A 72,089-nucleotide genomic window follows, 5' to 3' on the forward strand; every position below is an offset into this window, starting at 1 on the left:
TGCCGCCACATTTATGGGGTTAATTGCCGAAATCAGCGGACACTTCTTGGGACGTTTTTGGAGCCGTTTTCCATAGACTCTATTGAAAAAAGCTCCAAAAACGGCCGTAAAAAATGCAGCGAAAAATGCAGCTAAAATCGCGAGTGGCACAAAAAACGTCTGAAAATCAGGAGCTGTTTTCTCTTGAAAACCGCTCCGTATTTTGAGACTTTTTTGACTCTGCGTGTGAACATACCCTTCCAAGCACTTACATTAATCAAAAATGTTGGTGTTTTTCACAAATAAAGACTGACTGTATTGACCAAATTTTACCACTAACTCAAAGTACAATGTTTCACAAGAAAACAATTTTAGAATTGCTTGAAAAAATAAAAGCATTCTAAAGTTATTACCACATAAAGTAACACAAGTCAGATTTGAAAAAAATGGGCTGGTCCATTAGGTGAAAATAGGCTGTGTCCTTAAATGGTTAAAGAAATCTCATCCACACGGTGCATAAATGATGCGCGGAAAAAAACGCTCTGAAATTGACCTGCAGTGCAGTTTTTTTAATCCGAGGAATGTCAATTGCATTTGCGTAATCGCTGCTCTTGTGTTGCAGATATAGCAGATGTTGCGTTTTTTTGCCCACCGGAAAAGCTGTTATTCCGCCGCAAAAAACGCAACTCAGAAAAAAAAGTCTTATACTTAACCAGAATTCTGTGCTTCTTCGTCCAGGCCGGCCTCCTGGGACGACATCTCATCCCATGTGACCGTTGCAGCCAATCACAGGCTGCAGCGGTCACATGGGATAAAACGTCATCCCAGGAGGCCCGTCTGCAGGATGTCAGAGGGTAAGTATGTGTTTCGGGTTTTACTTACGTGCAGTTTTTCGCAGCAGACATTCAGGCTGAAAAACTGCACCACAACTTGGTGCGGTTTTTCAACCGTACTTCCCTGCGGCGGACAGGGTGGATACGCTGCGTACCTTTATGTAGGGTATCCGCTCTATTTGAGCGTAGCCTTAGGATTGTGAATAATCTCCATACTCCAGAAGGACCTGGTTCTTGTGAGTGATGGGAAATAACCAACTCTATGTACAGCAGCTGTCTATTTTCCATCACTGGGAGCGACCGATTTGTGCTTTAGTGGTCAGGTCCTAAATACATGTAGTATTATAGCCCCATTCACATCACGTCCCCCGACGTATGCCAAAGACTAAAGTCCCAAAGGCCCAAACGTATCCCACTGTACAGCATACATACTGGCAAGATGGGCCCTGGTGCAGTGCTCTGCCCTGGTGCTCCAGCACTGCTCCTGACCTCACTGTCCATGTATGGACAGTGATGTCTGGAGTTTTCTAGCATTGAAGTCCACAAGGTATACAGGGTGCTCCGCAAGGTATACTTTTAAAATATACCTGCGACAGATGCCATACAATGGCATTCGCCAGCCACAGCCATGTTAAAAACTTATGCCGTGTAAGATACGTTTTTCATTGTGGGATCCCTCAGGACGGAATATCGTAGTCAAAAAAGGTATACCAACTTATACCAGCCTCAGGGAGGCCAAAAGGACACTCTTTTGGTCTACGTCGGGATAATGGAGCCCTATGAACACGTTTATCGTGGACATCAGGAGCTTTACCCATGAGCACGTGATGTGAATGGTTCCTTAGTCAGTTTCATACTGGAGATGTCCTTTGAAGTGATGGAATCTAGCCGACTTAAATAGAAATTACTATTTCTCATACACCAGATGGACCTTTTCCATTTATTTACTCGGGTTTTATACTGAAGTTTGTTTTGTATTTAAAGAGGTTTTTTTTGTTTTTTCATTTTGGTAGAGGTTTGTTGGGTTTTTATACCTACTCACATTAATTCGTAAGCTTTCTTGTTGAAGTCAGAAAATGCTCCAGTAATGCTGTGCCTAATTATTTTAGAAGATTTTATAGGGATAATAAGATTACCGTCAATTATTAACAACAATCAATAATAATATACACCAATAAGCCATAACATTTAGGTTGCTGTAGAAAATGCTACATGCTGTAGAAAAATCCCTTCAGGACCCAGCCTGTTTTGGCCTTCAGGACACAGCCGATTTTTTTAAATCGGACATGTGTTACTTTATGTGGTAATAACATTGGAATGCTTTTACTTATCCAAGCGATTCTGAGACTGTTTTCTCGAGACATGTTGTACTTTATGTTAGTGAAAAACTTTGGTCGATAATTTTGGTATTTATTTCTGAAAAACACCAAAATGTAGAAAAAATGTGCAAAAATTAGCATTTTTCTAAATTTAAACGTATCTGCTTGTAAAACAAATAGTAATACCACAAAAAATAGTTACTTGTTAACATTTCCAATATGTCTACTTTATGTTTGCATCATTTTTTAATCGTTCTTTTATTTTTCGAAGACTTTACAAGGCTTAGAACTTTAGCAGCAATTTCTCATATTTTAAAGAAAATTTCAAAAGGCCATTTTTTCAGGCACCAGTTCAGTTCTGAAGTGGCTTTCAGTGTCTTATATATTAGAAAATCCCCAGAAGTCACCCTATTTTGAAAACTGCACCTCTCAAGGTATTCGAATCAGCATTCACAAAGTGTTTTAACCCTTTAGGCGTTTCACAGGAATTACAGCAAAGTAGAGGTGAAATTTACAAATTAAATTTTTTTTGCCAAAATTAATTTCTAATACATTTTGTTTTGTAACACAGAAGGTTTTACCCGAAAAATGCAACTCAATATTTTATTGCCCAGATTCTGCAGTATTTAGAAATATCCCACATGTGGCCCTAGTGCTCTAATAAACTGAAACACAGGCATCAGAAGCAAAGGAGCACCCAGTGGATTTTGGGCCTCCTTTTTTTTAGAATATATTTTAGGCACCTTGTCAGGTTGTCAGGTTTGAAGAGGTCTTGTGGTGCCAAAACAGTGGAAACACCCCGAACTTTGACTCGTGAGTATCCTGGACTATAAGATGTGTCCAGCCCCCTAGTTCTATGCCTTAGCGTTGTTGTGTTTTCCTTAGTCTGTCTATGCAAATGGTCCCCTAATGTTTCCTGCTCTCAGAGTTTCCTGTTCCTGTACCTGTATGCCGATCTAGTGCCGTGCTTGCTATTGTCGTGCTGTGCTGGATACCACGCTTGTCTGCCTCCCCACGCCTGACGTCCACCTGCTGCCTAGTTCCTGCCAAGCTACTGTCCGTGCTGCCACAGGTACCTTATATCCTATAGACTCAGACATGCGCCCTGTTGGACAGCTGCCTTACCGCCAAGGCGGTATGGCCCAGTGGGTCCACAGACCCTTCGTGACATTTATGCACCAAAAAATGAAAAATGTATTCAACGCTTCTTTTTTACGCAACTAGGTTTTTAAAAACGCTTGCTTTCCCATTGATGTAAATAGGAAGCTTAATCAAGTGTTTGACACATTTTGTGTGTGCTTTTTGGTGCATAATTAGGACTCCCATTGACTATGGGAAAATTTGGCACGTTTTATGTGCAAAGGAATTGACTCGACACCTCTTTATTTACACAATGCTTTTTTTAAAAACGTGTATGTAAAAAAGCACATCGTATGTACTAACAGCGCGCTTTACCAATTATGTAAATGAAAAGCGCAATCAAGCGTTTTTGATGCGGTTTTTGGCACGTAAAATGCACACAAAAAACGCGTCAAATACACGCCGTGTGAACCTGTCAACTAAAAAGTCATTCACCACAGGGGCTTCCCTCTTGACTTTCATAATTCTTAGCCTTTTGGTGTGTACTATAGCTTCTGCCAGCTGCCATTTGTACAACCAAAATGGGAGCCGGACACTGCTTAGCCATTTGAAGACACCTTTTCCTGGCTTGTAGCCAAAAATAGGGAGGTGGGGGGTGAGATTCCCTCCCACATTTACAGCAGCTGTGAGTCAGCTTACTTATTCACCTTGCTGTAATTCTGGGAAGTGCTCCCTCTGGTGGCCAACATAGGAAAACATGTCAAATTATTATTTCATGTTTAATTCTTCCCACCATGTGGAAGAAAAAAATATAATAAAAATAGGTAACTTACTTAAAAAACTAATAATAATTTGGGACACATTCCCTTTAGAAAGGGATTTTCCAGCCAGTAAAAATTGATGGCCTATCCTGCAATACCTGTGAATAGCCACTACATTTGTGTTGACGATTCACAGTGAGCAAGTAGAAAAGAAGGGGAAGCAGCGCTTGTACGAGCGCTGCGACCCCCTCAAAAACAGCTGATCGGCGGGGGTCCTGGGAGTTGGACCCTGACCGATCAGCTATTGATGGCCTATCCTGAGGATAGGCCATCAATTTTTACTGTCTGGAAAACCCTTTTAAAAACCCTATAGTATTACATCTTAAAGGGGATTTCCACCTTTGTAAAACTATTTTGCAAAGTATTTAAAATACATATTAAACTATCCTCTTAATATACTTACTGATGCAAAGCTGTAGATGTCTTCTAAAACCGAGTAGTGTCAGGTGACTCTGCCGCCATCGGAACTTTTCTCTTCCGCTGACGTGCCGACCGGCCTTCTTGATTCTTTGCTTCTGGACGAGCCCCTCTTACTGTCTTCTACGCGATTCGGTTCGTCATCTGTGATGTTCCTGTAGTGGGCTGTTCCGGACGGCGACTTGCTAAACTACCGCCTGCCCGTTTCAACTATTTATATGAATCACGCATGCCCAGTAAAAGCATGCAGTGCATGCTGGGAGCAGAATGAACGGAAGAGCGTCGGAAGAGGTAAACAAACCCCTCAACGTAAACAAAACAGCGTAATGCTAAAAGAAAATTAAAACGTTAAAAGAATGATATTCAGGGGGCTTTACTGTAGAAAAGAAGAAGTGATGCAGAGAAAAAAAAAAAAGTATTGAAAAACCCCTTTAAACTGCGATGAACCACTGTCAGAATAATAAAGCTTAGTGAAAGGAAAAAAAAAATGAAACTGAAAGTCTTTTTTAGGCTACCAGACGAAAATCGATGCTTAAAAGTGTGGAAACAAGAATTCAAAAAAAAAAAAAAATAAGATAAAACAATTAAGAGGGATTATATTAGTTTACAACTTGTTTACATATTTGTAATTCGGGATTCCGCCTAACGTCACGCTCTTTCCCCGTTCAACGTGCTATTTATAGAACACCAGTCGCTGATTGGTTAGCCGACCTGTCAGTCACCGGATTGCATCATGCTGGTTATACTACGGAGACCTGTGAGATTTCGCAACGAGGTTTTGTGGGCAAAGGTTTGTCTGTAAACCGGCCGTAGTTCTAAAACCATTTCCAAACCGGCAAGAAGTTTGACGAAGATTTAGTCATTTGCCGGACCCAGCAATCCTGAGGTATAGTCACCACGTTTAAGACGCGTACCAAGCTCACTTTGTAGTTGGTTCTGAGGGAGCTGCATAAAGGGCAAGCGGGGGCGCATAGATAATGTCTGATCTGTTTTAATATTCGAGAATTCCCACGTTAAAGTATTTTGTGTGCAGCTAAAGTTTCATTGCTTTCCGGGAACCTTTAAAAATGGATTCGGTTCATCTCTTCCTGGAACAAAGGGCACGTTCTGGTCTCACGGGATATGGAGTGACTACGTTCTTACATTCTAGACGCTATTCTGGTAGATTTTGTGAAGTTTAGTCCCCCCACCCCCCACCTCTCACCTGTAAAAGGGTATTGGAATATAATCCTTGTACATGCCTGGGGCTTCCTTGACACATGAACTGTTGTGTTTGCTTTTGTAAGTATCTGCAACTTTTTAATTAAAACCAAGGACTACTAAAGAGTGACCCCCGCAAACTGGCTGAGGGCCTGAGCTCTGCGCCGGGTCACTTAAAGCGGGTTTTACACTGGGCGATTATCGGGCAGACGAGCGTTCATAGATTGCACGTTGCTGATAATGTAAACAGGCAGCGATCAGCAGGTGAACAAGCAAACGCTCGCTCATTTGCTTAAAAAAAAAATATTGTCGGCGGCACATCTCCCTGTGTAAACGGACGTGATCAGGTATGGGGGTGAGCGTTTGGTGTAAAGACAGCTCGCCCCCCATCCATAGCTCTGTGACACGAGCGCCGATCAACGATGTTCCGTTGGTCGGTGCTCACTGCACCTCCAAAATTAGCCGGTGTAATAGGGGCTTTATTGGGCAATAATGGGACTGATTTTCTGAAAACCGCTATGTCCTGCAGCGCAAGCCGAGTGTAAGGCTTCGTTCACGTCTGCGTGTGGACTCCATTCATGGGTTTCATTGGAGCTTTCCGCCAGGGGAACCCATGGACGGAATCTAAACTGAGTACATAGGTTTCCGTTTGCATCACCATTGATTTCAATGGTGACTAATCCGTTGTTTTGACGGAATGAATAATGCAGTCGACTATGGTATTCTGTCAAACCAACGGAACCCTTACACGGCGGTGACTAACGGAAACCATTTGCACCGGATCTGTCCCCATTGAAATCAATGGTGATGCAAACGGAAAGCTATGGTTTCAGTATAGATTTCGTTCATGGTTTCCCTTGACGGAACCCACGAACTGAGTCTCAATGCGGATGTGAACGACGCCTAAGCTGTGTCTTCCCCTGCCCTCCTGCTGACTGACCGCTTTCTCTATCTATGTACTGTGCGAACGTAAGAGGCTTTCAATCAATGGTGGGTTACCTGGATCTGCCATCAGGTGAAGGTGTACACCAACATCTTAGCCATGAATAAGGACGCAGGAAGCGTCTGAAACGCGTAGGCTTCCTTTATTTCTTCAAACTTCTCCCCGCACTCTAGGACATCATTGATCCTATTTTAAACAACATTAATTAAACTTGGAACAAGTTTCCTTTTATTCACAGCAGCGCTGGATCCACCCTTCCTCGTCTTACTTAGCCGAGGACTAGGTGACACGTCCCTCTGACATCCCCTGCACCCCGGGATGACGTTTTATCTCATATGACCGCTGCAGCCGTCACAAGGGATAAAACATTACCCTGGGGGCCAGGCTGGATGAAGGAGCAGGGATATGGGTAAGTAAAAGTGCTTTTTTTCTGCTGGTTTTAGGCTCTGTTCACATCTGCGTTGGGGTCCCGTTCTGACGTTCCATCTGAGTTTTCCGTCAGAACGGGACCCTGAACAGAAACGAACGGAAACCAGAGGTTTCTGTTTCCATCACCATTGATTTCTCTGGTGCACAACAGAGACAAATGGAAACCATGGGCACCGGATCCGTCACCATTGAAATCAATGGTGATGGAAACGGGTCTGTTCAGGGTCCCGTTCTGACAGAAAACTCAGATGGAACGTCCGAACGGGACCCCAACGCAGATGTGAACAGAGCCTAAAACCAGCAGAAAAAAAGCACTTTTACTTACCCATATCCCTTGTGACGGCTGCAGCGGTCATATGAGATAAAACGTCATCCCGGGGTGCAGGGGATGTCAGAGGGACGTGTCACCTAGTCCTCGGCTAAGTGTGAGGGTTTTATTTTCTTCAGGGTATGTGCACACGTAGTGACCAAAAACGTCTGAAAATCCAGAGCTGTTTTCAAGGGAAAACAGACCCTGCTTTTCAGACGTTTTTTGACCAACTCGCATTTTTCGCAGCGTTTTTTGCGCCGTTTTCGCAGCGTTTTTTACGTCCGTTTTTTGAGCTGTTTTCATTGGAGTCTATGAGAAAACAGCTCCAAAAACGTCCAAAGAAGTGTCCTGCACTTCTTTTGACGAGGCTGTATTTTTACGCGTCGTCGTTTGACAGCTGTCAGACGACGCGTAAATAACAGGTCGTCTGCACAGTACGTCGGCAAACCCATTCAAATGAATGGGCAGATGTTTGCCGACGTATTGTAGCCCTATTTTCAGACGTAAAACGAGGCATAATACGCCTCGTTTACGTCTGAAAATAGGTCGTGTGAACCCAGCCTTAGTGGACGTGCTGGCTGAGAAACTCGGCTCTGAGCTGCAATTTCAGACACCAGTGCCTGAAAAATATTCCTCGCTGCATAGGTGAACATCCCAATGGTTAGACCTCTAGCACTCACACGTTGATGGTATATCCTTGGGATACTGTATGTCAATTAGTGGTGCCTCTGCCTAACATTGCTGAGCAGCACCACATGATTGTACACCCTTTTAGGGTGAATTCACACTTGGTGGATTCATTTCAGATTCTGCGTTTAAAATCTGAAAAAAAAAAAAAAAAAGCACCTACAACAGTTTTCAAAACCCCATCAACACATAGTGGAAAAATTCCCCCCGAATTCAGGTTGTGCTGCGGGTTTTTAAATCCGCACCAGGTAAATTTTTATTTGTTGCAGATTTCCACTGTGAATCTCAACCTTCACCGTTCATAGGGTGAAAGCCGTGACCAATCCGTATGTAATATATGCAAATTTTACTGTGGATTTGCGGTGGAAAAAGTCTGAGATCTTTGCCTTAGGGCATCCATTAGATTCTCTAACTCAATGAGGTCGTTGTGGGGCACATTTCTGAACTTCTGAAAGATGCAAGTGACGGTCATCATATTTGTGATGGGATTGACTAAAATAAGCCTTTGTTTTTTCTTCTTTTTTTTTTTTTTTCTTTAATTTTTTATTTATTTACTCCATTGTTATAGCTCAAAGTATTGGCTGACATGTATGACAGCGACAAGTGTGCAGTATGTTGCATCAAATGTGCTTATTATGTGGCATTTGTCACTTGTTTTTGATTGATGGGCTTATTCACACGAGTGTTCGATTTGCGTTGGCAAGAAATGGCCTGTTTTTCATGCATTTGATTGTCTGTGTTTCTCGTGTCTTTCTCCTATGCAAGCGCTTTCTGGCTTTACTTTTTATTTTTCTTTGCATTTCTTTAGCAACTGACGCATGAAAAAAAAACGACTGCGCAGGGATGTTGTATGTGTGCTGTTCGTGATTTTCACGCAATTATAGTCTTTAATGGTCGAGTCTTATCTGCAAAAAAAGGACCAGAATAGGACATGTGGTGAGTTTTATTCAACGGACACATGTTCCATGAAGAAACGCTTGAATTGAATTGCACTGGTCCCAGTGCTGTCCGTTATTTAAGGGGACAGAAGTGAAATACGTTTGTGTGAATAAGGCCTTAGGCTTAGTGCATGCTCTTTGTGCACTTGGCTAAATGTATATCCCGGGCAAAGCTACCAGTGTATACATTAATGTTTCTATAGATCGCCAGTCACCAAATGACTACGTGGCCCATATGTGTTGGCATAAAGTTTTTAGGTTTTTTTCAATTGTATAGGAATTTGCAGCACACTACTTTCCTCTTCAGAGTGTTGTAGCTAAACCTATGCAGTATGTGTTTTCCCAATCGCTATTTGGTGTAATCAGCGTATACTTCTTTTTTTCTTAGCCCGCACAGTTCCTGAGATAATGGTGTCGTTAGTTTTGGGGCTGCACTATTGTCACTAATGGGGCTGTGCTGGGTATAGATAGATCCAGCAACGGTCTCCCATTAACTGCATCCCGTCACATGATCACCGGGACCAATAGAGGCATGATGGAGCGCTGTGTACAAGTAATCCGAGAAGATAGAAGTGAAAGACTCTTATTTTCTCTTCAGGGTCCCAGGCAATCACTGACTGCTAGGTACCAGACATCTAGCTGCCCGTTCGCTCGGGCAGCCAATTAAAAACTGTTGTATGTCTGCTATGGCGAGGGTTTTAAGGACTTCGATAAATACAGCGGGTGGTCAGGAACCAGTTAAAATATATAGAGGGGATTCGTTTATTGCAATTTTTCTATTTGGGGATGTATGCTTGTTTACATTTTGTGCGGAAATTAGAGATGAGCAAACATTTGAAAAATTCAGTTGGTTTGCGAAATTTCAGCAAAAAGCTTGGTTCGGACCGAATTAGTTGAAACCAAACCTGAATTTCACCAACAGCCCTGAAACTCGCATATAACACTTCCTAAGGCTGGGTTCACACAACCTATTTTCAGGCGTAATGGAGGAGTTTTTACGTCTCTAATTACGCCTGAAAACCCAGCTCCTGCAAAAAACTCTGTGTGGACATCGCCTAAAATGTAGTAGCATGACACTTCTTGGGGCGTTTTTTTGAGCTGATTTCCCATTGAACGCCTCAAAAAACGCTCAATTTCATTTTCAGCTTCAAAAACGCCTGAAAATACAGAGCTGATTTCAGAGAAAACAGCCTCTGATTTTCAAACTTTTTTTTGTTAAGGGTATGTTCACACGGCCTATTTACGGACGTAATTCGGGCGTTTTTGCCCCGAATTACGTCTGAAAATAGCGCCTCAATAGCGCTGACAAACATCTGCCCATTGAAAGCAATGGGCAGACGTTTGTCTGTTCACACGAGGCGTATATTTACGCGCCGCTGTCAAATGACGGCGCGTAAATAGACGCCCGCGTCAAAGAAGTGACCTGTCACTTCTTTGGCCGTAATTGGAGCCGTTATTCATTGACTCCAATGAATAGCAGCGCTAATTACGGCCGTAATTGACGCGGCGTCCAAGCGCCTGCACATGCCGGTACGGCTGAAATTACGGGGATGTTTTCAGGCTGAAACATCCCCGTAATTTCAGCCGTAACGGACGCCCTCGTGTGAACATACCCTTAGGCTATACAGTGCGTTGTTGACTCAGTTTTGTTGTGTTTGAAAACCGTTCAACTGCATGTGTTTTTGTTTTTGTCTCTAATGCTGCAGTTCGGTTGCGGGTTTTTGTTTTTTTACACACAGTTTATGGACATGGTTTTCACTGGTGTTGAAGTTTGTTAGGCGCTTCCTGTATATTTCATTACATTGCATCGCAGAATGGTTAGCAAAAACATTGGCAGCGCTAACCGCATGCGGTCAGACGTTCTGAAGATGCGTTCAACCACACAAAAAGCAAATTTCTTTTATACGTACATGGTGGTAACGGAAGAAGCAATGGCTGTTTCCAAGCGGTTCAAAAATGATCCCTTTTTGGGAGAAGCAACAGGTTTTGCACCTGGAAAGATAGTTATCCCAATCAAAGCAGATTTTTAACCCCTTCAGGACTGAGCCTGTTGACCTTGAGGACGATTTTTTTATTTATTTTTTTTAAACCTGACTTGTTACCTTATGTAGTAATAACTTGGGAATGCTTTTACCTATTCAAGTGATTCTAAGATTGTTTTCTCATGACCTATTGTACTTTGTTAGTAAAAAAAATTTGGTGGATAAATTCATTATTTGTGTGAAAAACACAAATTTAAAGAACTTGAGAACTTGCAAACATTTGCATTTTTTTCAATTTAAATGGATCTGCTTAAAAGTCAGACCGTAAGGCTATGTGAACACGTAAACTGCATTTACATCTGAAATTATGGAGCTGTTTTCAGGAGAAAACCAATCCGTAATTGCTCGTCCTCGCATTTTGCGAGGCGTCATTGACGGCCGTAATTTAGAGCTGTTCATTGAATTCAATGAAAAACGGCTCAAATTACGTCCAAAGAAGTGCCCTGCATTTCTTTGACGAGGCAGTCATTTTACGCGTCGTCGTTTGACAGCTGTCAAACGACGACGCGTAAATGACAGGTCGTCGGCACAATACGTCGGCAAACCCATTCAAATGAATGGGCAGATGTTTGCTGACGTATTGGAGCCGTATTTTCGGGCGTAAATCGAGGCATAATACGCCCCGTTTACGCCTGAAAATAGAACCCAGCCTAATACCACACAATAGTTACTATTTCATATATCCCATGTCTACTTTGTTTGCATCGTTTTTTTGAACGTTCTTTGATTTTTCCAGGATGTTACAAGGCTTAGAACTTTAGCAGCAATTTCTCATATTTTCAAGAAAATTTCAAAAGGCCATTTTTTACAAGGACCAGTTCAGTTCTGAAGTGTCTTTGAGGGCCTTATATATTAGAAAGTCCCCATAAATCATCCCATCTTGAAAACTTCACCCCTCAAAGTATCCAAAACCGCATTCAGTAAGGGTATGTTCACACGTAGTGGTTTCAGACGTAATTTGGGCGTTTTACCTCTTGAATTAGGCCTGAAAAAACGCCCCTAATACGCTTACAAACATCTGCCCATTGCTTTCAATGGGAATTACGATGTTCTGTTCCCACGAGCCTTTATTTTACGCTTCGCTGTCAAAAAACGGAGCGTAAAAAGACGCTCTGTAAAAAGTAGCATGTCACTTCTTGAGGCGTTTTTTGGAGCTGATTTTCCATTGAACACTATGAAAAACGCCTCAAAAAACGTCTGAAAAGAAGCCCCAAAAGAGGCTCCAAATTTCATTCTCCACATCAAAAACGGCTGAAAATCAGAGGCTGTTTTCTCTGAAATCAGCTCCGTATTTTTCAGACGTTTTTTGTTAAGCGTGTGAACATACCCAAAGTGTGTTAACCCCATAGGCGTTTCTCAGGAATTAAAGCAAAGTAGAGGTGAAATGTAAAAATCTCTTTTTTTTTTTTTTTGCCAAAATTAATTTGTATTTTTTTTTTTTTTCCTGTAAGGGTATGTGCACACGACCTCTTTTCAGACGTAATGGAGGCGTTTTACGCCTCGCATTACACCTGAAAAGATGTCTCCAATATGTCGGCAAACATCTTGCTTGCAATGGGTCTTACGATGTTCTGTGCAGACGAGCTGTCATTTTGCGCATCGCTGTCAAAATACGGCGTGTAAAATGACGGCTCGTCAAAAGAAGTGTGTGTCACTTCTTGGGATGTTTTTGGAGCAGTTTTCTGATAGACTCTATTGAAAACAGCACCAAAACGGCCGTGAAAATGTGAGTTGCTCAATCGCCTGAAAATCAGAAGCTGTTTTCCCTTGCAAACCGCTCTGTATTTTCAGACTTTTAATGCAACTCCATATATATTGCCCAGATTTGGCAGTTTTTAGAAATATCCCACATGTTGCCCTAGTGACCCAATTGACAAACACTGGCCTCAGAAGCAATGGAGCACCTGGTGGATTTTGTTTTTTTTTTTTTCTTTTTTGTTTTTTTTTGTGGGGGGGGGGAATATATTTCAGGCACCATGTCAGGTTTTGAAGAGGTCTTGTGGTGCTAAAACAGTAAAAAAACAAAAATGACCCCATTTTGGATACTACACCCTCAATGAATTCATCTAGAGGTATAGTTACTATTTTGACCCCCACAGTTTTTTTGCTAAATGTATTTGAATTAGTCTGTGAAGATGAAAATCCACTTTTTTTTTTTCTGAAAAAACTTAGAATTTTTTAAAAGGAATAAAGGAGAAAAAACACCCCAGCATTTGTAAGCAATTTCTCCCGATTACGGAAATACCCAATACGGGGTAATAAACTGCTGTTTGGACCCACAGCAGGGCTTAGAGGGGAAGGAGCGCTACTATTTGGCTCTTGGAGCTCAAATTTAGCAGGAAAGGTTTTCAGGTGCCATGTCTCATTTGCAAAGCCCCTGAGGGACTAAAACTGTGGAAACCCCCCAATAGTGACCCTATTTGGGAAACTACATCACTTAAGGAATCTATCAAGGGGTATAGTGAGCATTTTAACCCCACAGGTCTTTTGCAGAATTTATTACAATTGTGCCATGAAAATGAATATCCACATTATTTCCACTAAAATGTTACATTTTTTCATAAAGGAGGAAAAAGCACCCCAACATTTGTAAAGCAATTTCTCCTGAGTATGGCTATACCCCACATGTGGTCATAAGTGTGTTTTTTTTTTTTATCAGAAATTAACCCTTTCTGGACTGATCAATTTTTTTATTTTCACTGCCTGCCTTCTAAGGATATGTTCACACGGCCTATTTTCGGGCCATAAATGAAAATTGGAAGCAGAACGCCTCCAAACATCTGCCCATTGAAATCTATGGGAAAAACGGTATTCTGTTCTGATGGGCCGTTTTTTTTTGTTTTTTTTAATGCGGCTGTCTTGAAAAACTGCTGCGAAAAAGTGCAGGACACTTCTTGGGATGTTTTTGAAGCTGTTTTTCATAGACTATTGAAAAAAGCTCCAAAAATGTCCATAAATGCAGTGAAAATCGCGAGTGGCTTAAACGTCTGAAAATACGGAGCTGTATTCAAGGGAAAACAGCTCCTGATTTTCAGAAGTTTTTGAGTTTGCGTGTGAACATGCCCTAAGAGCCGTAACTTTTTTTTTATTTTTCCATCAATAGTCCTGTGGGGGCTTATTTCTTGCGGGAGGAGTTTGTATTTTCTACTGACACCGTTTAAAGAGGCTCTGTCACCACATTATAAGTGGCCTATATTGTACATTATGTGATCGGTGCTGTAATGTAGATTCATGCAGTGTTTTTTATTTAGACAATGATCCTTTTTGACAGTTATGACCTATATTCGCTTTATGCTAATGAGTTTCTCAATGGACAACTGGGCGTGTTTTACTATATGACCAAGTGGGTGTTGTACAGAGGAGTGTATGATGCTGACCAATCAGCGTCATACACTTCTCTCCATTCATTTACACTGCAGATGGCGATATAGCTAGATCGCTATTTGCAGTCACATAAACACACTATAACGCTATTCATGTGTCCTGACAATGAATATACATTACCTCCAGCCAGGACGTGATGTGTATTCATTCTCCTGATCACTTCTGTAGCGTCTGTGATTTTATAGCATGCGTAGTCTCATGAGATTACGCTGTAAACTGTCATTCACAGTCATTGTAAATCACACAGACGCTACAGAAGTGGTCAGGAGATTGAATACACATCACGTCCTGGCTGGAGGTAATGTATATTCATTGTCATGACACCTGAGTAGCGTTAGTGTATTTATGTGACTGCAAATAGCGATGTAGCTATATCGCTATCTGATGTAAATGAATGGAGAGAAGTGTATGACGCTGATTGGTCAGCGTCATACACTCCTCTGTACAACGCCCACTTGGTCATATAGTAAAACATGCCCAGTTGTCCATTGAGAAACTCATTAGCATAAAGCTAATATAGGTCATAACTCCGTAAAAAATGATAGTTTCTTTTTTTTTTTTTTGTTACATACAGCTTTTTGAGCACTTTAAAAAAAAAAAAAAAAAAAGTTTAAGAGTGAGGGTGAACTATTTTGGAGTTTTAAATTCTTTATTTATAGCGTTCACCATGCGAGTTAAATAATGGTATGTTGTAATAGTTCGGAATCTTACGACCGCAGCGATACCAATTTTGTGCATTTTTCTTTTCCATTGCTTTAGAGAAAAAAAATGTGGAAAGTGTTTTCTTTTGGACTTTAAATATTTTATTTCTTTTTTTTTTTTTTTTTTTTTTTACCCTGGTGATATCAATATTGCTAATGGTTTCCGTTCGTCACCATTCCGGCAGGTTTCCGTTTTAATGACCATCAATAGCGCAGTCGACTGTGCTATTGTTTCTGTCGGAAAAACGGAAACCTGCTGGAATGGTGACTAACAGAAACCATTAGCAATGTTTTCGTCACCATTGATATCAATGGTGACAGAAACGGAACTGAGGTTTCATTTTGACTTTCCATTGCGGTGTTCACCCGACGGAAACCTCTGACGGAACCCCGGAACGGAAAGCCAACGCTGATGTGAACAGGCCCTGATTTATACTTTTATTTTTTTAATTTTTTTACTTGTAAGGGTATGTTCACACGGCAGCGTCCGTAACGGCCGAAATTACGGGGCTGTTTCCAGGAGAAAACAGCCCCGTCATTTCAGCAATAACGGCATGTGCAGGCGCTTGAACGCCGCGTCCATTACGGACGTAACTGGAGCTGGTTATCCATGCAGTTCATGGAAAACTGCTCCATTTACGTCTGAAGAAGTGACATGACACTTCTTTGACGCGGGCGTCTATTTACGAGCTGTCTTTTGACAGCGACGCATAAGTATACGCCTCGTGTGAACAGACCAACGTCAGCCCATTGCTTTCAATGGGCAGATGTTTGTCAACGCTTTCAAGCCATTAATTCGGGGGTTAAAACGCCCAAATTATGTCCGAAAATAGGCCGTGTGAACATACCCTTAGTTTTTTTACTTGTCCCACTAGGACAACGAGACTTGCAGCTCTGATCGCTGCTAGAATACATTACACTACCTACATATTCTAACTGTCATTGTGATGTGACAGTCCTTCTGACAGGAAGCCTCTGGCTGGTCTCATAGGCTTATTTACATGGTGGCCCAGAGGCTGTTGGTTGGCTTCCGGTTGCCATGGCAACTATCGCCAGCCCCTGTGATTTCATGCGGGGGCCACCGATCTGCTCTAAACTCCTTATATGTGGCAATCGACCGCCGCATCTAAGGGGTTAACTGTAAATATCAGCAGCGATGGGCCGCTGATCGGCAACAGAGCATTCAGGGCAGACACCCTGCACTGTTAACTGCCGCGTGGCGGTTAACTGTCGAAGTACAGATGTAACTGCACGTCAAGGTGCGTGAAGTTACTGCTCAACTTGAAGGGCTTAAAGAGCAGAAACCAGACCAGTTTCTCCGTGATGAGCATTATTTTGCTAATGAACGTATCTTCCAGTGGGGTGGACGAAAGATCAAAAGAGGGAGACGTCAGTAACCATAAAATAAACATGTGGAATACTGGACCACGGATTCGGGATCAGACGCCAGTCATGGGGAAGACGTTGTCCCTTGTTGTTCTTCTATGGACACTCCCACCAGCCATGTCAGTTCTATGGGTGTTATCCCTTTAGCAGGCGCGTGCGGAGGGGGTGCGAAGTCAACAAAATAGGTGTAAAACTGAAGCGGGTCTCCTCTCTGGCTATCTAGACTTTGTCAAACGGCCACGAAAAATAAAAAGCCCGCCAAAAAAGTAGCTCATGTCACTTCTTGAGACTTATTTGGAGCCGTTGCTCGTTGACTCCACAGAAAAACCGCTCCAAAAAACGGCTGCAAAAAAACGCGAGTTGCTGAAAATCAGGAGCGGTTTTCCCTTGAAAACAGCTCTGTATTTTCAGACTTTTTTTAGTAAGCGTGTGAACATACCCTAAAAGTTTTGGATACCCCGACTAGTCATAGGTCATTGCATCTATATCTACTTTCCATACAATCGTGTGTGGTTTTTTTGGGGGGAGGGGGGGGGGGTTTAATGGGGGAAGAAATCACCCCTTTTTGGGGTCTTAAATTTACACTTGGGATTTTTCACTTTTTTTTTTTATTTTTTTTATCAAACTATATTTGTTACTTCTGCATTGCAGTGTATTATGCTTTTCTGTGTAAAACTGACAGGTGTTCTTTTAGGTCCTGCCTAATCTGGGGACCTCCTTTATTAGGCCTATGGAAACCATCTGCACCATGGGATGGCAGGCTGGGGTGACAAAGGGAGCCACCTCCATTTGAAACCACTTGGATGCCACGATTACATATTTATACCCAGCACTATAACAATGGGTCGTCTGAGATTTTTCCGTTGACTGGTAGCAGAGTTGCACAACTGGAAAAAAAAAAATCCCCATCCTGTAACTCTACTACCTGTCAATTGAAAAGTCCTCAACCACAGGGTCTCCCTCTTGACTTTCATTGTTCTCAGCCTTTTGGTTTGTCCTGCAGCTGCAGCCGTGATGAGCAAATGTTATGCCTAAGATAGGAAAAGTAACACAAAGACGATATAACCAGATCCATAATATCTGTGATATCCAGACAGTCTAGAGATGCGCAGTGACAATGTGCGCGTGTTATTTCAGAAGGATCTGGCCGTGATTTGATGTGTTTATGCGGGATATTGGGTGTGGTTAGGGGCATGGCTTAAAATGTCCCTCTTTTCCGAATTCAAGAGTTGGGAGGTATGGTGTATGACGCTGACCACTCAGCGTCATACACTTCTCTTCATGTCCATTTGTACTCAGAGTACTCGAGAGATCACGCTGCCCTTTCACATACACCCACATTAACTTTACTGAAGTGTCTTGAGAGTGAATAGACATTTCCTCCAGCCAGAACGCGATGTCTATTCACACTTCGATAAGTTTTTGGGGAACTTACTCAGGGTGATCTTGTGAAATCCCGCTACTGCTGTCAATCACGAGATCACACTGTGCTGTGATTAAGTCCCACACAAACTTTACAGAAGTGTCGGGTGTGAATAGACCGCGTCCTGGCTGGAGGCAGTGTCTATTCACTCTCAAAACACTTCAGTAAAGTTAATGCGGGTGTATGTGACAGGACAGCGTGATTTCACGAGATCACGCTGTGCTGAGTACAAATGGACAAAAGTTAAAAAACCGCCCTAATTACCATAAATCTAAAATTGCTCAAACATCGCTTTTCAAAATAAAAATCACTTATCTACATTACAGCGCCGATCAGATTATGTAGGAGATAGGGCACTTATAATCTGGTGACAGAGCCTCTATAAATTAAAGGGGTTCTTCATATTTTGAAAGTGATGTGCAGAGTTCTTCCTGCCTGTAAACCATCACTTACTATTGTACTGTCTGTAGGGGAGATGTCTCTATGCCTGGCTCCTGGTTTTTGTCTCCTGCTTGTGTGATTCATAGTCTGAACATGTGCTTATCTCCCCTCTCTCTCCCTTTCTAGAGAAATGAAACCGCACAGATCACATGTCTCATCTGCTCTCACCCCTTGTATTTTAGATGCTGGGCAGCAGGTTGCTATAGAGACAGACTGACAGTGGGTAAATACAGCACTACCTTATACTTTGTAATAGAGGGGCATACAGGCAGCTGTAAATACAGGCAATGTCTGTGAGAAAAGAGGAATCATGGGAACTGTAGTCCTTTACATGGTAATCCCACCCACAGCAAGTCTTGCCCTCCTCAAAATAGCAGTACTGCACAGAGCTGGGTAACAATGACCAATAACTACTACTAAGCTATGGTGGAATTACTTGGTAACCATTCAGGCACAGGTACTTTTTCAGTATTTTTGATCTCTTGTCGCAATTATTTATCCGAGTTAGGCTTGGCTCACGTTGTGAGGTCTATTTGTGCTTTTTGCTGCACTTTTCACAATCACCGCAAAATTGTGGCAAGTCTTGTTTGTATAGGAGGATGGAAAATGTAGTAATTTAATTTTTTTTCTTAACCCCTTCCCGACATCCGCCGTTTATATACGGTGCTGTCGGGAAGGCGTTCCCGCAAACCGCAGTACAGTTACATCGCAGTGATGGTGCAGGCTCAGAAGCGGAGCCCGCACAATCACCGTGGGGTGACCGCTATATTATACAGCTGTCACCCTCCTGTAACGGCCAGGACCGGAGCTATTTTCCAAAACATGCCAAAAAAAATAGGACATGTCCTATTTTTTTACTTTATGGTCTGTGCTCCAGTACTTTATAATGGGAGCACGGCCTGCAGAAACGGCCGGCGGCCAGCCGTGCCCGTAATTATGGGTCGTAAATACGGGCACGGTCGTGTGCATGGGGCCTAATTTTTTACAATAATAGACTTAACTATACATAATCAGTATCGCCGCATCCGTAATGACCCAAACTATTATGTAATCAATCCCGCACAGTGAACGCCGTAAAGAAAAAAAATGAAAAACAGCGTAATTATTTTTTTATTTTATTATTATAAGGTCACATCTCCCAAAGTATAAAAAGTAATTAGTCACATTTACTCTGAAATAGTACCAATAAAAATACAACCCACCCCGCAAAAAATAATCCCTGACGCCGCTTTGTCAATGCATAAACAGTTACGGGCCTTAGAATATGGCGGCACAGAAAATGAATTTTTTAAAGTGATTTTATTGTGCAAAAGCTGCAATACATAGAAAAAGTGTATAAATTTGATATCGCCGTTATCATAACAACCTGCAGAATAAAGTTTAACGTGTAATTTATGGCGCATGCCAAAAAAAACAACAAAAAACTATTCCAGAATTGCTTGTTTTTAGTAATTTCCTATTCCAAAAAATTCAATAAAAAGGAATCAAAAAGTCGTATGTGCCCCAAAATGATACCAATAAAATAGACAGATTTTCTTGCAAATAATGCGCACGCACACCGCTCCAACTGAAAAATAAAGTTATGCCACTAGTAGTGTGGTCATGAAAAAACATCCCGATGTGCAGGCCGAAGGGGAACTGGTTCAGGGCCATAGTATTAGTTTTCCTTCAGTCATAGGACTTGGGAACTAGGAAGGGAAGGGACATGGCACATCCACTGTAAGCGAGGGCGCCCGTATTATACCAGCGCAACACTTTCCCAGCAAAATTTCCCAAACTACAAAGGAGAAAGACCCCATAATGTGCACAGTTACAAAAGGTGGGCTAAGAAAGAAAACCGTTTATCGGTGCGACACCGGCATGCGCACAACTGATTGCTTCACTGCGTACCACACATCTATACATAATTGTATTATTTACCCCATTATTATACCCTCTTATTATGCCCCTGGTGTACTCCATACAGATTACATATGCCCCCATTATAAACTGAAATACCAGTAAAACTACTACCAAGCAAAATCCATGCTCCAAATGGCGCTCCTTCCCTTCTTAGCCCCACGGTGTGCCCAAACAGCAGTTTACATCCACGGGTAAGGCATTACCATACCCGGGAGAACCTTAACAATTTATGGGGTAAGATTCTCCAGTGGCACAAGCTAGGCACACCACATTGTGTGGTGAATAGGCATATCTGTGTAAAAACTGCAATTTTCACTCCACCTATTAATTTTCATATTTCATTTTTTTTTTTTTTGTAAATGCGTCCGTAAACCATTCCAGCAAAATCTACGCTCAGTCAAATACCACTCCTTTTCTTCTGAACCCTCCCATATATGTAAATGGCAGTCTATAACTACATGACGGGTATTACCATACTCTGGAGAAATTGCTTTACAAATGTTGGGGGGCTTTTTCTTCCTTTTGAAAACTATAAATGTTGATCTACATCTTATTGGAAAAAAAATAAAAATTTCATAGCTTTAATTCAAATTCCGCAAAAAAGCTTTATGGGTCAAAATTCTCAGTATACCCATAGAATCCTCAGGGGGCGTAGTTTCCCAAATGGAGTCACTTTTGGGGTGTTTCCACGTAACTAGTATTACAGGGGCTCAGCAAATGCGACATGGCGTTCAGAAACCACTCAAATCCAAATGGTGCTCCTTCCCTTCTGAGCCCTACCGTGTGTCCAAACAGCTGTTTTTAAGACCACATGTGGGGTATTGTTTTACTTGGGGAAAAATTTCTTGACAAATTGTGGTGGTTTTTTTTCCTTTAGTACTTGTGGAAATGAGAAAATAATTATAATTTTTTATATTTTCATTTTCACGGCCTACTTCCAATTACTGCAAATAAAACTGGGGTCAAAATGCTCGCTATACCCCTAGATAAACTCCTTGGGGGTGTGTGGTTTCCCAAATGGGGTCACTTTTGGGGGATTTCCACTGTTTTGGCACTGCAAGACCTCTTCAAACCTGACATGGTGCCTAAAATATATTCTAATAAAAAGGAGGCCGAAAATCCACTAGGTGTTCCTTTGCTTCGGAGGTCTGTGTTTCAGTCCAGTAGCACACTAGGCCCACATGTTGGATATTTTCCTAAAACTTCAAAATCTTGGCAATAAATATTGGAATTTCTCTCGTAAAACTTTCTGTGTTAGAAAAAAAAAAGGATTACATTTTGTGTAAATTTCCCCTCCTAGTTCGCTTTAATTCTTGTGAAGCGCCTAAAGGGTTAAACATTTACTAAATGCTGCTTTGAGGGGTGCAGTTTTTAAAATGGGGTTACTTATTGGGGGTTTCAAATATATAAGGCCCTCAAAGCCACTTCAAAACTGAACTGTCCCCTGTAAAAATAGCCTTTTGACATTTTCTTGAAAATGTGAGAAATTGCAGCTAAAGTTCTAAGCCTTGTAACACCCTAGAAAAATAAATGGCATTGTTTTTTTAACATCCTATCTAAAGTAGACATATGGGATGTTAATTAGCAACTATTTTGTGTGGTATAATTATCTCTTACAAGCAGATACATTTAAATTTAAAAAAAATGCAAATTTTTCACAATTTTGTTTTTTCACAATTAAATACTGACTGTATAGAACAAATTTTGCCAGAACCATAAATTCCAATGTGTCACGAGAAAACCATCTCTGAATCGATTGGATAGATAAAAGCATTCCGAAGTTATTACCACATAAAGTGAAACATGTCAGGTTTGAAAAATGAGGCTGTCAGGAAGGTCAAATGTGGCCACGGCAAGAAGGGGTTAATCACTAATTTTACTTGCATGCAAAAAATTGGTGCGTAACTGGGTTTGCTGTTTCTTTTTAGAGTACATTTATTTTGCATAATCGGTCTGCTAGGATGCTATGTCATGCGGTCTGCAATGTTCGCGCTCCGCTCTATAAAATACGTTGATGCTTTTAATCCTGTGCCACTTTACCCTGCCATGTTTTATGCGTTGTGAGAACTGCAGGCTATCGCCGCTCCTTCCCCAGGGACCAATTGCGGTGGTCCCACCTCAGCGATTGCTGTTATTGGTCAGTAGTCACTGACTAATGGCGGTGATTGCGAATATCCGATGCTGCCGTTTACGACAACCTTCTTTTGGGTTTACAGAGTCGTTAGGAGTGGTGCTGTGCTAAGACTTTTTTTTTTTTCTTTTGCTGATCGCGGTTTAGATAATATCTAGCATCTCGGCTAGTCAGTTTAGTATTCGGGTTAGGCCGCATGCACACTGCCACGATTGTGGGCACGGACAGCCGCCTGCATTTTTGGCCCCTGCTCGTATACAAAGTATGGGAGCACGACCCATAAAAAGCAAAAGATAGGAAATGTCCTTTCTTTTGCGGTATACTTATACGGCACGGACACCTATCCGTAGCGATACGGAAAGGTGTCCGCGGCCAGTAGTACTGAATGGGTCCACAATTGCAGACTGTATGACTGTCTGCAATCACGGAGAATTTTTACGGTTGTGTCGAGGGGCCTTACTTCGTGTCAGGGAACAGTCAATCCGCTTAGGTTTAGCATCAGAAAAGTAATCTTGGTTAGAATTGGCATTAGGGAAGCTCGTACCAAATTTAGATTTGGTGTCCAGAAACCTCACCCTAATTAGGTTTAGTCTATCTGGAGAACACTTTTGTCACCTACAATTGCTGGTCCTTCCCTTTTACTCTTGGTGCATGAGAGTTTATTCACAAAGATTGTAGCAGAAAGGATGGACCACATCAAAGAGCAGAACATTGTAGTAATACATTATCTGGACGATTTTCTTTGGTTGCCAAGTCAAATTGGATTCTTCTACAACAAATCTGGACATGGAAGATATTCTATCCAAACTGGGCGAGCGATTTTGAACGGGAAAAATATCAAATTTAGTTCCCAGGTGCCAATGCATTGGAGTGTGGTAGTAGAGTCCAAGATTTGATAGATGTAAGAGTGGTCTGAGAGAGGCAATGTCCGTTCTGGGGTTAACATAATGTATCCCAGCGGTAGAATGTATAGTCAGAAATCATAATGTAACTCCACGGTAGTGGCATAAATAAATAGTCTGGGTGGGTGCAAGGGCCCCGGGTATTTTGTCCCAGTTCCTACAGATATTTCTTTAGGCAAATAATTTTCGGAGTTGCCTTTCGGCATAACTTCTCACAGGGGTAGACAACCAGAGGGAAGATTTTCTCAGTCGTGAAATCAATCAAGGGGGATGGGGTCTAAATCGGCAGATCTTTATAATTTTATATTGCAAAAAAAAAGTATAATAAGGAATCTAGTCCTCGATGTCAACAACTGCGGATAATCAGGATGTTCCTTCAAACAAAAGTTCCTTTTCCCAGAGTAGGTGGCAGTCTGTCAGGGTAGCTGTTATGGGCTCAAAATTAAACTTTTGGGTCAGGTATGAAAATAAAGGTTACTTACTGGTAAAGGCCAATTAAAAGGTTTCTACCCTTCTCAAAAATAATTATTCTGTGTCTTTTCTTAGGCTATGTTCACACTGAGTTTTTTGCAGGTGGAATTTCTGTTCTTGTTTTCAATATATATATATATATTTCATATTCTCTCATAGTATACATATCTGCACATGTTGCATAACTCCAACATTGCATAAAGTACATGCTTAAATGCATATTACACATATGTATGACGTTATATTACCCCATACCACCCCCACCCACATGCCCCTGGAGGAGGGGAAAAGGGGAAAAAAAGCCCCAAAAAAACAAAATCATCACTTCTACTTAATTCATGTTTACAAACCGAAAAAGTCCAAGGGGTCCACGGATCACCTGCAGTTCTAATGTTATTACTTTCCACACTCTTAAGGGGGGATTTACACAAACGTGATTTACGTCCGTGCAACCCGCGTGAAAACTGACCTATGCAAGTCTATGGTGCAGTGCAGACTGTCCGTGAGTTTTCACAGCGTGAGTCCGCTGCGTAAAACTCGCGACGTTCTATATTTCAGCGTTTTTCGCGCATCACACACGCATTGAAGTCAATGGGTGCGTGAAAATCATGCGCACCACACGGAAGCACTTCCGTGGGACGCGCGTGATTCGCGCAACAGCAGTAAAAGAATGAATGTAAACAGAAAAGCACCACGTGCTTTTCTGTTTACAAACATCCAAACGGAGTGTCATAATGATGGCAGCTGCGCGAAAAGCACGCAGCCCCGCATCCATATGAACATGACACACGGAGCTGTCATGCTGCTGCCACACGCGCGAAACACAGCATTTTTTGCGCGCGCAAAGCGCTCACGTTCATGTAAATCCGCCCTAACACACCGCAGCGCTATTCATTTCTTCCATGCATCCACTGATGGGGTCTTGGATCCATTCCAATTTTAGGCAATTACTCAAACCCAGAAAAAAAATCATTCAAGCAAACTAATTTCAGTTGTAAATCACCCTCCAGTCCCGATCAGTACCCAACATAATGTTTTCAATATTTAATGAAAACGGGATCCCAAAAACTGCTTCCAAAACCTGACCCACTTGTTCCCAGTATCTTATTAATCTTGGACATCGCCAGAACACCTGTATCATATCCGCTCTGATTCTAAGACCCCTCAGACATTTATAAGGTTCCCCCTTTGAAAATGTACTCCATCTTTGTGGTATAGTATAACATATGTATTGTATACCATTGTGAAATTCTGTGTCTGGCTTCTTTTCCTAAATAACAGCTTCTGAGTCATATTTTAGGCACTATTCACACGGTGCGGTCAAGTATGTAATAGTTCCCTCTAACCCCTAAGGGGTAGGTTCACACAGGGCATATAAGCTGCGTAAATTTACACCGCGTGTAGGAGTTGCAAACTAAAAACAGCACCAAATTGTGGTGCAGTTTTTCGGCTGGAATGTCCGCTGCCGAAAACAGAAAAAAACCTTGCGTACTTAGGGTATGTTCACACTGCCTATTTTTAGCTGTTTTTCAGGCTGTAAATGCCCAGGAAAACTGCTAAAAATACAGAGGCTGAACACCTCCTACATCTGCCTATTGATTTCAATGGGAAAAACGGCATTCCGTTCCAACGGGGTGTTTTTTACATGACCGTTTTTAAAAGCTGTGCGTAAAGTAGGTGCATGTCACTTCTTGAGCCGTTTTTGTAGCAGTTTTTCAATGGGTCAATCGGACAGCTCCAAAAAACGGCCAGAAAAAAAACGCATCAAAAAACGCTTGATGCTTAAACTGCTGAAAATCAGAGGCTCTTGTCCCTTAACAGCTCTGTATTTTTCAGCCGTTTTTTGCTAAGCGCATGAACATACCCTTACCCTCCGTTGTCCTGTAGACCGTCTGCCCGGGATGACTTTTCATCCCATGTGACCGCTGCAGCCTGTGGTTGGCGCGATGACATGCCAGAGGGGGCCACCCCCCCATCATTCTAACGCCTTAGATTCTGCACTCTGAATAGACTGTGGCATCTAAGTAGTTAATCGGGTAGAATGGTGATCTTTGATTCCTCTGTTGCAGTAAGATGTTGGCCGTATTACGCAGTCAACACCTGCTAAGTATAGGGCGCACTCATCCCGTGAGCCTGCTCCATACTTTCGCCTTAAATTCTGTTGTGTACAGGGGTTATGCAAGTTCTTAGACATTTTTTGCTGAAAGTGATCTATATTATCAAAATAAGCAATACTCCTATCCTTTCCCCCAACTGTAACTGTTTACATGCACATAGCATGTGACCGCTGCAAATAGTCAGAGCACTCAGCGGTCATGTGTTGTATTGTATTTCTGCCATTGTGTGCATGTTCCAACTGATTCGTATAGGCAATATTTTTAGCCCATCGAGATCAAAGGATTGAATTAAAAAATGCATGTTCCTTGCTTTCGTGGTTCATACCTGCGTATTTCCAGCATTCGGCCTCATGCACACGAAGATTTTTTTTTTTTCCTCCTGTAAATACGGGTCCTCACATGTATTCCACCCGTATTTACGGACCCGTTTTCTCTTCACTAATCGGCAGCCCCTTCTCTCAGTTCTGAATAGAGAAGGGGCAGCCCTTTCGGGCAGAGTTTCCGCAGCGGTTGACAGTAAAAAGTTCATACATACCGTTGTCTTGGTGACGCGTCCCTCTTTTGACATCCAGTCCGACCTCCCTGTCGCATCGACAGTCCATGTGACCACTGTGATTGGCTGCAGCGGTCACATGGGATGAAACGTCATCCTGGGAGGCCGGACTGGAGGAAGAAGCTGGTAAGTTAACTTTTAATACTATTAACTCCAGCGGTAGTCACTGTCCCGGGTGCTGAGAGACTTACTGCCGATCAGTTAACACTTTCAGCACCCTGGACAGTGACTGTCCCCTGACGTTGCCTAGCAACGCTCCTGTAATTACGGGTGCACACACACGTGCTCACCCGTAATTACGGGAGTCCCATAGACTTCTATGGGCCTGCCCGTGCCTTTATAGAACATGTCCTATTTCAGGCCGTAATAACGGCATTGGCAGGCCCATAGAAGTCTATGGGGCTCCCGTAATTGCGGGTGGCTAAGTGTGAGCACCTGTAATTACGGGAGCCCCATAGACTGCTATGGACCTGCCCGTGCAGTTATTACTGCCTGAAATAGGACATGTTCTCTATTTTTCAACGGCACGGGCACCTTCCCGTAAGCATATGGGAAGGTACCAGTTGCCAATAGAAATCTATGGGGCTGTAATTACGGGCTGTACTCCGTTATCACCGTCTGTTATCTGTGATGTTACATACAACTGTAGTTATCTACTGTAGGGTCAGCAACCGTTGGCACTCCTGCTGTTTTAAAAGTGTGTGTGTGTGTGTCTGTCCCCCCCCCCCCCCCCCCCAACATCTACGCCCTTCTCAGCAAACCTGCCAGGCCGCCTCATCACCATGTAACATTACAATTGCTGCCTGTCCCTGAGACACAGTGAGAGACCCAAGGAGAATGACACTGCAGCCAGGTAAGTATGAAGGACAAAGAGGAAGGCCCCACACCCTGAAGACTGAGAGAGGCTTTCTAATGTTAACAGGGGAGAGAGACACTCTGTGTTTCTCTCTTCTCTACTTACATTAACCCCTTAGTGACCACCAATACGCCTTTTCACGGCAGTCACTAAGGGGCCTTAGTCTAGGCCCCATGCACACGACTGTAATTACGGACCGTAATTACAGGCCCATTCATTTCTATGGCTGATGGACACCTTCCCGTATGTCTACGGGAGAGTGTCCATTCCATAGAAACATGCCGGAAAAAATAGGACATGTCCTATTTTTTATTTTACGGACCGTGCTCTTATACTTTATAATGGGAGCACAGCCCGTAAAAACGGCCGGCGGTGCCCATAATTAGGGGTCATAATTACGGTCACAGTTGTGTGCATGAAGCCTAAGCCCTGCACTGGTGTCGCGTGCAGGCTGGAGCCGGGGCTTGGCTGTCTGACAGCCGGGCTCCTGCTCCACCAGCCATGATCGAAGTTTACTTAGGTTGCGGCCGTTTAACCCGTTAAATGCCACAGTCATTACCGACAACAGCATTTAAATCATTTTGCAGAGGGAGTGAGCTCCCTCTGTCATCCATTGTTGGCCCGCAAATGAAATTGCGGGCCTCCAATGGGGTGTCATGGCAGCTGGGGGCCTGATAAAGGCCCCCAGGTCTGCCCTAGGTATATGTCTATTAGGACACGCCAGAGGCACGTCCTAATTGCCTGTTAGATTTATACTATATCGCTGCTATAAGGCTTTGGTATATGTAGTATGCTATAAGGCTTTGGTATATGTAGTATGCCAAAGCATTATTGCCTGTCAAAGATCGCATAGTAAAGTCCCCTAGTAAAACTAATAAAATAAGTAATGTGAAATAAAAATTACAGTAAATCAATTTTTTTTTCCATAAAAATTGGTTTTATTTAGTAAAAGTGTAAAGAATAAATCTACAGATCTATGGGTCATTACGGTTGCGGCGATACCAAACAAAGTTAATATGTAATTTAAACCGCAAGGTGAACACCGTAAAAAAACAATGGCAAAATTGCTATTTTTTTTTTCATTGCCCCCCAAAAAGTAATAATAAAAGTTAATAAGTCCCACGTACCCCAAAACAGTATCAATCAACTACATCTCGTCCCGCAAAAAAACAAGCCCTCATATAACTACATTGACAGAACAATAAAAAAATTACGACTCTTGGAAAGCGACGATACAAAAATAATTTTATTTCAAAAGGGGTAAAACATAAAAAAAACCTTGTTGTAATCGTGCAAACCCGTAGAATAAAGGTAACGTGTTATTTACGCCGCACAGTGAACGGCGTCAATTTAAAACGCATAGAACAATGGCGGAATTTCAGAGGCTTTTCTATTCTCCCCCCCCAACCCCCAAAAAAAAAGTTACGTTTAATGGAAAAATATGTACCCCAGAATGGTGCCATTGAAAAGTACAACTAATCCCGCAAAAAAAAGTCCTCGTACAGATATGTCAACTGAAGAATAAAAAAAAGTTAACTCTTTGAATTAGGGATGTCACGATACCAGAATTTGGACTTCGATACCGATACTTCGTTAAGTATTGTGATTTCGATACCAATTTCGATACTTTTGCCAACAGTAATAAAAAAAAAATCTTCCGTTTTCTGATGTGAGGCGCGACGTGTGATGAATTTTGAACGCGCCTCACATTAATAGTAATTAATCCCATCATGTTTCTCAGTCATAATGTGCGAGGTACATGATGGGGTTAATTACTATTAATGTGAGGAACATGGAGGGTAAATTCATCGCACCTCGCGCCTCACATTAATAAGTGAATGAAAGCCGTGTTTATTTCATTTTTTTTTTACAGCGTACACATCATAAATGATGCAAAAAAATTGTTGTGCGCGCCATTACTGAAATGTGTATATTTTATGTATTGAGACTTATTTTAATGTTTATTGTAAAAAAGGTGTATGTGTATTTTTTTTTTTAAATTTAACAATACTTTGTTTTTACTTTATTTTTAAACTTTAATGTACTGACATATATCAGACATATGCCAGTACATCAGCCTGTGGACGGATAGTACACAGACATATATCAGATATGTGCCAGTACATTAGCCTGTGGTCGGATAGCACACAGGCAGTTGTTAGGACATACTTCAGTATGCCCTAACAACAAGAAATATGGTAAGACAGCCCTGGGGTCCGTCAATAGACCCTGGGCTGTCTGCCCATATATGGTATGGCCCTCGATCGCGTCACAGGAATTCCATGTGACGCGATCCAGGGGATCCCCCCTGCTCATTTTCTCCTGAATTCTGCAGTCCGCTTTGATCGCAGCATTCAGGGGAATAACGGCGGAGATGAGAGGTTTCTCTGATCTCCGCCGTTAGAGCGGGGCTGCGGCTGTGTAATACAGCCATTGCCCCGCTCCTGACAGGAAGTGCGCGCGCGGTCAGCATGAGGGGATGAGGCCGGCGCTGCACTAACGAGTGGCGGTTCAGGCACGGAGGACAGAACATGGGGGTGTTTTGCAGCGCGGCCACCATGTTCTGTCTCCAGTGCCGCCGCTCATTAGTGCAGCGGCGGCCGCATCGCATCATCCTGACCCCGCGAACTTATCATGACTCAGGAGCGGGGCTGTGGCTGAATTACACAGCCGCAGCCGCGCTCCCATACATTCATGTGTTACTATACTGAGCTGTGCGGCTGCGCAGCTCCGTATCGAAATACAGGAAATAACGGTATCGAACCGTTTAGGGATGCAAAGTATCGAAACAGTATCGAAGTTTCGATGCACCGTGCATCCCTACTTTGAATGCGACTATAGAAAAATGAAAAAAATAGCTTGGTCATTAGGGCCTAAAATAGGCTGGTCACTAAGGGGTTAACCAGTTTATAGTCTGTCTCATATATGCAGTGTTAGAACGTCTTTCTACTGTCAGAGGAGAGATTCTCATATGCAAAAAAAAAAGTATATACTCTTTGAATAATTAAGGATTTACGGTGCATGCATTTCCCTTACCTAAAATAAATAATTTGTAAAATAATTGTGTCTTTGTATTTTTTTTATTACGCAATTCCCTTAAGGCCCTTTTACACGGTTCAGTTATAGGGCAAACAAGCGTCCACAGAACGCCCGTTCCCGATTGCCCTATGTAAACAGACCGATCAGCAGATGAACGAGCGAACACTCGTTCATCAGCTGATCGTATCGTTTATGCAGCAATAAATATTATTGTCGGCAGCACGTCTCCTTGTGTAAACAGGGAGACGTGTTGCTGTCATGATAGACATTTGTGGGGATAAGCGAACGTAGTAAAGAGTTCTCATCCCCAAACATAGCTCCTTGTGAAAGGAGCATATGAGCGCCGGTGAACTAGCTGTCTCATTGATCGGAGCTTGATTACACAGCCCTATGGTCGTGTTGCAGCATAAAAGGACCCTAATGTAAAAGAATTGTCTTGGTATTTTTTTTTTTTTTTCTATAAGGAATGACTGTTGGAGCATTTCCCTTAAAGGGAATGTGTCGCTATAATTTTTTATTATCTTTTAAATATTATAAATTATATTCTAATTTATAACATTTCCATGTGCTGGCCAAAATTGCAGCATTGGCATGTGGTAAAGCAACCTCATTGCTTTATGCTGCAAAATTGGAGAAGACACACTCGCTCTAGTGTCCTCAAACAATCCCCCCTCCTTTCTCCTGGCTAGTGCCAGGAGAAAGGAGGGGGTTGAATGTTCAAACCTACAATGTGCGCCGCCATTTTTTGAGCGAATGCACGGTGTAGGAGGATTAGATACAGTGGTAATCACAGTTTAACACAAACATAACTTGCCTGCTGCCACTGTCGCCGCTCCCTCCGCTCCTAGTCCTTGTGTCTGAACATATGGCCGGAAGCCGCAACTGTAAGTAGTCGTCTTACTGTCCGGCCGCGGCTTCCGGTCCACATTAAAATGGTGCCGGATATCGCTCTGCCGAAGACCTTCCTTTTGGTCTGTGTGGGAGCGGTGCATGCGCCGTTCCCACACAGACGGCATACGGTATAGTGAATGGATCGGCTCCCGTTCGCATTCTCTATGGGGATGTACGTGCCGTATTCCATCTCTGTATGTGTCGTTAATCGACACATACAGAGATTGAAAAAAAAATTGCAGCCCCCATAGAGCAGTAAGAGGAAAAAAAAAGTACAGCACAAATAAATTTAATTTATTTTAATGACATACTAAAAGCAATAACATATATATATAAAAAAAATTGTGACACCTTCCCTTTAATTACTCCTGAAAAAAAGAATTGAGAGAGGCATGGAGAATCTAAGTTATGAGGAAAGGTTAAACCTATTAACCCCTTAATGACCAAGCTAGTTTGGACCTTAAAGAGGCTCTGTCACCAGATTTTCAAACACCTATCTCGTATTGCAGCAGATCGGTGCTGCAATGTAGATTACAGTAACGTTTTTTTTCTTCCAAAAACGAGCATGTGTGTCTGTGCACTGCCAGAAGCTGGGTGGTAACGAAGAGAAGTGGATGATGCTGATTCGTCAGCATCATACACTTCTATTCACAACGCCCAGCTAGTAAAACAAGTAAAAACGCCCAGATGTATACACACCCACTTGGACTTAACTTTAAACACGCCCAGTTGTACTTAAAGGCTCATTTGCATAAATATAAAAATGCTCATAACTTGGCCAAAAATGCTCGTTTTTAAAAAAAAAAAACGTTACTGTTATCTACATTGCAGCGCTGATCTGCTGCAATACGAGATAGGGGTTTGAAAATCTGAGCCTCTTTAATGACCAAGCCAGATTTGTCAAATCTGGTATGTCTGACTTTATCAGAGAATAACTCTGTGAAAGTTTTGAATATCCAAGTAATTCTGATATGGTTTTTTTCGTCACATGTTGTACTTTATTTTAGTGGTAAAAGTAGACTGATACGATTTGCGGAACTTAATTAAAAGAATAGAAAAGTTGAAGAAATTTTGTAAAAATTCAAATTTTTCCCTAATTTTTAACTGCAATATGTCACATATGTACACACATGCTGTACAATTTAATTAAATATATATTGCCATCTCTTTACTCTATTTTGGCAGCACTTTTGAAAAAATAAAATAAATTTTCAGCAATTTAGAGGACTTACAAATTGAATAATTTTATAAATTTTGAAGTACATTTTGTTTTCCTGCACCAAGCCAGGTTTTCAGAGGCTCATAGGTCTCAGAATGATGGAAACCCCCCACAAATGACCATTTAAAAACTAGGCCCCTGAAGTTATTTATCTAGGGGTATAGTAAGTATTTTGACCCCACAGTTTTTTGCTAAATTTAATGCATAGCAGGTGAAAAAAAACAAATGTCACTTTTTTCCTAAAAGTATCAGTTTGAAGACCAATTTCTTTGTAAAGCGAACATGAAAATGAAGAATCACACCACAAAATCACCCTGTTTCTCCTGTTTTCAAAAATACCCGCATTGTGGCACTAATGCGCTGCCTGAACACACGGCAGGGCCCAAAAGGAACAGAGTACACCTGGTAGCTTTCAGGGCACCAATTTTGCTTGAAAATGTTTTAGGCCCCAATGCACATTTGGAGAGGCTTTGAACTGACAGAATGATAGAAACCCCAATGAAATTACCCATTCTTTAAACTACACACCGTAAGCTATTCAGGAGTGTATTGAGCATGCTGACCACTATGTTCTCATAAAGAAGGCATGTCCTGAAAAATACATTTGCCTGTTTGACTTGCTAACAACGCAATTGTCCCACATTTGTGTCATTCTGATGCCATTGTGAACAGCATTCTAGTCTGATATAAAATAAATTATAGTGGGAAAAATCAACTGTTCTGCAATGAGAGGCAATATATTTATTTAAAAAAAAATGGAGGAAAACGTATCCAAATATGTGGCAAACTGGAGTTTGTTCACGAGATAAAAACACCTGTAGGGCTATGATGACATCTTATTTTTTTATAGTGACTGGTCATACGTCTCTTTAGCCTCATCAATACCTATATAAGGGATGAACGTACCAAGCGACGCGGTACACAATAACAGACACCTGCCTGGCAAGGTAGGAACCGCTATGCGTACAACAACCAATCACCTATAGAATATATAAAGGGACAGTGTCCAAAACCATCTATAGGCCCTGTTCACAGTTTTTTGGTGTGGAAATCATCTCCACTGTCAGACTGACTCTGCACAGAATAAGGCGTACGCCTCCTCAGCAGTGAACACCCGCTTTTGTCATTGTAATAGTTTTTAACTCCCTGAACCTCTAACCCTAATTAGCCCTACCTAATACCCTAACGCTAAATTATTTTTAACTATCCCTGACAGTACCTAACTTTATACCACGTACACTCTAACAAGATAGTCTGATACTATCCGTAACTAATTTACTATCCCTGTCGCTCACTAACAAACTTTTTTATAGTTTTTTTTTTTAGTATTTTTAAAAGAACAAAAAAGCACGCACGCACGCAGGCTGACTGAACTGATTCTGTGATGCCTGTCACTAGGCAACAGACGATACTGATGGGGTGATAGGACACAATGGGGCGCTGATGAGGCAAAAGGATTTGCTGATGGGGCACAGCACAGGGATGTGCTGATGGAGCAAAGGAGGTGACTGACTAGCACAGGGGGTGACTGGTCAGGCTGTGGGGGGGTATTATTCATTCACAAGTAAAATTAGAATCCGTCTGATCTCCTCTCAACCAACAGAGGAGATCAGAAACGGAGACTATAGACAAAAAAGTCCTGCCTACGTCGCACTAAGGCTGGATTCACACGAGCGTGTGATTTTTGCGCACGCAAAAAACGCAGCGTTTTGCCTGTGCAAAAGGCACTTAACCGCTCCATGTGGCAGCAGCATATGATGCGCAGCTTCGTGCTTTTCGCACAGCCGCCATTATTATTATGACACTCCATTTGGATGTTTGTAAACCGAAAAGCACGTGGTGCTTTTCTGTTTTCATTCATCCTTTTCACAGCTGTTGCGCGAATCACGCTGGTCGCATGGAAGTGCTTCTGTGTAGCATGCGTGGTTTTCACGCACCCATTGACTTCAGTGGGTGCGTGATGCGCGAAAAACGCTCAAAGAACGGACATGTCGTGACTTTTACATGTCTGCGCGGCCTCAGACTAATATACGTCCGTGCGACGCGCGTGAAAATCACACGCGTTGCCCGGACGTATATCCCGTTCGTCTGAATAAGCCCTTACTGTGATAGGTCTGTCAGTGCAGACAGACCAATCACAGCGATCGCTGACGGGACCACTTTCATTGGTCCCCTGTCGGCTAGCTCTGTTGCTAAGCTGTCTCGGACAGCAGTTTTCAGTGAACTGTCGCCTCGTCCCGCGGCGCTGTGACAGTTTAACTGCATCACGTACATGCACGTGGGAATGCGCTAACCAGCCGCATTCCCCGACGTGCATGTACGTAAAAATGCGGGAAGGGGTTAAAGAGGCTCTGTCACCACATAAGTGGCCTATCTCCTACATAATATGATCGGCGCTGTAATGTAGATTATATCAGTGTTTTTTATTTAGAAAAACTATCATTTTAGGGAGTTATGATCTATTTTAGATTTATGCTAATGAGTTTCTTAATAGTCAAAAAGTAAAAACATGCCCAGTTGTTTAAGTGGGTGTTGTGGACAGAAGTGTATGACGCTGACCAATCGGTGACCAATCAGCGTCATACATTTCTCTCCGTTCATTTACACAGCACATAGTGAACAACGCAGGATCACTATGTACACGCACACGTTACTCAAGTCTTCGGAGCGTTAATAGACGTCAGTTCCAGCCGGGACGTGATGTTTGTTCAGAATCCTGACACCTAGGTAACGTTCGTGTGGGATTTGCAGCACAGCATGCGTAATCTCGCGAGATTACGCTGTAAATGACAGCTCAGCGTGATCTTTATGTACTGTGAGTAAGTCACACACAAACGTTACCGAGGTGTCGGATTCTGAATAGACACCACGTCCTGGCTAGTAGTGAAGTCTATAAACTCTCAGGACACTTCAGTAATGTTAATGTGTGTATGTGGCTGCACATGGTAATCTAGTAAAATCACTATGTGCTGACTAAATGAATGGAGAGAAGTGTGATGCTGATTGGTCAGCGGCATACACTTCTCTCCACAACGCCCACTTGGTCAAAAAGTAAAACACACCCAGTTGGTCATTAAACTCATTAGCATAAAGCTAATATAGGTCATAACTCTGTCAAAAATTATCATTTCTAAATAAAATAAACACTGCTGTAAGCTACATTACAGCGCCGATCACATTATGTAGAAGATGGGCCACTTTTAATGTGGTGGCAGCGCCTCTTTAAGCCTTGAAAAGAGATGACGAAGGAGGGACATGATTAACTTCTATAAATGTATGAATGGCCCATACAAGAAATATAGTGAAAATCTGTTAAATGTAAAACCCCCTCAAAAGTCAAGGGGGCACTCCCTCCGTCTAGAGGAAAAAAGGTTCAATCTCCAGAGGCGACAAGCTGCCTTTACTGTGTGACTTGTGGAATAGCCTACTGCAGGAGCTGGTCACAGCAGGAACAGTAGATGGCTTTAAAGAGGCTCTGTCACCAGATTTTGCAACCCCTATCTCCTATTGCAGCAGATCGGCGCTGCAATGTAGATAAGAGTAACGTTTTTTGTTTTGTTTTTTTAAAAACGAGCATTTTTGGCCAAGATATGACCATTTTTATATTTATGCAAATTCGGCTTTCTAAAGTACAACTGGGCGTGTTTAATGTTAAAGTACAACTGGGCGTGCATTGTGTATGTACATCTGGGCGTTTTTACTTCTTTTACTAGTTGGGCGTTGTGAATAGAAGTGAATGATGCTGACGAATCGGCATCATCCACTTCTCTTCACAACGCCCAGCTTCTGGCAGTGCACAGACACACAGCGTGTTCTCGAGAGATCACGCTGTGACGTCACTCATTTCCTGCCCCAGGTCCTGCATCGTGTCGGACGAGCGAGGACACATCGGCACCAGAGGCTACAGTTGATTCTGCAGCAGCATCAGCGTTTGCAGGTAAGTCGATGTAGCTACTTACCTGCAAACGCTGATGCTGCTGCAGAATCAACTGTAGCCTCTGGTGCCGATGTGGCCGACACGATGCAGGACCTGGGGCAGGAAGTGACGTCACAGCGTGATCTCTCGAACACGCTTTGTGTCTGTGCACTGCCAGAAGCTGGGTGTTAACGAAGAGAAGTGGATGATGCTGATTCGTCAGCATTATACACTTTTACTAGCTGGGCGTTGTGAATAGAAGTAAAAACGCCCAGATGTACATACACAATACACGCCCAGTTGTACTTTAGAAAGCCTAATTTGCATAAATATAAAAATGGTCATAACTTGGCCAAAAATGCTCGGTTTAAAAAAAAAAAAAACTAAACGTTACTCTTATCTACATTGCAGCGCCGATCTGCTGCAATAGGAGATAGGGGTTGCAAAATCTGGTGACAGAGCCTCTTTAAAAACGGCTTAGATATTTTTTCGTTCTAGGAAACTTAAACTCCTATGTGAATGTGTAGAATTTTAGTTTCATCCCTTTTTCTTATCCGTTGGTTGAACCAAACTAACTATAACTGAGATTCCATCCAGAAATCGACCATAGGGTGGAAAAAAAATCTAGATCTTATTTTTTTGCCATAATCTCCCAGTACAGTATATACTAGTCCTTCTCAATGAATTAGACTATCATTATTAACCCAGGTATTTGCACCTGCCCAAACTGTCAAAAGTACCAAGTCCTGCTGGAAAAGGAAATCCGCATCTCCATTATGCTAGTCAGCATGAAGTGCTCTATAATTTTCCTAGTAGACGGTTTCATTGACTCTGGACCACTGAGCAACAGTGTTTGTCCACTGTGTTTTATATCAAGTCAAGAGTCAACTCAGCCGTCTACCAGGAAATTTTAGAGCACTTCATGCTTCCCTCTGCTGACAAGCTTTATGGAGATGCTGATTTCATTTTCCAGCAGGACTTGGCACCTGTCCACACTGCCAAAAGTACCAATGCATGGGTTAATAACCACAGTATCACTGTGCTTGATTGGCCAGCAAACTCGCCAGACCTAAACCCCATAGAGAATGTATGGGGTATTGTCAAGAGGAAGATGAGACACCAGACCCAACAATGCAGATGAGCTAAAGGCCGCTGTCAAAGCAACCTGGGCTTCCATAACACCGCAGCAGTGCCACAGGCTGATCGCCTCCATGCCACGCCACATTGATGCAGTAATTCATGCATAAGGAGCCCCGACCAAGTATTGAGGGTATATACTGTATTTTCAGTAGGCCAACATTTTGGTATTATTAAATCATTTTGAAATTGGGCTTATTTAATCTAGTTTTCTGAGGGACTACATTTTGGGTTTTGATTAACTGTTAGCCATAATCATCAACATTTTAAAATAAAAAAATTCCTGGAAATAGATCAATCTCTATGTAATGAATCTATATAATATGAGTTTCACTTGTGACTTACTGAAATTAACTTTTTGATATTCTAATTAATTGAGAAGGACTAGCATGTGTTGCTGCGCTCCACAAACCAAAACATAACCACATACAGAGTCCCGCACAGGGCGCCATCCAACCTAAGGCCAGCCCTGAAAAGAGCATACTATGAGCCCCATTTCCCCGTAGATACGGCATACTCGGGTATATGGGGCAATGGTGCCATGCATGCCAGAAGACTGGCTTAAATAGCCTCAGTCATAGTCACTGAGAAGGCTTGGTGATTAACAACCATTCTGAGCTGAGCGCACTCCTTCATGCCTGCACGTCATCTCATTGGCGTCCGATTCAGCAAATGTTCGTCATATCCCTGTGCAATGAGGTGAAGATTCCTGGAGTTTGTATAGAAAGGAAGATGCTCACCAAAAAAAGATACAAAGTGTCAGCATGTATTGCATTGCACATGCTCAAAGACTTTGTTGTTCAGAGCAGGATATTTAGCTATTGCGCATATGCTGGAACTTAAACACAAGCTTCAGAGTAGTTACTGCATAGATTCCTGGATTTAGAATCTGCCTTTAGAGATTCTTGGGGTAATAAGGGAATGATAATGGCAGATTAATTGTATATTTTATTTTTTTAACTTTTGGTTTTTTGTTTTTTTTTTGTTTTTTTTAAATGTCTTTATTGCAAAAAAGAGAAGTTTAACAAATCAATAGATCAGTCATCCTTCCACATTTAATACAAAATTAACCTGTTTAACTCCCCCACACCCTTCATTGTCCCTATAAATACCCAATCAGTCTAAATAAACTTATCAGGAGTTTGTGGCATTGGGGCTTTTTTTTTTTTTTTTTTTAACTCCTCCTTGTGAAATATGACTCATCTCCTTATTGATTAACTACCCATAGGGTCCCTCACTTCCTCCCAATTACCCCATAATACTTTATTCACAAACATTTATTCCACCAAAACCCACCCACTCCCCAACTACCTGTCATGTAAACAAAATCACAATGGCATCAATAACTACAAAATGAAAACCCTCTTGGCGCCCCAGATCTCCCAGTGCGACCAACACACTTTAAATTTTCATCTTCTCATATTTCCTTATTTTGTGCACTGCACCCCACCTCCTAGCAATGAGTGCTTTAGCTTTATTAAGTCTAATAATGGCAACCCTCTGCACCTTATCGAGGTTAGTCTTCCAACCCCTTTTATATAGTTAAGTATTTCAAGCACAAGGGACCCAAGGTATATCCCTCCCCACGTAGTTTTTAATTTTCCTCAAATATTTAACCAATATAGTTTTATAACTGGGTATGTGCAAATTACTTGAAAATAATCTGCCATTGGGGTCTGACATATAAAACAATTTGAGCTAGTATTAAGCCCAAATTTATATAGCAAAATAGGGGGGGTAATATAGCCTGTGGAAAATATTAATTTGTATAAATTGATGGTAAATGCTAATCGCTGTATCTTTTGTATTTCTTTAGTAGTTAACCCAGCATTCCTGATCAATAGATCCTGTATCTTTTTTCCAGTTTTATTTGACTGGGAAGCATTAAACTAGCGGAAAGTGCGCGACTTATACACTGTCAAGTCACATTATTATGACAATCTCCTACATTCGACGTCCGGCAGCGTGTAGCCTATGAAGGAAGTGATGTGTCGTGAGCCGGCTTTGTGGGTATAGAAGGTGTGCGATAGGCTGTCTGAACACATATCCCTCATTGGTAAATTGCCCCTTTTACCCATGACAACAGAGTTGTAAAAAGGGATGATTATTGGCCTTCGGGCTAAGGGTGGCAGCAGTGCTTGCAGTTTGTGAAATGTTTGCATGCTGCTGTGGTGAAAGTGTATAGTGAGTGGACAAAAGGCACCGTTAGAAATAACTGACATGGAAACTGTGGAGCACCACGTGCCGTGGATGTGAGGTGAATGTGTGCTATGAAGGTACCTGAGGGCCGACCAGTGGAGCAGCTCACCGAAAATCAACCAGGGGGCTACCAGATGTGTGTCTACAAAAACAAAAACTGTTGCGTGGCTCCTTAGCAGACAAAGGTGCATAAGAAAAAAAAGCTTCAATTTGCACAGCAGTATCCGAATTGGACTACCGATGATGAGCAAAGGGTTGCCTTCTCCAATGAGTCACGTTTTCTGCTTCATCGAACGGATGGATGTGGGAGTGTCGGATGAGAAACTACACAGAACACCCTGCAGCCATTGCTGGAAGAACACAAGCTGGTAGCGGCAGCATTATGGTCTGGGAAATTTTTTAATGGCGTTCTCTGGGCCCACTCTTTCATGTGTAAGGCACTGAACCGATTTTGGTATGAATTCATCGTTGCAGATCACGTCTACCCATACATGCTATTTGGCTTTCCTGGGGTAGATTGAGTCTTCCAGCAAGACAATACGACATGTCACATGGCTAGATATGTTCGACAGTGGTTGAAAGTGCATGACAAAGACTTCCAGCCTGCGCTCTTGTGGCGATGTTTTAAAGGGAGAATCTCACTGATTTCATCCTTGTAATGGTGCCTAGGTGTTAGGTTACCGGGGGTATTTTCCGAAGACAGATTGTAGGAGATTGAGATGTTTGTTCCTGGAGCTCTCACACAGCACGTCGATCCACCATCAGCGCTAGGCCACGCACCCCAGCAAGACAATACGACATGTCCTACAGCTAGACATGTCCAACAGTCACCCCTTGATAAAGCTACACACGTCTGAGTGCTTTTTCGAGCCACTTGACCACATTTCTTTTTATGGGTAAGGTACTTTTGCTTTTGATACTATGATGGAACGCTATCCACTAGCACCTTCAGTTGGAGAACTGCATGATTGGCTGATCATTTTAGATTTCTCCACCTAGATGTAACTGTTTTTCACACATTAGTGTATACCTTTTTCTGTGGATATACCATTCATAACTCTGCTTTGTATATTTAATACCAGCATGAAAAATATTTCTATTTTTTTGACATGTAACAGGCTATCTACTTGTCCCTGAGAGGGCATTGTTTTCTATTGATTTGTTAACATTTCCTCCAACTTTGTGTGATCCTGTTGCATCAGCAATTCTATCATTTGGATTGGACGGTATATGAGCCACTAAAAAAAATATAGAGGATTCAAAACTGGTTACCTGTATATTTTAATGTTGTCTATTTACATGTATCAATAAAGAATTACATTTTCCATTTTCAAACCATAATAGTATATAACTCCTGGTTCTCTTTTGTGTATATGTAAAATATCTGGCAGTGGATGGAAGAGCACAACTAAGTACTTCCCTGATTCGCCAGACTTGAGTCCAATTGAGCATCTGTGGGATCACCTCTATCATCTTGCTCGCATCTATGGATTCTCCCCCCTACGCACCCTCCAGCAAACGTGGGATGCACTGCAGTCAGCATGGCTCCAGATACCTGAGACAACCTACCAGAACCTTATCGAGTCGCTCCCAGCCTGTCTAGCTACTGTCTGTGCTGCACATGGCGGTTAATCAAGATGTTAGCTGGTGGTCATAATAATGTGACTCGACTGTGTAATTTTATATGAAGAGGAAGTAGCCCTTTTACCTAGTGTGTTGTTAATAAGTATCACATCGCAACACATACTACTTTATTTCCTGTTTTACTTACTGCGTGTTGAATTTAAAGAGATCTATAACAATAAGATTGCCTAATGTGTGCCCTGTAGCTCATCAAAAGTGAGCAATGTCCTGTTGTTAAATAAGTGTTTGTTTTACATCAGGTTATCAATCCCCTTACATTTGTAATGTTTTCAAACTTTTACATTTAAATTCTTCCATATAGGTGCACATTGAGGTGCTCCCCTCTACCCTAGTACTTAAATGCTACCCAACTTTCCATTAAGGATTACATATAGTCCAGTCCTTATAAGCACTGTCTCTTAACTGCCCTGATTCTAACTCATATTTTTTATTTCACCCTCCTTATCCATCACCAATTTTCTTAAAGCACTATCTTCCTATCATTTAGTTAAAGGTCAGTACTGAAATCCTAAGAAATACCCATGAAAATTTTGAATAGCCAGTCCACCCTCGCTCACTGGTCGCCATTGAAATTTCTTATTTTAGCCTCACCCTCTTCCTACCCCAAATTAGATCGTTTATAATCGTTTCTACTTGGTTCCAAACTGGATTGGCCACTAAGACATACAAAATTTGTGGTTGTATAAGAATTTTAACGAGTGCCACCCTGTCTGCTCTAGATAATGGTATCTTAGATCATATCTTGGATAGGAGTAATGTTGCATTGTGACAAAATTATTAACATCTGCATCTATCTTGATACCTAGGTACTCAAAGCTTTGTGTAGGCTTTAGAATCCTTAGCTCATTTGTTCAAACTTCTCCTGGCCGATTACCCTTAGATAAAGTGAAGGGTGCTGTAAGGTCCCCATTCAAGCTTATTCTTGCACTTGGTGTAATGTACATTCTTCTTACTGAATAAATTCCTGACCTAGGCCAAATCTTTCCATTATTTTCCATTAAATAGGTCCTCTCCACCCTATTCAAAATTCTTTGTGGCATCCAGTGATTGGATTGAGCAGGCCCTTCCCTTATCCATCTGGATATTCCCAAACCGCCTCCCAAGATTAACATTTCTGTTTAGGATGAACCCACTCTGGTCCCAGTGATTAATTGATGAGATTACTTTACACAATCTCATTGCCAATGCTTTGGCATACATTTTTGTATCTGTGTTTTAAAAGGGAGATCTGTCTATATGACACAATTTCTATGGGATCTTTAGCCTTCTTTAATAGAAGAATAATAGCTTCAGACATTGACATCCTTACCTGATCTCCTGATAGTTTCCAAAAGTAGAGGAAGCGGCACATCTCTGTATTTTCTATAGATCGCAAACTGAAACCAGTCATCTCCTGGAGATGTATTCCCAGAGAAGGATCGAACTGCTTCCTCAAGGTAGTCTACTGTTATGGGAGCCCCCAACATCCTCCTCTGTTACCGGGACAGGGTAGAAAGTTCTATCCCATCCATAAAGGGGTCAATATAGCTGTGAATAGAAATTAAAAAAACAAACACTTCAATTTCTCCCGATTCCTGAGAGACAAGCCCCCACCCCAGCCATCCTCTTATTCATGCTATATTGTTAGCAGACCTTTTTGGCTAGATATAATCTGCGTTTTAGTAATTTATCTGGTTTTCCCAGAAATATTTTAGACCAGCAAAATAATATCTTTTGCTGGACTTTCTCCAGCAAATTTTTTTTTTAATTCCTTGTGTGCCTTGAAGAGCATCTCCTTACTATGTGCATTAACATTGACTGTGAGGTCTTTCTCAGCCCGGGTGACCCTCCTCCTAAGCTTACTCTCCTGACGCAGAAAGGATCTTTGGGTACCAGAGATTTTCCCCATACAGCATTCCCCTCCGGCTTAAGGGAGTCCCATACAAAGTGTGTGTGGAAGTCAGATTTGTCTCCCAGAAGAAGGTTATTTCCCTACCAATCTTCCCCTACTTATCTATTAATGTTAACCAATGTGGGTTTAACCTAAAAAATCCTTTAGCTGCCTAGGGCTTCCTCCTAGTATTAAAATCTATTTTCACTATAGCATGGTCCGATATAGCAAGAATGGACTACGAAGTGAATGGTATGTCATCCATGAGCTCCGGATTCGCCAACGCCATATCAATACATGACATAGACCTATATGTTGTTCTATAGCACGAGAAGGCCTTTCTAGGGCCATATTTGTTTCTCCACACATCCATAAATCTGGTCTCGCCACAAAACTTAGCAAGAGGGGACGTCTTAACCACAGGTGCGAAATTACCATCCGACCCCGTAACCCTAGCTAGTTGTAAATCCCCAATAATTAGGATGGGTCCTTTTTATCAGCCTTCTCTAATAATAGCACCTGATTCAGAACACCTGGTACATAGGGGGGTGGAATATAAAAAAAAAAAAGCCTGTGTATTTAATCCCCTCTAGTATACCATGAAGGATGCTAAACCTTCCTTCCCTATCAATCTGTGAAGTTATTACATCGAATTTAATCTGTGTATGTATACACTCACTCCCCTACAATGTTGCATGGGCTGAATTGTACTCTTGTCCCGCCAATTTTGTCCTGGCACCATCAATATTAAGTGTCAAATATCGAGCACCTCTTTACCCTGTCCCCCCATGCACCTAATGTTCCAAGCTGCTTTTTTAACCATACCATTTGCATACCGTACTGGATGGTGGAAAATATTATATGCACAGGGAAATGGGATGACCTCTGAGGGCTGAGCAAGGGGGGGGGGGGGGGACTACAATATATTTAACCCCCCCTTTTGTGATCTGCCCTCTTATGTAATGCTCCATTCTATGAACCACTGCATCCCACCCCCTCCTCTGCCACTGCACTGGAACCAAATGTCACCAACAAAATAACATTTGAAAAAAATTAAGTTAGAATAAGGAAAAAGGAGGAAACCATCAAGATGTCCTTTTCTAATTGCCTATCTCCAGAGGTATTACATTTTGACACTAATCTATCCGACTTCCTGATAGAATTTTTTATTTTTTTTATCCTTACACACTAATTGTAGTTTTACTGGAAACATAACAGAGGACGTATTGTGTGCTTAATGGAGCTGTTGCTTCACTTTGAAGTTGTGCCTCTTTAGTTGTGTAACCAGTGAGATCTCAGAGTATAATGTAAACCAGATTGCCTTCTACCCTTAAGTTTTAAGCTCTCATTTTCCAAAGAATTGTGTCCCGATCCTTAGAGCTAAACATCTTGAGCATTATGGCTTGCGGTGGCGCATCTGGTACCGGACTTTTCCCTGGGACCCAGTGGTCTCGTTCTACTCCAAATGATGGGGACATCTCTTTCCCTACAGGACTGATCAGCCAGGACAGAAAAAAGGATTCTACATCTTTCCTTTCTAGACCTTCCGGAAGTTATTTGTCCTTGCTCTACCTTCAAGATCGACCCTGATCTCCTATTGGCAGGCTTAGAGTCCATTATAAGCCAAATAGTATATCTTGGACTTTGTAATCAGTAATTCTGTTTGATTGTGAAACTGAATTGGTGTACTCTACAAAGTCCCGAAGCCATGTAGTATGCAGAGGTCCCATAACAAGCACAGATGAATTATTTGCATACAGTGTCATAAAGCTCAGACTTCTCACACCGTGGATGCCACACTGAATTCACCTCTGACAATAAGGCATTATCTTATAAAGCTATTGCAGATTAGTCAAATTTGGGGGAAATATAGCAGGGGGCAACAGAAACCGTATAGTGTTTGTCTTTCGCCTCTCACCCAACCTGGTAGTTGAAGTCCGCTGGTTCTTTCTAACCCGTCAGTAATGGGATTTCGGGGCTGGCTACACTGCGTGCTTCCTCCTGTAGAGTCCTATTGCTCCACTGCTTGAGCTATGTTGTTCATATAATATGACGGCACAGATAGATGGTTTGCACAAAAAAGGTCCATGCAGTTCAAAGGGAGTGGTGAAAGCGTTGGGAACGTGAATAACACTTGTAATTTATTGGACCGTGTCACGTGTATTAACTTCCTGATCTTTGTCGTCTACGCCTGCAGCGACCAACTGTTACCCCACGACCTGGGAAACTCTACCTGTTCTTGCATGGCTTCCACCCGGTGTCCTGCAAAGGTTTCCATATCCCGAGAGTGGAGATGACGTCCGAGGGGGGGGGGAGCGCGACACGTTATGCTGTCACGTTCACCCCCTCATGATAATGAATTGTATAGTTTTTACTATATATTAGGTGATTACAGATGATAATATAACTCAACCACCATAAATCTAGTATCTCCAGAGGGGGGGGGGGCGGGACGGGGACAAGGGCATAATATTAATCACAAATTGACACTTTAATATCGCTCCCATCCGGTATAAAATGGTCCATTTTTCAGGATGCCTGGTCATGGCTGTTCAACACTTCATAAATTTTATACTTTCTCAGGGTGAAACGATATCTGGTACATGAAAGACCCTATACATTCACTGTAGTTGATTTTAGTACCTAAAAGTTAGACTAATCTCAGGACAAACGACTTATGTTGGAAGAGATTTGTATTTCTTTTTCACTAAGCATTTCTTCATATTCAGTATTTAAGTTATAATATACGTAATTACTGACATTAACCGCTAATGCTGTATCATATTCGCTACACATTTATATTTATATGAATGCATTTTTCGTCGATGCAAAACTTCCATTCACATAATTTACTACTGATTTGATGCAGGGCGATGTAGGAAAAAGAGTAAGAAGACCGAGCCCAAACAATTCTTAATGAGCGCTTCACCTTTTCTATAAGTCTGTTAGGAGTTAGACTATTCATACAGTATATCCATCGAGCCTCCTGTAGAAGCTTTTTGTCTAGGTTAAATCACTTGGGGCCAAGGTTGACTTGGCAGATGCCCCAAAAGAGTTTTAATTGTGAAGTCTGTCTAAATAAGGGGGTATCTGTCTCTGTATTGATAGAGCTAATATATGTTTGGAAATGTACCTTCTTAATTGTTGTAAGGCTTTGCCTTTTGTAAACTTTCGGACAAGTGCACGTGGCACCATAAATGACACCATGACTTGACAATTAATACATTTACTGAATGAAGTACTGTCTCCCATCTACATGGTTGGTCAAAGATGGAGCCCTTAGTGGGAGACTTGAGCCAAGCACCCAACGATTGTTTCTTTATTTTGAAAATGGCTATGTACTAGCACCTCCTGTATATTTATACTTCTATCACATACCGTAGAGGTATAAATATACATTAGATGCAGATACTATAGCAACGTTATGTGTTCCATCAAAATGTATTTTAAATAAAGGGGTTTCCCATAGCTTGGACATTCATGGTCTATCCACAGGATACGCCATAAATGTCCCATAGGTGCGGGTCCCACCTCTAGATCGGGGCCCCCTAAACCCCGTTCTACCCGGATTGGCTCCTGCTGCCTGGTCTCTTCCTCATTGAAATTGGTACATGCACAAGGAATATCTATCGGTTGTATAAAAGCAGCAGTATTTTTACATGTACCCATGTGTAAACCGTAGTATAAATTATACAAACCTAGAACTATAAAACGAACTGCTTTCTATTATGCCTTATTAACTATATTAATATATTTATTAGGGATTGTTATATTGCACCAGTTGTTTTTTTTTTAATACTAATGGTAATGCAGTTATTGTAATATATAAATAATACAAGCAGAACATTGAACATATGTTTTGTTTTTTATTAAACAAAAACATTAAGTATATTAGCATGTTTATTAGTAAGAAGTAGGATTTTTTTTATTTTTATTAAATTCTATCATTTCACTGCAGGTCATCAAGCATTTTTTTTGCCTTTCCCAACTCTTGAAAATGAATATGTCTCCATCTTCTTCAGATGATTTAAGTAATTCTAACCTGAGTAGCCCACCAACTCCCCAGCTTGTGCCATTAAACTCCGAAGGTGGTGGGAAAGCTACTCCTCCAAGTAAAAACAAGAAAGTACAACGGATGGATCGTGGCAGTGAGGAGTACCGTCTACGTAGGGAGCGCAACAACATGGCTGTGAAGAAAAGTAGATTAAAAAGCAAACAAAAAGCCCAGGATACAATGCAACGGGTCAATCAGTTAAAAGAGGAAAATGAAAGGCTGGAGGCCAAAATCAAGCTATTGACAAAAGAGTTAAGTGTGTTGAAGGACCTTTTCTTAGAGCATGCACACAACTTAGCAGAAAGTGTACCTCCAGAGACTTCTGCAGCAGGGCAGGAGCAAGCAACACCATAATTTGTAGTACATTATATTCATTGGTGGAAAAATGCAAAATAGACTTTTTGGCAGGAAAAAAAACAGCTTGACAATTGTTCATGGATTATGTACAAAGTAGTGCTGGTAATCTATTCTGTTTTCAATTTGTATACATTTTATGTGAATATAATATGGGAGTTCAGATGTTAAATTCCTGTTCATGCTCTTCGTTAATCCAAGCAAATTTTATGGTAAAATCGGGCTTAAATCGCAAATCTGGGTTCAACTGCTACTTAAATATTTTAACGTTAGCATGACCAACACAAAATAGTTCGTTCGCATGGCTTGAAAGAATTTCATGGAAATGAAATGACAAACCGATGTGTTTTGGAGAATAAAATAATTTTAGTAAAAATGCATCTACAGAATCATTCACACTTGTACGGTGAAATCCGTTGCCTCTGCCTTTATAAACCTCCTGACTGGATGGAAACGATGGACGATATAGAAAGCAAAGGCCACAGCGCCCCTTCAGCCAGTAACCACCTTTTCTCAGTCCGTCACAAAAGCTGACTTTTTTGTTTTTTTTTTATGAGTGATGCATTGTGATACTTTGTACAGTTTTGGAATTTTAATCAAGCTCCCACTGTTGAAAAGCTGCTCCTAACTGATGAAAGAGCTGAGCAGTTACAAGCGGGGCCTAAGCAGCCTGTTCAGCTTTGTACTTAATATGTAACTTGCATATTCTACATGGTATAAAAATTTAATTTCCCTATGTTTAGTCTCAACACGGATTAGGCTCTGTTCAACACTGCCATTGGATTTGATGGCAAGAATAGAGCTGCATGCAGCGCTATTATTGCTTTTAAAATAATTTTATTTTGTTGTCAGTCGGTCAATGTTGGGAACCCTCATATAAAGGATCCGGCTCCACAATGCAGATGTGAACATAGCCTTAGAATGTCTGCCTTAAATGTATGTTTAAAGTTCTAAGAAACCGCCATGTCTGATTTTAAAGGCACAATTGATAACATTTTCTCAATTTTAACGTGGATCCTTCATCAGTCTAAGAAATTTGCTTTGCACCAAAAGCATCATGTTTTTTTAATGATACTTATGCAGATCCATTTTTACCCACATTTCTACTTCTGGCTTCTGTGAAACCGATTTGTAGAGAGCATAACAAGCTTTGATTTATATATTTATGTATGTTTATGTATTAAATGTTTACTATTTGTTTCCAAAAATTAATATTTAAGACTTTGTTCAGAAAGGTGTTGTTTCTTACAATTGGGCCACATGCATAAAAACTTTTTCCTAAGGTCGGACAAAAATCTTAGACCAGGCATGCACAAAATGTGCCAAATTTCTCACAGCAGTGCATGCTGCATGACCAATCTGGCACATCTTGCATGACCTATTAGACACTATTCTCTCTTATACCACTTTACATTTTTAGTTATTTTTTTGGGGGGGTTGCACAAGCAAGCCACACCCCCTTCCCATAAAGCCACACCTTCTTTTGTGAACTTTTTTTTTTTTAACGGTCTAGTGGGGCCTCAAAGCTGCCAGGAGGGATTTGATATGTAATGATGTAATCCTGTAGTTTACAGGAAGTCGGCTACACAGGATTAAATGGCCACCAAAATCGACCATGCTCATGTGTAGACAAGTCCGACTGGGATCACGTGACAGCTGCCCATAACGAAAGGGTTCAAATGTATAGATGCAACTGAGCTGAGAAGACACTAATGAAACTTCTAGAATATTGCTGGTGAGTTAGCGTCATATGTGCAAAAATACTAATTTGCTGGAGTGCTTCTTTTAAGTTCTATAAAAATAATTTTGGTTGTCAAACTTGTAAGGCCGGGATCACACATGCAGTTTTTGGCTCAAATTTTGAGCCAAAGCCGGAAGTGAATCTGAAAGGAAGGACGTGTGCTTATCTGATGTCTCTTTTCTTTAAAGTTAATTTCCATGTTTGGCTTAAAATAAAAAAACTGAGCCAGAAAGTTGCATCAAAACTGTGCGTGTGCTCGTGGCTAAGGAATGTTTTGTTTTTTTTTGTGTTTAACCCCTTCCCGCTCCTTGACGTACTATTACGTCATGGCAGCTGTATCGTTCGCGCTCCATGCCGTAATAGTACGTCTCGGGAGTAACGGCCGTTTCGGCCGTCCTCCCGACACATACAGGAGCTGTGACGCTGCTGTCTTGTTCAGCAGCTGTCACAGCTCCTACAGCGGGGACCGATCGCTGTGTCCCCGCTGATTAACCCCTTAAAAGCCGCGTTCTATAGAGATCGCGGCTTTTTAGGGGTTAAGCTGCCATCGCCGGCCTGCTACGCGATAGCGGCCGGCGATGGTGACTATGGCGTCCGGCTATGCCATAGACGGAAGCCTAGTGGGTCCTGACAACGTCAGGACCCACTATGCTTGCTGTCAGTGAGTAGCTGACAGTTCTAATACACTGCACTACGCATGTAGTGCAGTGTATTAGAATAGCGATCAGAGCCTCCTGCCCTCAAGTCCCCTAGTGGGACAAAGTAATACAGTAAAAAAGAAGTTAAAAAAAGATGTGTAAAAATAAGAAAATAAAAGTTTTAAAAGTAATAAAAGTAAAAGTCCCACTTTTTCCCTTATCAGTCCTTTATTATTAATAAAAATATATAAACAAACAAATAAACTATACATAATTGGTATCGCCGCGTCCGTAACGGCCTGAACTACAAAATTATTTTGTTATTTATCCCGCACGGTGAACGCCGTAAAAAAAAATATTAATAAACCGTACCACAATCACAATTGTTTGGTCACTTCACCTCCCAAAAAATGGAATAAAAAGAGATCAAAAAGTCGCATGTACCTAAAAATGGTCCTGATGGAAAATACAGTTCGTTACGCAAAAAATAAGTCCTCGCACGGCTTTATTGATTGAAAAATAAAAACGTTATGGCTCTTAGAATAAGGTAACACAAAAAGTGAATGATTGTTTACAAAACGTATTTTATTGTGCAAACGCCATAAGACATAAAAAAAAACTATAAACATCTGGTATCGCCGTAATCGTATCGCTCCGCAGAATAAAGTGAATATGTCATTTATAGCGCACGGTGAACGCTGTAAAAAAAAAAGTATACAAAAACAATAGTAGAATTGCTGTTTATTAGTCACCACGCCACCTAAAAATGGAATAAAAACTGATCAAAAAGCCGCATGCATGACATGAAAACTACAATGGATTCCTCAAGGGGTCTAGTTTCCAAATTGGGGTCACTTTTGGGGGGTTTCCAATGTTTTGGCACCACAAGACCTCTTCAAACCGGACATGGTGCCTAATAAAAAAGAGGGCTCAAAATCCGCTAGGTGCTCCTTTGCTTCGGAGGCCGGCGCTTCAGTCCATTACCGCACTAGGGCCACATGTGGGATATTTCTCAAAACTGCAGAATCTGGGCAATACGTATTAATTTGTGTTTCTCTGATAAATCCTTTTGTGTTATAAAAAAAATGGTATAAAAAGAGTAAATTTCACCTCTACTTTGCTCTAAATTTCTGTGAAACACCTAAAGGGTTCATAAACTTTCTAAATGCTGTTGTGAATACTTTGAGGGGTCTAGTTTCTAAAATGGGGTGTTTGATAGGGGTTTCTAATATTTGGGCCCCTCAAAGCAACTTCAGAAATGAACTGGAACCTAAAAAAATAAATAAATGAGGCAATACTTCGCTTCTTACATTATACTGATAATGAGCCGTGCCCACTCCGAGATGACCCCAGTTTTGACCGTTTGTATAAACGGAGACCCCTATTAGACCGTTCCAGTGCCCGGTTTTCCCAAGCATACACCCCCGAGAAGTGTTTTTCTATTGATGAGTCCCTGGTACATTTTAAAGGGAGGGTTCAATTCCGCCAGTACCTGCCAGGTAAGAGGGCAAGGTATGGCGTGAAGATGTATAAGCTGTGCGAGAGTGCATCCGGGTATACCTACAGGTTTAGGATATATGAAGGAAAGGCCACCCCCAAACCAGACTGCATCCTGGACTACAATAGGTACATGGGAGGGATGGACTTGTCAAATCAAGTCCTGAAGCCCTACAGCGCCATGCGGTGTGGTATAAGAAGCTGGCCGGGCACATCATACAGATGGCTTTGTACAATGCGTATGTGCTACGTCGATGTGCAGGCCAGAGGGGAACTTTCCTGGAATTTCTAATCTTTAGGGACCAGGAAGGGGGGGCACCCAGTACTTCTGGAAGCGAGGCCACACGCATCGTACCAGGGCAACACTTTCCAGGAGAAGGTCCCCAAACCGGTGGAAAGGGAAAGAGTCAAAAGAGGTGCAGAGTCTGCTATAAGAGGGGGATAAGGAAGAACACAATATACCAATGTGACACGTGTCCCGAAAAACCAGGGTTCTGTATAAAAGATTGTTTTAAAATGTATCATACATCCCTTGATTTTTAATTTACCCTGATGCACTCCGCACAGCTTACCCCCCTCATCTTTCCCTTCTGAGCCCTGCCGTATGCCCAGGCAGCTGATAACAGCCACATGTAGGGTATTGTCGTACCCAGGAGAACCCACATTACAATTTAAGGGGTGTATATCTCCGGTGGCGCATGCTGGGCACACTATATTGGACACTGAAATGGCATATACATATATAAAATTGCAAATCTCACACTGCACCATCTGCTGCGCATTATCTTTTACACAGTACCTGTGGGGTCAAAATGCTCACTACACCTCTAGATGAATGTCTTAAGGGGTGTAGTTTTTAAAATGGGGTCACTTCTCGGGGGTTTCAACTGTACTGGTACCTCAGGGGCTTCTGCACACATGACTTAGCACCAGAAAAGCTCCAGTAGGCCAAATGGTGGTCCTTTCCTTCTGAGCCCTCCCATGGGCCCAAAGGGCAGTTTATCACCACAAATGGGGTATTGCCGCACTAAGGACAAATTGGGCAACAAAATGGGGTATGTTGTTCCTTGTGAAAATAAGAAATTTTGATCAAAAATGACATCTTATTGGAAAAAATATCATTTTTTTCATTTCACAGCCCAATTCAAATAGGTGCTGTGAAAAAACTGTGCGGTCAAAATGATAACAAAAACCATAAATGAATTCCTTGAGGGGTGTAGTTTCCAAAATGGGGTCACTTCTGGTGGGTTTCCATTGCTTTGATACCTCTGGGGCTCTGCAAATGCAACATGGCACCCGAAAACCAATCCTGCAAAATCTGGACTCCAACAAACACATAGCGCTCCTTTCCGTCTGAGCCCTCCCATGGGCCCAAACGGCAGTTTATCACCACAAATGGGGTATTGCCGCACTAAGGACAAATTGGGCAACAAAATGGGGTATGTTGTTCCCTGTGAAAATAAGAAATTTTGATCAAAAATGACATCTTATTGGAAAAAATATAATTTTTTTCATTTCACAGCCCAATTCAAATAGGTGCTGTGAAAAACCTGTGCGGTCAAAATGATAACAAAAACCATAAATGAATTCCTTGAGGGGTGTAGTTTCCAAAATGGGGTCACTTCTGGTGGGTTTCCATTGTTTTGATACCTCAACGCCTCTTCAAACCTGGCATGCTGCCTAAAATATATTCTAATAAAAAAGAGGCCTCAAAATGCACTAGGTGCTTCTTTGCTTCTAGGGCTTGTGTTTTAGTCCACGAGCGCAGTAGGGCCACATGTGGGACATTTCTAAAAACTGCAGAATCTGGACAATACATATTTAGTAGTGTTTCTCTGGTAAAACCTTCTCTGTTACTAAAAAAAAATTGAATAAAATTGAAATTCAGCAGAAAAAATGAAATTTGCAAATTTCATTTCCAATTTGCTTTAATTCCTGTGAAATGCCTGAAGGGTTAAAAAACTTTCTATATGCTGTTTTGAATACTTTGAGGGGTCTAGTTTTTAAAATGGGGTGTTTTATGGGGGTTTCTAATACATAGGCCCCTCAAATCCACTTCAGAACTGAACTGGCACCTTCAAAAAAAGGCTTTTGAAATTTTCTTAAGAATATGAGAAATTGCTGTTTATGTTCTAAACCTTGTAACGTCCAAGAAAAATAAAATAATGTTCAAAAAACGATGCCAATCTAAAGTAGACATATGGGAAATGTGAACTAGTAACTATTTTGGGTGGTATAACCGTCTGTTTTTCAAGCAGATGCATTTAAATTCTGAAAAATGCTATTTTTTGTAAATTTTCTCTAAATTTTGCAATTTTTCACAAATAAAGACTGAATATATCGACCAAATTTTACCACGAACATGAAGCCCAAAGTGTCACGAGAAAACAATCTCAGAATCGCTTGGATAGGTTTAAGCATTCCGACGTTATTACCACATAAAGTGAAATATGTCAGATTTGAAAAATGGGCTCTGAGCCTTAAGGCCCAAACTAGGCTGCGTCCTTAAGGGGTTAAAAATTGCAATTCTTTTGCTAAAGCAAATTTTGCAGTCAAATGCATTTTGGATTTAGTCCAATTACTGTACATAAATCATTATAATTTCCAACCAGTTGCTTTAGCTTGGGTTTCTTTGGTGTTTAAAGTCTATGGCATTTCTACCATAGCTGTGACAGAAAAACATGCGCAGCTGCTCTTTTGCGATTCATAAAACAGTGGATCAGATGTGAACCGTTTTCACCCAAAGTACACCTCTAAAATCCTAGAGACACCTAGTGTTGCACCTCATGTCCCAATCCCATGCCAAATAAGTGTCCAAGATTCAGTGAGTCTCCTAGCAATGTCTCAGAACACGAGATCTTTGATCCTCTCTGCCTGTCTAGTGTTGACCAGTGCTAATACTTCACGGCACAGAAAGCAATAGCTAAATTTAAGTGACTGCTTTCATGTTCGTTTCTATTAGGACTTCACGCACCGTTCTAAAAATGCTAGCGTTATTAAAAAAAAATGTAAAGGTTTTTTTGGTGCCATTTTTTTTATTTGGAGTCCTTTTGTACATGCTTTTTCTGGTGGTTTTGAAGTCCTATATGAAAGCCTAATATAAAATGTCTGAAAACATGCCATAACTAGAGCAAACTGCGTTTAAAAGAAACCCCCAAAAAAAACACAATACTGGCCACAAAATTGCCTCCGAAATGCCACAAACTAGTTGTGTATAGTGCATTTTATATTTTACTATAGACTTAAATGTATCAGGCCATACTAAAAAAAAAAATCTGCATCAAACGCCATAAAAATGCGGTGTGTGAATTCAGCCTCCGAGTAGTATACTATTCTAAATAATGGAGATAAATGAGGTGTGTGTGTGTGTATATTATATATAATTTATTCAATGTGTCCGGCGTATTTCTAGGCATATTGTTCTGGTTGGCAAGTTCTCTGTTCAGTTTATTGACACTTGGGCATGTTTACAGCAGTAACTACTCCCTGGGCACTGTTAAGTGATTAGAACTATTGTGGATTCTGTGGCTGGTACAATATCCGTTAAAGGGAATGTGTCGATAGAAATTATTATTTTTTTTTTAGTTAAACAGTTAGTGTATACATGATTAGACATTGTTATAATTTTTTTTAATTTTTTTCACAAGTCGGAAATGTTATAAATTAGAATCTAATTTATAACATTTCCATGTGCTGGTGACTAGAGGGAGCAATTCCCAAAATTGCAGCATTGGCATGTGGTAAAGCAACACACGCTCTAGTGAGCTCACAGAATCCCCCCTCCCTTATCCTGACTAGTGCCAGGAGAAAGGAGGGGATTGAATGTTCAAGCCTCCTACACTGTGTGCCGCCATTTTTTGAGCGAATACACAGTGTAGTAGGCTTACATACAGTGGTAATCACACACTAAAACACGAACATACACAGACATAACTTACCTGCTCCTGTCGCCGCCGTTCTCTCCGGTCCGTCTGCTCCCTCCGCTCCAATGCTTGGGCCAATGCTGTGAAAATTGCTAAAATAAGCCTCCAATGCACATTGTGCTCTCACTATAAAGCCCTGTCATATGTCCAGGCAAATGATCAATGCCTTGAGGGGTGAAGTTTCTAAAATGGGGTCACTTCTTGGGGGCTTCCACTGTACTCTGGTACCTCCCAGGGGTTTTGTAAATGCGACATGGTTTAAAAAAAAAAAAACAATCCGCATGCCAAATAGTGCCCCTGCCTTTCTGAGCTCTGCCGTGTGTCCAAACAGGAGTTTGACCACATATGGGAAAAAATTAGGTTTTTATTTTCACTGCCTAATTTCAATAAGTTCTGCAAAAGACCTGTGGGATTTACTATACTCCGAGATAGATTCCTTTAAAGGGTTTACTTTCCCAAATGGAGTCACTTTTGGGTGGTTTCCACTGGTTTGGTCTTAAGGGGCTTTGCAAATGCAGCATGATACCCAGAAACCATTCCAGCAAAACTTAAGTTCCCAAAGCCAAATGGCGCTCCTTCCCTTCTGAGTCCTACCGTGTCCAAATGGCAGTTTTTGACCACATATGGAGTATTGTTGTACTCAGGAGAAATTGCTATACAAATGTTGAGGTGCTTTTTCTCCATTTTAATCCTTTGTCGAAATTAAAATGGTAAAAAAAAATGTTTTCAATTAACCCGTAGCTTTTTATCAAGGCAGAATTCAAATTAATTCAGCAAAAAACATGTGGGTCAAAATGTTCACTATACACCTAGGTGAATTCCTTGAGTGGTGTAGTTTCCTAAATGTAGTCCCTTTTGGTGGGTTTCCACTGTTTTGATCCCTCAGGGGCTTTGCAAATGTGACAGCACCCATAAAAACATTCCATCAAAACTTGAGCTCTAAAAGGCAAATTGCACTCATTCAGCAGTTTATGATCCCATATGGGGTATTCCCGTACTTAGTAGAAATTTGCTTTACAAATGTTGGTGCTTTTTCTCGTTTGGCTTATGTGCACACGCGGTGGTTTCAGGCGTATTTCGGGACGTCTCGAAATTCGCCTGAGAAAACGGAAGCAGAACGCCTACAAACATCTGCTCTTTGGATTTCCATGGGAAATCGGCATTCTGTTCCAACGAGGCTTTTTTTACACCTCCTTTTCAAAAAGACTGCGCATAAAAAGACGCCCGTGAAAAAGAAGTGCATGTCACTTCTTGAGCAGTGATTTCGAGCAGTTTTTAATTAACTCAGAAGAAAAAACGCAAGATGCTAATTAAAGCGTCTGAAAATCAGGAGCTATTTTCCCTTGAAAACCGCTCCGTATTTTCAGACGTTTTTAGTAAGCGTGTGCACATAGCCTAATTCTTTATAAAAATGAAACCGTTTGAGTTGAAAAAAAATATATAGATTTTCATGGCCTAATTCCAATGATTTCAGCTAAAAACCTGTGAAGGCAAAATGCCTTCTATACCCCTAGGTAAATTCTTTGAGGGGTGTAGTTTCCTAAATAGGGTCACTTTTGGGGGGGTTTCCACTGCCTTGGTCCCTCAGGGGCTTTGCAAATGCGACATAGCACACAAACCATTACAGCAAAATTTGAGCTCCAAAAGCAAAATTATGCTCCTTCTCTTCTGAGCCCTGCTGTGGGTCCAAACAGCAATTACCACATATGGGGTATTGCCATAATAGAGAGCAATTGCGCTATACGTTAAATTTATATTGTTGTTTTCAGGGCCTTATTCCAATTCAGCTAAAAACCTGTGTGTTCAAAGTTTCCCAAATGGGGTCAGTTGGGGGGGGGGGGGGGGTCTCTACTGTTTTGGCACCGCAAGACTTCTTTAAACCTGACATTGGTCCGAAAATATATTTTAATAAAAAGGAAGTCAACTAGGTGCTACTTTTTTAGGCCTATGCTTTAGTCCATTGGTTCACTAGAGCCACATGTGGGATACTTCTATAAACTGCAGAATCTGGGCAAATATTGAGTTGGGTTTCTCTGGTAAAACCTTCTGTGTTACGAGTGTCGCGAAAATTTTTTTTTTTATATCAATTTGCTTTTAGTGTTTTATTAAAAAAAAAAAAATAATAATTATTTGTGTTTTGTGTTTTACTTTTTTTTTATTTTTTAACTTTTTCTTGTCTATGGGGGCTGCCATTTTTTTTCCCATCTCTGTATGTATCGATTAACGACACATACAGACATGGAATACGGCACATACAGCCCCATAGTGAATGCGAACGGGGCCCGTTCCATCCACTATGCTGTACGCCGTCTGTGTGGGAACAGCGCATGCGCCGCTCCCACACAGTCCAAATTGAAGGTCTTCGGCCTCTGGCTGGTCCTCGTAGACTAATTGTCAGAGTGACTGTGACGTCACACTGACAGTTGGAATACGTTACACTACCTAGGTAGTGTAATGTATTCTAGCAGCGATCAGAGCTGCAGGTAAAAAAAAAGTGTAAAAAGTTAATAAAAAAAGTTAATAAAAATGTTTTACAAAAGTGTAAAAATAAAATATTTTTTTCCTATAATAAGTCTCTTATTATAGGAAAAAAATGAAACCGTTAAAATACAGTACACATATTTGGTATCACCGCGTTCGTAACAACCCAATCTATAAAACTATAATGTTATTTTTACCGCACGGTGAACGCCGCAAAAACAAACTAAAAACAATGCCAGAATCACTATTTTTTGGTCTCCACCCCTCCCAAAACATAGAATAAAAAGTCGCATGTATCTGAAAATAGTACCAATAAAAACTACAACCCGTCCCGCAAAAAAACAAGCCCTTACACTGCTATTTTGATTGAAAAATAAAAAAGTTACGGCTCTCGGAATATGGTGACACAGAAAATAAATTATTTTATAAAGAAGTGTTTTTATTCTGCAAACGCTGCAAAACATAAAAAAAACTATATACATATGGTATCGCCGTAATCGTACCAACCCGCAGAATAAAGTAAAATTGTCATTTATAGCGCATTCTGAATGCTGTAAGAAATAAAGAATTTAAAATGCCAAAATCACTGTTTTTGGAGACCAAAGCTCTAAATAAAATGTAATAAAAAGTGATCAAAAATTTGCATCTACCAAAAAATGGTACCAATAAAAACTACAGCTCGTCCTGACCAAAATAAGCCCTCACACCGCTCAATTCATGGAAAAATAAAAAAAATTATGCCGTTTGGAAGGCGGGGGAGTGAAAAACTAAAATGGAATAGCAAAAAAGGATCAGTCCTGCAAAGGTTAATTAAGTTCTATTAAAAAAATAAATTATTACCACATGTGGGGTATTGTCATACTCGGGAGAGATTGCGTTACAAATTTAGGGCGACTTTTTCTCCTTTTATCCCTTGTGAAAATGACAAAATGCCACATTTTATTGAACATAAATGTTTATATTCATTTTCACGGCCTAATTCTACTAAATTCTGCAAAAGACCTGTGTGGTATAAATGCAGGGGTGAACCTAGCCCCTCTGCTGCCTGAGGCGAACTATAAAAAGGCGCCCCCCCCCCCCAATCTATCAGAGTTTTCTCATTACTACCTTTACACATCAAACACGCAATATATAAAAAAAAAAAAAATAGGAAAACATTTGTTTATTTGTAAAGTGCTGTTTAATGTATAGAGAAGATTTAAAGAACACTTTTTACTGTATTACTTTAGTATCATAGATCAGCAACGCAGCATTAACACTGAAAATGGTTTAACATCTTCTATGCCCCCTTTTTATTACCTAATTGACTTATGATTTTTAACCGAGTTCAGTGGCCCGGCGTGGACGGCATGATGCAGTGATGTCATCGTGCCGGGCAGTTGACGTCGTCAGCGTGCTCCCGATCTCTTGTAGGCCTCAGGCCTAAACCAGGCTGTGGCCTACAAGAGCAAACGGCGGAGCAGGGGTTTCTATTGTGGCAAATTATTTATTTTTTTTACATTTTATACTGCTAACTTTTTTTTGGTGGGTTCCGCTGGACCGTTTGGACTACGTCGTAGATTCATTGGACTACTTCAATGATCTACTTTAAAAAAATAAAAATTGTGAATGAGGGTTGCATGGGGGAGTTTTGATTTTCAATAAAAAAAAATTCTTATGTCTGTTTTTTTTTAATGCTTTATTATGGCCTTAGTAATGGCAGCTGTCTGATTGACAGCGTTCAATTACTAAGGCTGGGGCTTAGCATTAGCCAGTAAAAAGGCTATCACTAACCCCTATTATTACCCCGGTTCCCACTGCCGCCAGGGATACCGGGAAGAGTCGAGTACGATTCAGTACCTGGCCATCTGAAACGACTGTTAGGCCGCAGGCTGGTATTATCAGGCTGGGAAGGGCCAAAAAAGTGGCCCTTCCCACCCTGGGGATGCTAGGCTGCAGCTGCTTTATTGTATCTGGCTGGTTATGAAAAATTGGGGAAACCCCTCGTCATTTTTTAAAAATAAATTGAAAAAAAATTACGTGAGATCCCCTCCATTTTTCATAGCCAGCCAGATACAATAAAGCAGCAGCAGCCTAGCATCACCAGGGGGGGAAGGGCCATGGTTTTTGTCCCTTCCTAGCCCGATAGTACCAGCCTGCGGCCACTCAAGTACCCTTCACTTCAGATGGTCGGGTGCTGGATCGTAGCCAGCTCTTCTCGGTACTCCTGGTGGCGGTGGGTACCGGGGTAATAATAGGGGTTAGTGACGGCCTTATTACTGGCTAACACTAAGCCCCTTCTTAGTAATGGACACTCTCGATCAGACAGCAGCCATTACTAAGGCGGTAATGAAGTATTAAAAAACAGGGACATAAAGAAATTTATTTTATTGAAATGACAACTCTTCCACACAATCCACTTTTAACCATTTTATTAAAAAAAAAAAGAAAAAAAGCTTACATCAGCGAAGTAGTCCAACGAATCTACGACGTAGTCCAAATGGTCCAGCGGAACCTGCAAAACAAAAATTAGCAGTATGAAAAATAAAAATAAAGTTGGCTGCCCCCACAGACATATGAATAAATAGCTACCTTCGGCAACATATTAAAATAATTAGAAAAATTAGGCCCATAAAATTAAAACATATCAAATAAAAAAGTTATAATTATAACACCTTTCTTTTAAAGAGAACCTTTCATCTCCCCATACATGTACAGCTGAGTGCAGCATGTAATGGGGAGGGCTGCACAAACTCTGGGGCACTTTACATATTTTTCCTAGCCTCCTTCGTTATTTAGATATCGGTGCTGTAATATTTGGTGCCCGATATTTAAATAACCCCCTGAACTGTCAATGGGGAGGTAATTGGCAAGGGGGTGTGTAACATCGCTGTGACACTGTCCAATCAGCTACAGACAGTTTCAGAGCAAGAGCTGGACAGAGAGCGCGTGCGTGCGCAGCTCCGCCACCACTAAGGAACAGAAGAAGAGTGTGAATTCTTCTTCTGTTTCATGGCATCGGAGCTGTGCGCGCACGCACGCTCTCACTCTTTAGCTCTCGGCAGACCAGGACGACAAGACTGATCTCTCACCTGAGATCACAGTCTTGTACTTGCCTGCCGAGAGCTGAAGAGTGAGAGCGTGCGTGCGCACGCACATGCTCTCCTCTCTCCAGCTCTTGCTGTTGACATTGTCCGTAGCTGATTGGACAGTGTCACAGCGATGTTACACGCCCCCTTGCCGATTACCGCCCCATTGGCAGTTCATGGGGTTATTTAAATATCGGCGCCAAACATTACGGCACCGATATCTAAGTAAGGAAAGCGGGTAGGAAAATTTTTTTTAATGTGCCCCAGAGTTTGTGCAGCCCTGACCATTACATGCTGCACTCAAATGCAAATCTGTGGGCAGGTGACAGATTCTCTTTAAAGTGTAACAACTTTTTAAAAAACTTTTGACATGTCAGAAGTTTTGATCAGTGGGGTCCGAGCACTGAGACCCTCCACTAGTCGCTAAAACGAAGCAACAGAAGTGCTCGGGTGAGCGGTGTGCCGCTTCAATTCTGTTTAGCTTTCCTTGGAGCAGTGTACGGGCTCAATAGAAAGTCTAGGAGTCCGTACACCGCTCACTTGGCTGAAAGTCGATCATAAATGAAGCAGGACAGCGCTCACCCGAGCACTTCTGCTGCTTCGTTTTAGCGATCGGTGGTGGCCTCAGTGCTCGGTCCCCCACTGATGAAAACTTCGGACATGTCACTATGATATATAAAGATATCTATTAATGCGATTGGTGCAAGTTTTAATTACTTTTTATTGAAAATGATTTGTACTTTTTGAGATACAGCTGCTTTGTATCCTGTATACAGAGCAGCTGTATATAGCGCTGAGACCTGAATCCATTAGGTCGCCTATTACCGATCACATCTAAGTTATGAACTTAGATGTGATTGGTAACAGCTCGATCCTGCAGGACCCGCTGACCTGACGGATACAGGATACAGCGCTATATACATTATATAATATATTTATTTTAATTAGCGGGGGCAGGTTTATGGGGAAGGATTAGGGCCTGTTCACATCAGCGTTGGCTTTCCGTTCCGGGGTTCCGTGGGAGGTTTCCGTCGGGTGAACCCCGCGACGGAAAGTCAAACTGAAACCACAGCTTCCGTTTCAGTCACCATTGAAATCAATGGTGACGGAAACATTGCTAATGGTTTCCGTTCGTCACCATTCCGGCAGGTTTCCGTTTTTGTGACGGAATCATTAGCGCAGTCGACTGCGCTAATGGTGACTGAAACGGAAGCTGTGGTTTCAGTTTGACTTTCCGTTGCGGGGTTACCTCCAACGGAACCCCAGAACGGAAAGCCAACGCTGATGTGAACAGGCCCTAAGGCTTCTTTCACACTAGCATTAATATACGTTTACCTCTCTTCCGTCAGAGGAAGAGAGGATCGATATGTTAAACGGAAAGCAACGGTTCCATTAGAATTACCATTGCTTTCAATGGTAATTCTTTTGTATCAGTTGCTTTCCGTTTGTCTCCATTCGCTAAGTTTCCGTTTTTTTTAAAGGAAACAAAAGTGCAGTCTGCAGAACTTTTATTTCCATTCAAAAGAACGGAAACCTAGTGAACGGAGACAAACGGAAAGCAACTGATACAAAAGAATTACCATTGAAAGCAATGGTAATTCTAATGGAAATGTTGCTTTCCGTTTAACGTAATGATCCTCTCTTCCTCTGACGGAAGAGAGGTAAACGTATATTAATGCTAGTGTGAACAAAGCCCAATACAAGATATTAATATAAAAAAAAACCCCAGCTGGGATTTGAACCATGTGTAAGGCAGACAAGCTAACCACTACACCATAGAAACTGTCATAGTCAATGCTTGTGAAACTGTAGTAGTTGAGGGTTTACTATTAGGGTATGTGCACACACACTAATTACGTCCGTAAATGACGGACGTATTTCGGCCGCAAGTCCCGGACCGAACACACTGCAGGGAGCCGGGCTCCTAGCATCATACTTATGTACGACGCTAGGAGTCCCTGCCTCGCTGCAGGACAACTGTCCCGTACTGTAATAATGTTTTCAGTACGGGACAGTTGTCCTGCAGTGAGGCAGGGACTTCTAGCATCGTACATAAGTCTGATGCTAGGAGCCCGGCTCCCTGCACTGTGTTCGGTCCGGGACTTGCGGCCGAAATACGTCCGTCACTTACGGACGTAATTAGTGTGTGTGCACATACCCTTAGTCTCTCCTGTCTCTCTCCTGTCTCTCTGCTGCGTGTGGGTGGTGACTGGTCAGAGACTCAGTCAGACTGGCTGCCGCATTCAGTGTGCACTGTGAGACTCACCAGTCACAGCTCTGATTGTAGCTTTCCCACGCTAATTAAGCACAGGAAATCTACAAAGCCAGGAGTATACTGACTAGTTACTATACTGAAAGGTTAGGGGGGGTCTGAGCATCTGACTGACTGCTCTAAAGGGGGGGCAGAATCCCCCCCTATAGAGCTCTCTGCAGTAAGTCAGACGCTCAGACCCTCCCCCACCCACACTAATCCTTTCATTATAGTGATGTGAGGGCTCTATGGGGTGGATTATTCCAGCCCCATAGAGCCCTCTCCTGTCGGTAAAATGCCCAGACCCCCCCTTGCAGTATACTCACGTCACGGGTCCCGGTCCCAGCAAGGCAGGAACTTACCTCTGCTGTTCGTCGCTCCTCTCTCTCTTCCTGCATGTGCTGTGTGCAGCGTCAGAGAGGAGGAGGAGTATTACAGACGTTCGGCACGTCTCTCCCCGGTCCAGTCCGTCCCGGGTAGGTGGTGCCGCCTGAGGCCGTCGGCTCACCTGGCCTCATGGCAGATGTGGCACTGCATAAATGCTTACTAAACTCCTAGAAAAATTCCTTGAGGGGTCTAGTTTCCAAAATGGGGTCACTTTTGGGGCGTTTCCACTATTTTGTTCCCTCCAGGGGGTTGCAATCGCGACATGGCACTAAAAACCAATCCAGCAAAATCTGCGCTCCAAAATCCAAATGGCGCTCCCTCCCTTCTGAGCGCTGCTGTGGGTCCAAACATCTGTTTATTACCACATATGGGTTTTTTTCCGTAATCGGGAGAAGATGCTTTACAAATGTTGGGGTGAATTTTCTTCTTTATTCCTTGTAAATATTCAAAATGTCTGTTATTTCAGAAAAAAAGTAGATTTTCATTTTCACAGACTAACTCCAATAAATATAGCAAAATACCTGTGGGGTCAAAGTGCTAACTATACCCCTAGAGAAATTCTTTGAGGGGTCTAGTTTCCAAAATGGGGTCACTTTTGGGGAGTTGCCACTGTTTTGGCACCACAAGACCTCTTCAAACTCGACATGTTGCCTAAAATATAATCTAAAATATGCAGGCCCTAAAATCCACTAGGTGCTCCTTTTGCTTCTGAGGCCGGTGTTTTGGTCCATTAGGGCACTAGGGCCACGTGGGATATTCCTAAAAACTGCAGGACCTGGGCAATAAATATTGAGTTGTATTTCTCTGGTAAAACCCTCTGTGTTACACAATTTTTTTATTACAAATGAGTTTCGGCAAAAAAATTAGAAATTTGTAAATTTCCCCTCTACTTTGCTTTATTTCCTGTGAAACGCCTAAAGGGTTAAAATACTTTCTGAATGCTGTTTTGAATACTTTGAGGGGTGCAGTTTTTAAAATGGGGTAATTTATTGGCGTATTCTAATCTATAAGGCCCTCAAAACCACTTCAGAACTGAACTGGCCCCTGTAAAAATAGCCTTTTGAAATTTTCTTGAAAATGTGAGAAATTGCTGCTAAAGTTCTAAGCCTTGTAACGTACTAGAAAAATAAAAGGATGTTCAAAAAAACGATGCAAATATAAAGTACACATAAGGGAAATTTTAACTAGTGACTATTTTGTGTGGTATTACTATCAGTTTTACAAGCAGATACATTTAAATTTAGAAAAATGCAAATTTTTGCAAATTTTCTCTAAATTTTGGTGTTTTTCACGTATAAATATTGTCACGAGAAAACATTCTTAGAATCGCTTGGATAGGTAAAAGCATTCCGGAGTTATTACCACATAAAGTAACATGTCAGATTTAAATAAATCGGCTGGGCCACAAGGCCAAAACAGGCTGCGTCCTAAAGAGGTTAATGACGTCCATTTTGTAAAAAAAAAACGATATCCGAAGTATTAGCTATATCGTTTTGACAGTTTTCGTATAAATTTACAGCATTATAGTTCGAGTTACTTAGTGACAATTTAACTGAAGATTGTTCACTACATTTGATAGCGTAGTTACAGTTTTAGTGTAAATTTACAGCGTTGTAGTTAGTGTCTCACATTCCGGTTCTTTTTAACTGAAGCTCGTTCACTAAATTTTTGATAGCGGAGTGACAGTTGTAGATCATTTGTTTCAGGTTTTGTTTTTTTCAGCGTTAGGGTTCATTTGTTAGTGTCAGGTAGTCAGGAATTTTTTACAGTTTGATATTGATCGTTTAGTAACATTATTTCTCCTAAATTTTTATTCTCTTTTCTTTTTTCCAATAAAGTTTATATGCATGTGTAAAAGCACAACACACGCAACCACACATGTTGAAGTACTACATACCCCCCTTATAAAAATGTCCCAATCATCTGGTCTATTCAGCGGAGAAGCCATGCCATACTGGCCTCTGACACGGATTTGGCCAACGAGGGAGAAGAGGAAATTGGCCCATTCCTCATCTAGTGATGAGGAACCCCCGCAAAGATGCCCCAGGACATCAGAGGAGGCAGCCCCCCAAATGAGTGATACCATATGGAACCCACCCCCTGTGAATTATGAGTCTCACATTCCAGATTTCATAGGCCGTGCAGGATTTTGGTTTGATACTGTAGGCTTTGCAGAAATTCACTTTTTCAAGCTTTTTTTTCCCCTCGGAGGATTTTGTTAGTTTAACCCCTTGCATCGTTCGCGCTCAGCGCCGAAATAGTACGTCCAGGGGAAAATGCATCACCATTTTCCCCCGGCGTTTCATCGAGCTGTGATGCCTGCTGTTTCCAACGGCAGGCTGTCACAGCTCAGTGTGCAGGGACCAATCGTAGTGGTCCCACCTCCGCTGCTATTGGTTAGTTAGTGACGACTGACCAATAGCAGCGATCGCATACGTAATTTCCTGTGCTGACCTCAGATCCTGCTTCACCCGCCCTCTGTTGGAGTTTGAGAGTCAATGAGAGCGGTTGTGGCGTGAGGCAGGGCAGTTTTAGTTTACTGCTACACTGCTGTTTTTCTCTAGTTTCAAAACTTTTCCCGCCACTCTATCCACTTCCCACTCCTGTCCTTGTGTTCCCCTTGTCACCCACATTTTTGGTCAGGGATCTCTATCACTGACCACTTTAGAGTCTTCAGGGCCACATTTTGTTCCCTGGGGATTTTTTTTTTTAATTATTATTTTCTAAAATAAAAAAAAGTCAGTTCAGAAAGTCAGCAGATAGTTTAGTACTAGGGTTAGTTAGTGTCAGGGAACCGTCAAAAAGCATAGTTTGGTATAGCGTCAGGGAATTTAGCGTCCGGAATCAGTCAGTCGCAGTTAGTTAGGTTTAGTGTCGGGAATCCATCACTGTAGTTAGGCCAGGGAAGTTCACATAGAATCAGTTGTTAGCGTCAGGAAAGCTCGGAATAATCTAGTTAGGTTTAGGGTCAGGGAAATTTACATAAAATCTAGCTAGGTTTAGTGTTAGGAACCCTGGCCCTAGTTAGGTTTAGCGTCAGGGAAGTCCACTCGTTCTATAAAATTATTTATTTTTAATATACATATAGATATATAAAAAAAAGTTTCGATACCTAGCTATCTGCAGCATCTCAGCTAGTATTAGGGTTTGTTAGTGTCAGGGAATCATTCTATAAAAACAAAAAAGTTTTGGGTAGCAACCTATTGCTTCTGCTGGTACTCATAAAAGTATACTTTTATTTTGTTCTTGTCAAGCACACACACTCTGCCTAAGCACACAATTTGCACAAATAATAAAATATGCCCCAAAGGTCATTTTCTGCCGAAGAGACCTATGCGTTTCTTGCCTCTGAAACAGCCTCTTCAGATGGCGAGACTTTTATCAACCTCCTCATCCAGTGATGAAGAGGAGGGACCCCTAGGAGACACCCCAGGATCTCCACCACAGTTGAAACTCCTGAGAAAAGTGACCACGCAACAGTGGAAACCTCCGAGCGAAGTGACCCCATTTGGACCACCACACCAGACAATTACGAGCCCCAACTCCCTGAGTACACTGGCAGCCCAGTGATAAAATGTAATACGGCAGAGCTCAGTGAGATGGACTTTTTCAAGTTCTTTTACACGGATGAATTTATAGAGCTTATGGTGTCCCAGACAAATTACAGTATATAACAAAGTAAATTAAACCGTATAAAACAGTATATAACAAAGAACCCCACATCATTTTATGCCGAATCCTACAGGTGTACCCCTGTAGACTCAGCAGAGTAGGGCAAATTCTGGGGACTACTCTTGAACATCAGGCTTCGGAAAAAGCCCTCCATTAGGACCTAATGGAGTACAGACATGTTATACCACACCCCAATGTACCACATGGTCATGTCCAGGATGCGTTATGAGGCAATACTTTGCTTCTTACATTATGCTGATAATGAGCAGTTCCCACCCAGAGATAACCCCAGTTTTGACAGTTTGTATAAACTGAAATCCCTATTCGAGCATTTCAGTGCCCGGTTTGCCCAAGCATACACCCCCGAGAAGTTTATTTCTGTTGATGAGTCCCTGGTACATTTTAAAGGGAGGCTTCAATTCCGCCAGTACCTGCCAAGTAAGAGGGCTAGTTATGGCGTGAAAATGTATAAGCTGTGCGAGAGTGCATCAGGGTATACGTACAAATTTAGAATATATGAAGGGAAGGACAGCAGTATTCAGCCCCCAGAATTCCCCCCCTTACTAGGAATTAAGGCAGAAATTGTCTGGGATTTGGTGCACCCAATGCTCGACCAGTGTTACCACCTCTAACTGGATAATTTTTATACCAGCGTCCCACTCTTCAAGTGCCTCACTTCCATTAGAACTGTGGCATGTGGCACTGCTAGAAGAAATCTGAGATGCCTCCCTAAGACTCTGATTGGGCGAACACTCAGAAGGGGTGAGAGCAGGGCACATACTAGCAGCAACATATTGTGTGTCAAGTACAAGGACAGGACAGATGTCCTTGTATTGACAATACATGGCCACACCAGCACCCATGTACCTGTACAAGGTACCAGTACAGAGACCCCCAAACCAGACGGCATCCTGGACTACAATAGATACATGGGAGGGGTGGACTTGTTAGATAGAGTCCTGAAGCCCTACAGCGCCATGCGGAAATCGAGGGTGTGGTATAAGAAACTTGCCGTGCACATCATACAGATGTCATTGTACAATGCGTACGTGCTACGTCAATGTACAGGCCAGAGGGGAACTTTCCTGGAATTTCAAGAGGTGGTTATCAAGAACCTAATCTTTAGAGACCAGGAAGGGGGGCCACCCAGTACTTCTGGACGCGAGGCCACACGCATAGTACCAGGGCAACATTTTCCAGGAGAAGTTCCCCAAACTGGCAAGAAGGGAAAAAGTCAAGAGGTGCAGAGTCTGCTCAAAGAGGGGGATAAGGAAGGACACAATATACCAATGCGACACGTGTCCCGAAAAACCAGGGCTCTGTATAAAAGATTGTTTTAGAGTTTATCATACATCCCTTGATTTTTAATTTACCCTGATGCAGTCTGCACAGCATATCCCCATCTTTCCCTTCTGAGCCCTGCCGTGTGGCCAGGCAGCAGATAACAGCCACATGTAGGATATTGCCGTACCTGGGAGAACACACATTACAGTTTATGGGGTGTATATCTCCGGTGGCACATGCTGGGCACAATATATCGGACACTGAAATGGTTATATTTTTTTACTGAATTTTTTTTTTTTTTAAATTGCAAATCTCACTCTGCACCATCTACTGCATATTATTTTTTAAACGGTACTGTCTGGTCCGTATTTCACACCGAATAACCACCTCTGTAAATTTGTAAGCTGAAGGCATGCCTGGAAAGAAGTAAACCAGCCAAATTTGTTTGGTACACAGCTTCCCTCTGTCAGCCAGGAGGAAGACTGAAAACTTTTTATTCAGAACAAAGAAACACAGAAAGAGACACATGCCTCCTCCCCAGAGATGTGGGAGTGCCCAAGCCCCCACCAGTTTCTCAGCTGTAACTTCTCAGACTCACTCTTCTTGCATTCCAGGGGGCGGTGTCTTCCATAGGTGTGTCCGACATGAACAAAGAACTTGTTATATATATCAGTATATTACACAAAGAACTGAAATATATATACATATGTGTGAGGATAATATTTTTCAAACAATATACATAGTAATGATCCCTGACAGTCCCCCCTAAAAATATTATTACTCTATCCCTGAGTCTTGCCTAGCAACCTACCACTGACCACTCGAACCAGGCGGGTAGGGGTTTTAGATTTCTTCACCAGCTTTAGACGAGCTACTCCTGATAAGTGACCCCCCCTTTGTACCTGGACTTCCAAGGTGTCGGAGTGGTCCTAACTTTCCCTATTCTCCTCTGGATACAGGATGGTTGTCTTGATATAATCTACAAACCGCTGCTGGTTGTAATATATAATTAATCCAGTCTACATTTTATTAATGGTAACAATTGTCGCACTGTCACTTACTGTCCTAATGGGACTTTTACCCCTGCAGATATAACAGGTCATGGGCAGCACAGTGACCTTCACCTCACACCTCCACATAAAACTCCTCAGATTGTAATTTGCAGCACCGTGGCATATTTACACACATTATAATTATAAACCTCAGACATTATAAACAATAGGGCCTCAACTAATAATATAATGCTATCACCAATCTCATCCTATCACCTGTCAGGTTTGGGTCCCATCAGTTCATTGCCAGTCCTGTACATCATCGTCCCCTTCTTCTCCTGTCTTCTGCTCTTCACTGACTGTCATCCTCAGGGTAACCCACACAATTGTGGAGTCAGACTACGTTGGTGTCCAGTGGGGGAGTTATTATTACCCCCTCCTAGCCACTTACTTATCAAAACACTTGATCCTGCTGACGGATTCACTCAGGTCTTTGGTCTTTACTTTGATCTTTGCTGATGTCATCAGGACTTGGTTTGGTCCTTCTCATCTGTCCGACACCGTCTTCTTTAGTTTACGTCACCGGGCTGTACATAGCACCTCATGCTGTGAGCCTGGGGTGAGATCCCACGTAGACGGATTAGTGGAGTTGTATTGTGACTATCACGAACCCTCCGCATCTGTACTCTTCCTCTGGCAAGTTACTTATCTGGGCGGCTGCTTAGAATTGTGACACTGCCGTCAGTTCATGATAAACGCGTTGTAGTGGCTCAGGCTGTGCCTGCCGCATCTCAGTGATGGAGTTCATCGTGTTAAAAGTCTTCTAGTTCATGTTTACTGGCACTTGCTGGGGACCCCCAACCCTTGTCAATCGTTAAAATAAATACTAATCTGGTGATAACATCATCCGCATACATTATAAACGTTGTTCTAAGTACATACAATAATGTCAGGCCCTTAAATGACATCAAACACCTTTATATATATATATATATATATATATATATATATATATATATATATATATGGAAAAACTTCTCTGTTACAATGGACAGTGCACCTAGAAGATGTGTGATTACTGGGTACATTTCATTTGCACTTGGTGATACTCTTTCAGCAGGATTTGTACCTTGATCTCAGCTGATTGCCTAGAACATCTCCACCTCACAAAAACATACACAGATTCCACATGTTTATCTGACAAGTGTCTCAAACCAATTTTTTCTTACTCTAATCTGGTTCGTTCTACCTGGGAAGGCCTCTCAAGGTCGGTTCTCTTTGTGGGAGGCGGGTATGATAAGGTTGGCACCGGTCTGCCAGGACTGTTCTGTAGGCAAATCAAACAGCTCTAACAGAATTTAGCAGCAACAGCTGTAAAACCTGGGGCATACCAATTAGATCTTACCACGTCGATCCTTGCAGTCTTGGGGCATATGTGAGGTCATACACCATCAATACAAGGGCTATCAAGAATGCATTGGGCACTACCGGTTCACCTTCCTTTATCCGTCCACATTCTGTCAGAATCTGGTTCTCACGCCTTCCGCTCCCAGTTGGACTCTTCCTGTGAAGAACAAGCTTTTCATAGCCTAATCAGTAATTGATCTTAATCAGATAATTAACTTGAAGAAAAACATTAACAATGACAGATTTATTTTAAACGTTCACACTGGCCAGTAACTAAAACTTACAAACTGATTCTTCTTCTTTATATACATATCTATACATACACATATACACTGCACAGAATTCTCTGCTCTAAAATTTCCCTTTCACAACAAAAATAAAAATAAACAAATAAAAATGTTTTCGAATGGGAATATTCCGCTTCTGTACCTTTTATCTGACGCATGACTCTAATAGTCCAATGCTAAGGCTGGTCTAGAACTTTACATAAAACTTAACCTCAGTATTTAATATTCCCACAACACTTCTTAAATACAGTTATTAAACAAACTAACTTTGGGACAACGTCTAGAGAACTGCTAACATCTTATCATTGTACAAACATCAGGTCAATACTTGGGATAACACTGTTCTCCCGTCACTTACACACAACATCTGCAGTGGGGAAGATACAGGCCGGGCTTCAGGCCCCCCTGAGAACAGGTCTACACACACGAGCACATTGTCATACACTTCTACCTCGGGTAGTTGTATGTTCTGCAGTCGCTGGGACGGATAATCTGGCCGGGCTGCACTTTTCACAGGTACCTTTGCTGTTTTACCTATGTCAGGCCGTGCACACATCATGCCGGCTGCTACAAACCTAGTGGTGGCATTATTGTATCCAGAGACAAGCCAATTTACTGATACCTGGCTGCACATATCCTTGTTGTCAGGTCTGTCTACTCTCGCTCTCTCAATTGGCTTACCCGATGATCCAATAAAGTTCCTACTACCAATGGGCCCATAATTTTGGGCGATGCCAAAAGCGTACCTAGAGTCAGTGTAAATGTCGGCCGTCTTACCTTCTGCCAGGTTACAAGCCTCAGCGAGCGCCTCCAGCTCCGCTCCTTGAGATGAACAAGAAGATGAGAGTGGTTTCTGGGTAATTTACCTGGTGC

At 41.8% G+C, this 72,089-nt stretch overlaps 1 protein-coding gene across 1 annotated transcript; it reads left to right on the forward strand.

Annotated features, from left to right (window-relative positions):
- Nucleotides 1-5,158: 5,158 nt before the first annotated feature.
- Nucleotides 5,159-49,489, forward strand: CEBPG (CCAAT enhancer binding protein gamma). The gene is made up of 2 exons (XM_075832277.1): nucleotides 5,159-5,335; nucleotides 47,139-49,489. The coding sequence occupies exon 2, from the start codon at nucleotides 47,178-47,180 to the stop codon at nucleotides 47,586-47,588; it is 411 nt and encodes a 136-aa protein (XP_075688392.1). The 5' UTR covers nucleotides 5,159-5,335; nucleotides 47,139-47,177; the 3' UTR covers nucleotides 47,589-49,489.
- Nucleotides 49,490-72,089: the final 22,600 nt, after the last annotated feature.

The sequence above is a fragment of the Rhinoderma darwinii genome, chromosome 7 (genome assembly GCF_050947455.1).
Source record: "Rhinoderma darwinii isolate aRhiDar2 chromosome 7, aRhiDar2.hap1, whole genome shotgun sequence".
NCBI lineage: Eukaryota > Metazoa > Chordata > Amphibia > Anura > Rhinodermatidae > Rhinoderma > Rhinoderma darwinii.

Bases quoted from the DNA above. Each gene is read 5' to 3' on its own strand.
- CEBPG (XM_075832277.1), top strand. From the start codon at position 47,178: ATGAATATGTCTCCATCTTCTTCAGATGATTTAAGTAATTCTAACCTG.